Below are 72089 nucleotides of genomic sequence, written 5' to 3'. Positions count from 1 at the left end.
ATGCTAAATTAATTTTCGTAAATCTATAACAGAAATAGCAAACGAGGAAGCAAGGCATTCACTTGCAGAAGTCTGGCTTTGTTAAGAGAGACAAGGATTTGTGTTTCCAAAGGCCCAGAGAGTGGAGCATTTGGGCGTCAAGTCCATGCTGTAAATCACACCAAGAGGAAGAACACACAACGATGTACTCAGTCTCCCTCCACACCGGGAAGAGACAGCAACCCTTGCTGGATGGGAGGGCCAGGAATGGAGAAGATGAGAGAGAGCAAAGGCAGGTAGACACCAAGAGAATGGCCTCTCCAGGGCCCCCTCCCTGAACCCGCACCTTGTCATCAGCATCTCAACCCCAGAAAGAGGCAGTGCTGAAACCCCGCACGTGTGTAGGGATCCAAAAGCACAGGGGCGGGCCCAGAGCTCCTGTATGGAGCTCCAGGAGAAGACAGCCTCCCAGGGGACCATGTGACAACCTGAGCCACAGGAGAGACAAGCAGCTGCGTCCCAGAACTCCAGCTCGGGAGAGAGGTGTGTGTGTGAAGGGGGAGGGCCCAGAAAAATTCATTTAATTCCTGGCCCGACTGTATTTCAAACCAGAAGTGACTGAATTTTGTGGAGTTGACAAAACTCAACAAAATGGTTTTGAGTTTTTCCTACTACAAGGAAGGTTTTTCCTACTACCAGGCAGAAATACGGGCTTGAGGACGACACCAACTTGCATGAAAATAAAGTGGCCAAACTCAGTCTGTGACTGTTTATGATTCTTCTCATTTATTGCTATTTATTCACTGATTTCTAAGAAGGTGGTTTTTCCTCCTTCCCTTTACTCTGCTCTGGTTGGTTGGCTGCCAGCTCTAGTTACTAAGGAAACAGCAACACCAACTTAACAACGGTTTAGTCTCTCGATGGGGTCTATGCATCTAGTTTTTCTCTGCCCTGGTCTCTTCTCCACACATTGCAGCCATGTGGAAGGAGGAGTGTTTTAAACCTCCACTACCACTGCTATGGATCAATTCTTGCTTGGATTCTAACCTAAAATTGATTCTCTGTGGCCAGAAACAGGGTGCTGACCACCTGCCGAGTGTGTCAGTAAACACCGTCCCCTGGCATCACTGTTCAGTCACGTCCTGTCCGACGTCTTATGGGAACAGAAGCTCACAGAGCCCTTCCATTTGGCCATTTCCCAACAACCCACACTTTAATTTATATAGGCTAGATCAAGGTGTCAGAGATTTCTTGCTCTGGCTTCTTCTACTTCACCTCTCAAGCTGACATCTACTTTTTCAGGTTAAAAGACTTCTGGGGATGTATACGTGCATGAAAAGAATATTTTTCAAAGAAAGAATTTTCAGTTGTACGGAAAAGGAAATATCAGCCTAGAATTACTTTATTGTGGCATAGGATATATTTTTATAAATGTGGGCTTACCCTATGAAAGCTGTGGAATTAGGATTAAAAACGTCAGCGTGAGAAGTTTTTTGACTAGTGACACATGGGTTTGGCCAAGTTATCCATTTCAGCAGGAGCGGAAGCCCCTCCATCCAAAATGGACAGTGTTGTCCAGAAGGAGAGTGTCCATTGTGGACGGAGGTCCAGCAGAGCCATGGGGGAGTGGAGGTCCAGTTGGGGCATTTGTGCTGGTGGTGCCTGGGACGGATGTTTCACTGACTAGTCCTGCCGTCCCGTGCCCTGGAGTGTCCGTGCAGACGCATTCGAGCACAGGATCTCTGCTTCCTCTTCTCTTCCAAGGCAGTAAGCTGTTTCACTGGATGGGACACCGAGACAGCGGATTATGGCAGTGCACAAGGAGGAAACAGAAAAAGAGATGAGGAAATCCAGGAGAGAATCTCAACCTGTCTTGAAATCCTTGTTCAACCCAAGCATGAATGCCAGCATTACCTTCTGTGCCAGCCAAACACGGAGATCCAGAAATAAGAACCAAAATAATCAGGCGCTCAGACTATCCTGTACTGAGTTATCTTGAGGGAGAATTTTGTTGCTTGTGACCTGCTGTTCCTACTGCTGCTGTGAACCTTTAGATTTAAATCTGTAGGAAACATCAATTGCCTGACTGCAAAAAGATACTTGTCCTCTCACGTTCTTCCCCTCTGTAACCCTGAGTCACATTCATAACATAACTAGTTATTAAAGTGATTCTTCCGATTGGAGAGGACTACAGGAAAAATAAGTATCTAATGTAGAAATATGGTGAGAGAAATTTCAAGACGGAGGTAAAACTCAGGGAGATAATATTGAAGCTCTTCATCGAGTCAAGCCTGCCTGACTGAAGTTTCTCCGTCCAAATCCCTCTGCAGAGCAGCGGGGGAGGGGAGGGGGGGTGCAGCACTCAACTCTGCGGTAATGGAAATCTTCCAAGTCCGAGCTGTCCAATATGGTAGCCATTATTTCATGAGACTGTTTGAGCACGTGAAATGTGACTTGTGTGAATGAGGAACTGTCTTTTAGTTTTATTTTATTTAAGTTCATTAAAACTTAAAATTAAATAGCCATATGAGTCTACCGATTATGAACTGCGTTGCCCCAGAGGATTTCCAGACCTTGGTTATAAAAATGCTGCTCCTTTAGAAAGGACAAAGTTCCAAGGGGGTGGGAAAGAAAGGGGCCCCAGCACCAAGCATAGGCATAAGGTAGGCCACTGCATTTGACTTTGGTGGTGACCCTGTTTGGAGCCTCTGAGGATTCCAGAAGCTGACACTGAGAGGATGGAAATGAGCTAAGATACCCTTTATGATTCTCTTCCAGACTCATGAGAATTCTATTCCATTCATTGTGTGTAATTGTAATTTCTCCCTTCCTCCAGACATTTTTCTCATTTGGAGAAATGTTGGTTGCTAGGAGACTGAATTGCCTTTTCAAGTAGAGTATTTTAGAGAGGAAAAATTCACATGATTTTCTTCTTTAGTAAAATGAAGATTTGTAAAATGTTTGAATGCGTAGTGAAAAAGTCAAGCTTTTACATTTCTTTGTGTATTTGTTTTAGCAATCATAGGAACTTTCATTTACTTTTCCCACTGCTTCGCACTGCAAGAAAGAAAACAAAAACTGACTGCTTTTTCTGTAGAATTTATTAAGAAAGAGTAACATTCCCAGGCTTCCTCCCAGGGATGGTGAGGTGATATCCATCTTGCTCACCTCACAAAGGAGCTGTGAGTGAGAATCAAAAGTAATAACATTTATATTATATTTATATTATATTTATTGCACTCAATGGCTCATAGTTTTATCCAACTACTTCTTCTTACCATGATTTTCATAAATTTATAAAATCAATCCATCTGAACACATCATTTAATAAACAAAGAAAATGCAACTTTGAGAAATGAATAGGTTCTTCCAGGCTTCTAACTTCCAGACAAAGATTTCACTGTTCCACAGCGATTTCTTGGGAGTTGTGAACAAAACTCTTCAATGTTTGGGTTGACTTTTGTAATCACTCTCAATAACGTTTGAATCCTGAAAACAGAGCTGTGTGAATGAAATAAGATTTCCTATATAACTCACCTAATTCAATGTCTGACATATAATAGGTGTTCCATTAAAAAATAGCTATTAACTAATAAGAGTAATGATGATAATAACTTAGCTAGTAAAGGTCTTTTCTTTCAGATTGCTTGGCTCTAGCTTTAAAAATCCAGTTGCAGTAATTTTTTTTCACTAACAGAATTCTCTGAGTATTGCTCAAAGAAATTTGACAATGTTAATTGATAGACTCTGTGGAGTTTCCTTGCCTTTTTGTGTATCTAAGCAGCAGGAGAATTCCCCAAACAGCGAATAGGAACATTTATTTTACAAAGAAATATTTTATAATGTACAAATTATGTAGTTGAAAGAGCTATTTGATAGTTCTATTGGATGCTGTATTTTTCCAGGTTAACTATGGCTTTTAAGGAGCCCAAATGCCTTAGAAAGTGTCAGCGCTGGTGAGCACCCTGGAGGGCCTCTTCTTTGAAGGAATTAGTAAAAACAAGCACTTTGACACAGTCACACTGCGAAAGGTGACACTAGCTTAACGACAGCATCCCAGAAACACAAGGAACCACTTGCGTGCTGCCCCAAGGTCTCTGGACCTACCCTGAGGTTCTCAACCTGGTTGTGCCTTAGAACTTCCCGGAGCTTTTATAAACACCCAGGCCTCTCCCCTGGCCAATCGGTACTGTCTCTGGGAGGTAAGGCAGGTCCAGGCAGCTTTAAAGCTCCCAGGGTGAATCTAATGTGCCTTCAGAACCATGTTAAGAACAGGAGTCTGAATGCATTCCGATTTCAGGTCTCTCTGACTTAAAACAAGCACATCCAGGCCCACAGCACCACTCTGGCCGCAGCTTAAAGAGCTCTGAGATCAGAAGTCCTCTGCACCATCTAATGAGAGATTGCTACCATGAGATGAACACAGAATCTCCACCTGCCCCCGTCTTCCTCCTCTTGTAACTGAGCAGGACCCTGTAAGGCCTTCCCAGAATAGACCCCCTACACATGTCCTCTGCCTGCCTTTTTTCTGTAGAAAAACTTTCGCCAAAGAATAAATTTAATCAGAGAAGTGAGAAAATGCAGAAAGAAAGGAAGACAGACAAGCAAGACAAAATAATACTTTAGCCATTAAACAGAAACAAGGACCTTTAGTTCTTCCTCAAGGGCTATAGATAATTTTCTGAGCCATGTCCTTTGAGCTGTTTTGCAGATACTGAAACCTCCACCAGGTGGAAGAAGTTAACTGTATGCTGCCCACAAGCACTCAGACCCCAGACTACCAGAAGGTTGATAATGCTGACCCCTCATTACCTCACCACCGACCAATCAGAGGAATGTCCATGAGCTGGTCACACCCTGCTCCTTGAGCACTATATGACTCCTCACTACCCCCTCCAGGGCAGGACACGCAGTCTTGAGGGCATTAGCCCACTGTGGACCCCTTTGCCTGCCAAAGCACTGGAAGCTATTCTTTTCTACTTCATCCAAAACTCTGTCTCTAAGTTTCTATTTGGCACCTGTGAAAAGAAGCCAAATTCTGCAACGCTCTCTCCCTCTCTCCCTCTCTTTCTCTCTGCCCACCTCTCCACACTTGCTCTTGATCCTTCTTCTATCTCTTACTCACATCTCTCTCCCTTAACCCTCTCAGTTCTGCCCTGAGAAATCTTCCCCCCCAATATCCTCTTTGATCTTCCTTCTTTCTCTTCCTTTTCCCACTTCCTGTCAGTCTATCTCAGGAATCTTTCTTTTCTTCCATTTCTACATATTAGTTCCATTTGTGAGCCAAGCTGAAAGCTTGTGGGGGAAAAGGCATTGGTCCAGACTTATGTAGAAACACTGAAAAGAAATGGGTTCAAAAGGAATCAATGCCACCAACTTTTAAAACCCTTGAAAGTACCCACAAGTCCCATTTGGAATCTCTTCATCCTCTAATTAGACTTGCTTTTCCTTAAACACCAGCATTCAAAACAACACACTGATTTGTTTTTAACATAGCTTTAAGCTCTTCTCTTTTAATTAAGGACATTGGAACATTACTCTGCTATTTTTTTCATTGCTTTCACGTTCAATTCTCCAGTTCAGTACCTGGATGCCTGCAATCCCTGTGGCAGTAAAGAAGTGGGAGATGGAGAAATTTAAGATATGAAGGAAAAACTGGTTTGAGGTCATCAAGTCTGAGAGCTAAAGCCATTAGTCATAACTATTAGTGTCCAATTGACATCCCTTGCCCTCTGGAATCTTTTGAGGATCTCCCACCTAGGCCATTTTAGGGAGATGCTCATAAATTTATTTCACTTTATTAGAAGTAAAATGCATGCTAAAAGGCATTGGTCTCTGTGTCTGTTCTCTCATTGAAACTGATCAACAGATTTCTGGAATTTACACTCAGCAGTTTTTTGTGCCCATCTCTGCCTCTGCATTCCTCAGTCGCTCAAGCTGGACTTCTTCCCCAGTTCTTCTCCTGTTTGCCCCAAGAGAAGTTGACATTCTGCCCTGGTTTTGCCATCTCTGAATCCTTCTCCCTTTAGTTATCTCACTGAACTCTAGAAGGAGTGGCTTAAAACTAAACTAAATAAGAATTTAATTCCTTGAGATTGTTGTAAATGTATACAGAAATGAATTCAGTGCACCAGGACTTTGGTTTAATAAAAGAAGGGAGGACGATTAATTAAACAGTTGTTAAGTGACTGATCTAGGAACTTACATACGAGAATTGTGATGTTTTTTGGAAAAATGCATTCTGAGTTCCTAACAGCCAATTTGCAGCAAACACATGGCACAAAATTGGCACATAACTTAGTAAATATATACTTGCCATCTGGGAGTTATAAACTGGGGACTGCCTAAGGTGATACGAATCCAAATGTGCTGTGTGAACAAATAAGATAAATTTGCCTTGAAAAGCCTATTGTGGAATTCTTAAATCACACTGGCTAAAAATATTTGGAGAACAGACACTGAAGGAGTTGGGGGTGAAAGAAGCCAAAGGAGTAGAACCATACAGGGAAGTTGATGGGTTTCAACATCTTCCATCTCCAAGGTGTGAGCACTTTCTACCATGGTCACCTTGTGCCCAGACTTCCTTGTTGTCACCATCAGCATTGTACCAAAACCCAACAACAACCCAAATCCCTCCAGAAAGCCAAAGGTTAAAAAAAATAGGATTTAGTGTTTAAGAAATAACAATCTTTAAAACTAAGTTAAAAATGGAGAAAAAATAAACAGAAAGGGCCAAAAAGCCAAAGTTATGTTAAAACAGCTCAAAGAATAACTCAAAGAATAAAACTTAAAATAATGTAGATTATACTTTAAATTAAAATATCATAAAGAATACTTTGAGATGTTAGAACTATTAACACAGAAATACAAAGGATCATAAGAGACTCTATGAACAATTATACATCAACAAATTGAGCGACCTAGAAGAAATGGATAAATTCCTAGAAACATCCAACTTCCCAATCATGATGATATAGAAAATCTGAATAGAGACCCATTACTAGCAAGGAGATTAAAAACCAGTAGTCAAAAACCTCCCAACAAACAAAAGTCCCAGATCAGTTGGCTTCACTGGTGAATTCTACCAAACATTCAAAGAAGAATTAATACCAATCCTTCCCATACGCTCTCAAAAAATAAAAGACAGGGAACTTTTCCAAATGCATTTTAAGAGGCCAGCATTACCCTGATACCAAAATCAGACAAGGATGCCACAAAAAAGTTTAAAATGACAGGTCAATATCCTTGATGAACATAGATGCAAAAATTCTCAACAAATTATTAGCAAATTGAATTTAATAATACATTAAAAGTCTCATACACCATGACTAAATAGGATTTCAGGGATCCAAGGATAGTTCAACATCCATAGCTCAGCCAATATGATATATCATATTAACATAATGAAAAATAAAATTCTATGATTATCTCATTTAGATGTGTAAAAAGCATTTGATAAAATTCAACATCCATTTATGATAAAAACTCTGAACAAAGCAGGTATAAGGAGAATGTACCTTAACAATATAAAGGCCATATATGACAAGCCCATAGGTAACATCATACTCAATGGTGAAAATCTGAAAGCTTTTCCTCTAAGATCAAGGATAAGACAAGAATGTCTAGTCTACTCTGGCCACTTTTGTTCAATGTAGTACTGAAAGTCATAGCCAGAACAATTAGGCAAGAAAAAGAAGATAAAGAAATTCAAATTGGAAAGGAAGAAGTAAAGCTGTCACTATTTGCAGATGACAAAATATATTTTAGAAAACCCTAAAGACTCCATCAAAAAACTTGTTACAACTAATAAATGAATTCAGTAAATTTGCAGGATACAAAATCAATACGCAAAATCTGTTGCATTTCTATATACTAATAATGAACTATCAGAAAGACAAATTATGAAAACAATCCCATTTACAATTGCATCAGAAAAAAAAAAAACCTAGAAGAAATTTAACCAAGGAGGTGAAAGACCTGTAAACTGAAAACTATCAGACACTGATGAAAAAAATTAAAGAAGACACAAATAAATGGAAAGCTATTCCGTGCTAATGGATTGGAAGAACTAATACTGTTAAAGTGTTTATACTACTCAAAGCAATATACAGATTCAATACAATCCCTATCAAAATTCCAACGGTATTTTTCATAGATATAGAACAGTCTTAAAATTTGCATGGAACCACATGAAGCACCAAATAGCCAAAGCAATCTTGAGAAGAAGAACCAAGCTGGAGGCATCACACTCCCTGATTTCAAACTATATTACAAAGCTATAGTAATTAAAACCGTGTGGTATCAGCATAAAAACGGACACATATCAGTGGACCAGAATAGAGAGCCCAGAAATAAACTCACACATATATGGTCAACTAATTTATGACAAAGGAGCCAAGAATATACAGAGAGGAAAGGACAGTCTCTTTAATAAATGTTGTCAGGAAAATTGGACAGCCTCATGCAAAGAATGAAACTGGACCACAGTTTTACACCACACACAAAAATTATCTCAAAACAGATTAAAGACTTTCCTGTAAGACCTGAAACCATAAAACTCCTAGAAGAAAACATAGGTGGTAAGCTTCTTGACATAGGTCTTGATGATGATTTTTTTAATCTGACACCAAAAACAAAAGCAAAATAAATGCAAATAAATAAGTGGGACTACATCAAACTAAAAAGCTTTTGCACAGCAAAGGAAACCATGAAAAAAATTAAAAGGCAACCTACAAATGGGAGAAAATAATTGCAAATCATATATCTGATAAGGGGTTAATATCAAAAATATATAAAGAACTCATACAACTCAATAGCAAAAAAATATCCAATTAAAAAATGGACAGAAGTTCTGAATAAACATTTTTTTCAGAGAAGACATATAGGTGGTCAACAGATACATGAAAAGATGCTCAACATCATTAATCATCAGGGAGATGCAAATCAAAACAGCAATGAGATATCTCCTCACACTTTTAAGAAAGGCTATTATCAAAAAGACAAGAAATAACAAGTGTTGGTGAGGATCTGGAGAAAAGGGAACCCTTGTGCATTGCTGGTGTATATGTAAATTGGTTCAAGCCTTATGGAAAACAGTATGCAGTTTCCTCAAAAAAATTAAAGATAAAACTACCATATGATTCAGCAATTCAACTTCTGGGTATTTACCTAAAGAAGATGAAAACACCAACTTGAAAAGATATCTGCACCCCTATGTTCATTGCAGCATGATTTACGATAGCCAAGATATGGAAGCAACCTAAGTGTCCATTGATTAATGAATGGATAAATTGTGTTATATGTATATAATGTGTATATTTATAATTATGGTAGATATATATTATATATATATTATATATATATAATGTAATATTACTCAGCCATAAAAAAATGAAACCTTGCCATTTGCAAAAACACTGATTGACCTCAAGGCCTTTATGCTGAATTAAATAAGTCAAACAGAGAAAGAGAAATACAGTATAATCTCTTTTATATATAGAATCTAAAAAAAAAATCTATAAATAATAAATGTTGGAGAGGGTGTGGGAAAAAGGTAACCCTCTTACACTGTTTGTGGGAATGTAAATTGGTGCAGCCATTATGGAAAATAGTATGGAGGTTCCTCAAAAAACTAAAAATAGAGTTGCCATATGATCCAGCAATCTCATTCCTGGGCATATACCTGGACAAAACTATAAATCGAAAAGATACATGCACCCTTATGTTCGTAGCAGCACTGTTTACAATAGCCAAGATTTGGAAACTACCTAAATGTCCATCAGCAGATGAATGGATAAAGATGTTGTATATATATACAATGGAATATTACTCAACCATAAAAAAACAATGAAATAATGTCATTTGCAGCAACATGGATGGACCTAGAGATTATCATACTAAGCGAAGTAAGTCAGAAAGAGAAAGATAAATGCCATATGATATCACTTATATGTGGAATCTAAAATACAACACAAATGAACATATCAATGAAACAGAATCAGACTCACAGACATAGAGAACAGACTTGTGGTTATCAAGGAAGAGGGGCAGGGAAGGGAAGGATTGGGAGTTTGGGATTAGCAGATACAAACTAGTGTATATAGGATGGATAAACAACAAGGTCCTACAAGGTTTAGCACAGGAAACTATATTCATTATCCTGTGATAAACCATAATGGAAAAGAATATATATATATATGTATAACTGAGTCACTTTTCTGCACAACAGAAATTAACACAACATTATAAATCAACTATACTTCAATAAAATTTTAAAACTAAATTAAAAAAACAAAACAAAACTATTAGATACAAAGAGATACAGAGAACTGACTGGTGGTTGCAAGAGGCAGGGTGGGGACGGGAGAAATGGATGAACTTTTTTTTTTATTTTAAGTAAATGTATTTTTTTAAAGAAAATGACTAGTTCAAATAAAAGGCAGAGATTGTTAGATTCGATAAAAGAGCAAGACCCAACTATATGCTGCCTAAAAGGAAGCCACTTTAAATATAAGCATACAAATAAAAGTAAAAGGATAGAAAATGACATACCATGCTAACAGTAATCAAAGAATGCTGGAGTGGCTATGTAAAAACAAAACAAAACAGAAAAACAAAAATCAAAGAATACTTAGTGTGGTGAAATCAACAAACCTTTATTGAATACGTAAATATTTTAAAAGAAAAAGTATTTTCTATAAATTCTGTTAATGGTCATTTTGCCAGAAAAAAAAGAAAAGGCTATCATAAATATTGACTTCTAAATGCTTAATTCACTAGAACACATTAAGCAAGAAACTAGTAAGGCTGCTAGATTGTGGAAATTCTCTCCCTATCACTAAATTATCATAGTACTACTTAAAATAATTCTCTGCTTATACATATGCATGTCCTTATACACAGTCCACACAGCTACCTAGGCAAACACTAAATGACTGTCCTATAAACAGTGCATGAATTATAAATCCCTATAGATGAATGCGCATAACAATTTGATATTACTTTTCAAGATAGCAAAAAAGGAAGAAGTCTTGCTCACACACAGAAATTTTCTATGCAGGCATTATTCCCTGGTTATTCAGAGCTGCATTGTTAACACTATTTAATTTTAATAGCCTGTTCAATTCTGAATCCTACTTGCAGAATGTGCATTCAGTTCTTCCTGTTTCATGCTTGACTTGTCCACAAACTTGGGAGAAATTTCTATTTTGATTTGCATTCAGGATATTTTTAAGTCATCAATTTGGAAACAACTAATATCTGAAAGCACAACCAAATAAATCTTCTCCCATTCATATCACCCAGGAAAACCAAGATTAGTAAGTATGAATGTACTTTCTAAACCTCAGTTTTTGTCAGTATTTCTTTAGGATCAAGAAGGTTTTGCCTTATATTTTTGCATATACAGAAATAAAACTGAAAAACACACACATATATTCTATTTTTGAATTAAGTTTTTGGCTGATTATATAGTATAAAAATATTCCCTTTATCTATCTATCTATCAATCTATCTTTGGTCTGACAGAATCTAGTGCCGCTAAAGGAGATCACCTGAGTAGAATAACATCAGATATGTTTTTAATGGTCATTAAATGAAGTCTCAAGAGTGAGGTTACCTAAGAAGATCCATTTATTGGAACTATGTAGAAAAAAATGTTCAGAAAATAAAATTGAAGTGTCTCTTTCATGGATTTAGTGGAAATTCTCTCTGAGAAATTGATAAATTTCACAATGGAGTGGTTGCTATGATGCCCCTCAAAATCTATTAAAGTTAAGCTCTTCACTTTAAAGTGTTGGGCAGGGTTTCCATTATTTCAAAATGACTGAAAATTATGATGTGTATTCTAAGTGAACAAAACAGGTGAATGGATGACCCTTTAAAAAAACAGATTATCAAAGTCCTAAAAAATAATTAGACTTTCTCATATTGTTTATTTAAAAAGTTGGCTTGTCAGAGGGGTTCAGATTCTCAGTCCTGAAAAAAAGAAAAAAAAAATCAAAGGCCAAATGGACAATGCAAAATTCCTTGGGGGTTGTTAAAAGTCTATTACTGAAGGAAACAAGGGAGGGAATTCACATTTACAGTGAACCTATTATTGCCAGGTGTCATCATAAAATTCCTTTTTTTCTGGAATTGAAAATAGTGCAGATGGGACTTCCCTGGTGGTGCAGTGGTTAAGAATCTGCCTGCCAGTGCAGGGGACATGGGTTTGATCCTTGGTCCAGGAAGATCCCATATGCCACAGAGCAACTAAGCCCATGTGCCACAACCACTGAGCCTGCACTCTAGAGCCCACGACCCACAACTACTGAGCCCACGTGCCACAGCTACTGAAGCCTGCGTGCCTAGAGCCCATGCTCTGCAACAAGAGAAGCCCCCACAATAAGAAACCCACACACCACAACGAAGAGTAGCCCCTGCTTGCCACAACTAGAGAAAACCCATGCGCAGCAACAAAGACCCAATGCAGCCAAAAACAAATAAATAAATAAATTTATTTTAAAAGAAAAAAGTCTAACACTTCCTAATTTCAAAATTTACTACAGGGCTTCCCTGGTGGCGCAGTGGTTGAGAGTCCTCCTGCCGATGCAGGGGACACAGGTTCGTGCCCCGGTCCGGGAGGATCCCACATGCCGCGGAGAGGCTGGGCCCGTGAGCCATGGCCGCTGAGCCTGCGCGTCCGGAGCCTGTGCTTCGCAACAGGAGAGGCCACAACAGTGAGAGGCCCGCGTACTGCAAAAAAAAAAAAAAAAAAAAAAGGACAAAGAACTTGAATAGACATCTCTCTGAAGAAGATATACAAATAGCCAACAAGCACATGAAAAAATTCTCAACAGCATTAATAATTAGGGAAACACAAATTAAAACCATAATGAGATACCACCTCACACACACTAGGACAGCTACTATAAAAATGAAAACAGAAAATAAGTATTGGCAAGGCTGTGGAGAAATTGCAATCCTGGTGCACTGCTGGTAGGAATATAAAATGGTACAGTCACCAGGGAAAATAGTATGGCAGTTCCTCAAAAAAGCAAAAATAAAATTACCATATTACCCAACAATTCAGCTTCTAGGTATATACCCAAAAGAAATGAAACAAGGATCTCGACAAGATATTTGCACACCTATGTTCATAGCAGCAGTGTTCACAACAGCCAAAAGGTAGAAACAACCGAAATGTCCAAATGTCCATTGACAGATCAATGGCTAAACAAAACGTGGTATTACACACACTGTTGAGGTCAAATACAAAATGACCAAATTTGAAAATTCCCTGAGCAGACAAAACCATTTAAAACACTTAAGTGAAACAATGTAGCTTATTCTTTAAAATGAGCTTTACTTGGGCTGCTTCTTGTAATTGTCACTGAACATGATAATCAAAACTTAAGCTGTTCCCCAAAATTGACATGAGATAACGACTTTTTTTCTTTTTTTTTTTTGGTGGTACGCGGGCCTCCCACTGCTGTGGCCTCTCCCATTGCAGAGCACAGGCTCCGGACGCGCAGGCTCAGAGACCATGGCTCACGGGCCCAGCCGCTCCGCGGCGTGTGGGATCCTCCCGGACCAGGGCACGAACCCTCATCCCCTGCAGTGGCAGGCGGACTCCCAACCACTGCGCCACCAGGGAAGCCCGAGGTAATGAGTTTTAACGAGTCCCCTATCACCGGGAAAACTCTAATGCTATAACCAATCGTTGTAAAGAATAAACAGCCTCTGCATTTTCACTATATATAAGCTGTCTGTAACAATATATCTCTGAGCTTCATTCCACTCTTGGTTTGAGAACACCCAGTCTGTGAACTGTTTTATATGCACAATAAACTCTTACTAAATACTATTTTATTGATCGGGTGGCTTAATTTTGCTGTTTTTGGGTTTTTGACAATACATGGCATATTGTTCAGCCTTAAAGAGGGAGGAACCTCTAACACATGCTACAACATGGATGAAACTTGAGGGTATAATGCTAAGTGAAATAACCCGGTTACAAAAAGCCAAACACTGCATAATTCCACTTGTATCCGGTATCTAGAGTAGCCAAATTCATAGAGACAGAATTTAGAAGGGTGGCTGCTGGGGGCTTGGGGAGAAAAGAAAAGAGGAGTCATTGGTTAATGGGTACAGAGTTTCAATTTTGCAAGATAAAATGAGTCCTGGAAATTGGTTACACAAAAATGTGAGTGTACTTAATACTATTGATGTGTATACTTAAAGGTGATTAAGATGGTAAACTTTATGTTTATTGTGTATTTTATCACAATTAAAAGAAATTAGAAAAAATGAAAATTTGTGGGGAAATACAGGATGTTAGAGACAGGAGGCCCTGGCTTTTGAAAACAAAAATAAGGCACCGTCCTAAATATCCCCAGGGGAACAAAACCTGGAGCACCTCAGTAGGATCCTGATCCATGTGAGTTAAAGCAAGTCTAGTGTGAGGTAAAGGCTCTGGAGACTGAAAACGGTGTCAGGTGTCTCCAGCTGATACTGATTTCAATACAAGAACAGAAGTTACAAGATTTGATTCCCAAGTCTTTCTCCCATTTACTTACTTTACAATCATAAATCATATATATTACATTTTTACCTATCACATAAAAATAAGCAACCAGCATATTTAAAATTTGTTACTTGAAAAAGAGCAACTTGAGGAGGAAATGAATGAGAACCAGGACTTGAAAGCAAAAGAAGGGATTCACTTTGTTATAAAGCAGAAACTAACACACCATTGTGAAGCAATTATACTCCAATAAAGATGTTAAATAAAAAAAAAGAAGAAGAAGGGAGTTTAAGGAGGGGTTTATCTACCAGGTCCTGGGAAGACCAAGGACGTTCAGGATACAGAGAAAGTTACAGCAAAGGACATGAGGAGGGAAAAACCTTTGAAGAAAAGAAGTCTCATTAGAGTGTTAGAAAGGTTTTTTAAATGTTTTTCACTTTGTTCTGAGAAGAGTGTGAAAGTTTTGCTGATGATTCTATAAGGTTGGCTGGGAATTTTTTAAAAAGTAAAGCTGGTGTCACGCTTTGCTTTGGATATTTTCACCTATATATGTTTTTCTGCCTTTAATAAAGTAGTATGCATATTTTATTTCAAGAGATAGCAAAGATCACATTTTTATAGGTTAGTGTGACCAAACCAGAAGAATGTTGTGGTTTATTCAATTTATCTCCTTATTTAAGGTAAAGCAGTTAATCCCAGAGAAGTTAGATCTCTATTCACTGCCTGGGTTTTGATGGAAGGACGAGGGAGATGAGGATTCTGCGGGACGGGCAGGAGCTGGCGGAATGAGCATTCACTGCCCGGTGCGCACCCCGCCCACAGACAGGCCTCTGCAGGCTTTACACCCTTTGTGCGAGGAGAATTCCCAGATGCCCAGTTCCACTCCCCAGGCTGCCCCAGGACTGGAAGAATGGAAACTCTGCAGTGCATGCAAGGACCAGGGGAATTCATAAACTGGTTATCCTGAGAAAGTTGATTTTGTCCACAAGTGACTTCCACCCTGTGCTGGGCGTGGGACAAGGGCAGGGAACAATGGCAGGTGGCATTTATATTTTTCTTTGTTTACCAGGAGACTTATCAATGGAACTCTTCCTTTCTTATATGCCATTGTTAGTAAGTACAGACCTCGGAAAACAGTAGCTTAAGGAAGATAGAAGTTTATTTCTCTATCATATAATAGAAGTCTAGAGGTAAGCAGTCCAGGGCTGATATAGCTGCCTGTGGTCATAAAAACCTCAGGCTTCTTCTGCTGCATTATCCTAGCTCTGGCTACCATCTTCAAGGTCACCTCTTATTCCTAGATGGTGGCTGGAGTTGCAACTATCACATTGCATTTCTGATGGAGAAAGGGTGAAAAATCCACCCCTCCCAACTGAGTCAACAACTTTTAATCATCCTTTCTGGAAGTCCCACACATTTCTTATTAAATCTCACTGGCTAGGACTTTCCCCTGTGACTGCACATAGTTGCAAGAAAGTCTGAGATGTGATGAATTATCCCTTCCCCCCACAAAAAATAAGGGTTCTCTTACAAAGAAAGAGAAGAGAATGGATACTGGATATTAACTCATAGTCTCTATTATATGCCTTTCCCCTCAAAAACAAACAAACAAACAAAAAACAGGGTCTTTGAAAGGGAATTGGTTAGAATCGAATGTAGAGGTACATACCTGTGTAAGAGGCTGTATAGTGGGGAAATTCAACCTTGTTTCATCATAAATAACCAAGTAAATAAGTTTCCATTAATATCTTTAAATAATTAAACAGCAATTAGCAAAGTCAAAGATTTCAAGTGTATTATATATTTATGTATTTTACATATGTGTGTGTATATATATATACACACATATGTCTATATGTGTAGATTAGCACATTCTGTGGCATCTATCAGGGTAAAGGAATAACAGCTACCTTTCTCATTTCCAAATGTAAGTGAAATGTACTTTTTTGGAAAGCTTTAAATTTTTTTCCCGAGTGATTTTTTTCTTTTTGTAGGAGTCTTATTTTTGATGTAAGAAAAAAATCTTAATTAACATAAATCTTGGATGGAATTGCAGCACTAAATAGACAATTCAAATTGCTATAGTCTTATTTAATGGAAGAATAAATTTCTGTGAATGGCATAAAAAATGTGCTAATCTATACAGTATAAATATATATATATACATATATACACATATGTAAAATATATACACACTCTGTGGAAGAAGAAAAGCATGTGGTGTGGAAAGACACTGAAACACATTTTGTTGGGAAGCCTGTAAGTAGCCCAGGCACCTCTTCCAAGACTGTGGATGGTGTTGTACAGGGACATCTTGATTTGTGTCTAAGCAAAAAGAGCTGCTTTGCCAATGGCCTTGGGAGAGATCAATGTCCTGGCATCCAGAACTAATTTACCAGCTCCAGCGAGAAGTTGGAGTGAAGAACCTGCAACATTTTTTAGGCAATTATAAAGGACGTAAGCAGCAGTGACTAAGAATCATGGATATCACTGTATCCAGGGAATTAATAATTAAAACTTATAGAGTGTTTACTATTTGCCTGGCCCTGTTATGACCACTTGACTATTTAATAGGCACAGTAACTCTATGGGAACGTACTATTATCACCTCTCTTTTATCAGTTAGGAAACTGAGAAACAGAAAAGTTTAGTAACTTGCCCATGGTATGTTGCACAGTTAACCTTGGCAGGGTCAAGCATCAAACCAGGTGGGTGCTCTGTGGGCTGTGCTCTGAACCACTGCCTTCTCATCTTCCTCACACAATCATCAGGATGGTGCTGACAGTGGAAAAACTGAAATGTCTGAAAATTTTAAAGAAATTCATAAGCATTATTTTAAAATGGTGTCAGAGAGACCAACCAAATACTGCTTTTCTGAGTGGTGGGCCATTTCTATTCCAGTTTCAGAAATTTCCAGTTGCTTCAATGAGATATATGAACCCCCATGTTTATGGCAGTACTGTTCACAATAGCCAAGATATGGACACGACCCAAATGCCCGTCAACAAATGAATGGATAAAAAAGATGTGGTATATATACACAATGGAATATTACTCAGCAGTGAGAAAGGAAGAAATTCTGCCACTTACAACAACATGGATTGACCTTGAGCACGTTATGCTAATCGAGATAAGTCAGACAGAGAGAGACAGTACTGTATAAGCTTACTTATATGTGGAATCTAAAAAAATCAAACTTGTTAAAAAAAAACAAAACCAGAGAGTAAACTGGTGGTTACCAGGGAAGGGGGCTGGGGGGATAAAACTGATGGTGTTTAAGCATACAAACCAGCAATGAGTACTAAAATAGGCATAGAAATTTAATTTACTGTTTATTGAACATAGACAATAATATTGTACTATAAGTATGTAATGTGATGAATATCATTACGATAGTAATTATATTACAATATATAAATGTATCAAAGTAACACAGTGTACACACCTGAAATTTACACAATGTTATGTGTCAAATTTATCTAATAAATAAATAAAAATGGGAGGGTCACAATTTAAAATCAGGTAGAAAGCACACCCATTCCCACATCATAAGACAGAGGGATTCAGTAAACTTCAATTTTTACCAAATTAAACTACAAGGTATGACTCTTAAGTATCAATATTTCTATTTTGATGCATTAATATAATTACTAACCAAGTGCCAATATACTTTTTCAAAACAGATTTGTATTATAAATTTCATAGAATTTACAAAGGAACCCTGCATGCCCTACTTCATCAAACTCTGTGGAAAGCTCCAAGGTGGTTTTCAAGGATGTGAATACAAGTGTGTGCATGGAATTTATTTCTGTAGCTTCTAAAATGAAAGAGATCAGTTCACATATGGGAACAAATTGCACACAGCAGAAGTTTAAACGTATTAAAGAAAAATTTGCTCAGCATTTAACATTTCTACACATGGGCCTGAAAAAAAAAAAAGTAAGAGCAAAGTTGAGAGAAGAAATCTTGGCCTTCCATTATATGGTAAGCATGCATCCAACTATGGAAGAGTTATTATGGATCCAGTGGTTTTTGTGAGAAAATAGAGACAAAAATTCTTGGTCACTATTATAGCCCCAGTGCCATCAGCCTTCACTGTAATAGAATAAGTTGTCAAAGAATGCTTGTTGATAAATGTACTAGAAAGCCTGTTTCACTATGAAAAATTCTGAGATGGACAACAACAAGAATACTATTGATTCAACAAAGCAATGATATCCTTAGTGGAATCTATGTGGACATGCGTTGGTACCTTCCAAGACATTCCTTTGCTAAAACAGCTTCCAAGCCATTGGAAAGGAAAGTTTGGTAGAGAATTCTGGAGCTAAGATTTGTCTTTTGTTGTCCACACTCCTCATCCATTCACTTTCATCTCTAATTTATCTCCCTCCACCTTTAAATCCAGACCTTCAGGAGGAAACAGTTTTCATACTGCATCATGTTATGGATTTCTTAAAATGCATTTTCTGCCAAAATTTATGAAAATTTTAAAAGGCTTCAAGCAGTTTTGCTCCTGGCAACTAAATGAAAATACCCAAATCTGAATCTTAACATTTTCCAAAACAGTTTCAGGAGGCCCCAGCTAATTCCATAATGCTGAATATTGGGGTGTCTGGTAGTAACTCCTAAAGCATGTGACAAAAAGAATGCTCCAGAAGCCTTTTCTGTTCATCCACTCCTAGAGAGCCCATAACCCCAGGGTGCCTAGGTGAGGCCCATTTGGGTGAGGCATGATAAGAACACAGAAATATTATTCAGGGCTTCCCTGGTGGCGCAGTGGTTGAGAGTCCACCTGCCGATGCAGGGGACATGGGTTCGTGCCACGGTCCGGGAAGATCCCACAGGCCGCGGAGCGGCTGGGCCTGTGAGCCATGGCTGCTGAGCCTGAGCGTCCGGAGCCTGTGCTCCGCAACGGGAGAGGCCACAACAGTGAGAGGCCCACGTACCGCAAAAAAAAAAAAAAAGAAATATCATTCAAACCATAACATTCTCCAAACAAAAAATGAAGGCAATGGTATTTAAAGAAACATAGATGACGAGCCCACCATGACCCTGACACCAAAACCAGACAAAGATGTCACAAAGAAAGAAAACTACAGGCCAATATCACTGATGAACATAGATGCAAAAATCCTCAACAAAATACTAACAAACAGAATCCAACAGCACATTAAAAGGATCATACACCATGAACAAGTGGGGTTTTCCCCAGGAATGCAGGATTCTTCAATATAAGCAAATCAATCAATGTGATACACCATATTAACAAATTGAAGAATAAAAATCATATGATCATCTCAATAGATGCAGAATAATCTTTTGACAAAATTCAACACCCATTTATGATAAAAACTCTCCAGAAAATAGGCATAGAGGGAACTTAACTCAACATAATAAAGGCCATATATGACAAACCCACAGCCAACATCGTCCTCAATGGTGAAAAACTGAAACCATTTCCACTAAGATCAGGAAAAAGACAAGGTTGCCCACTTTCACCACTATTAGTCAACATTGTTTTGGAAGTTTTAGCCACAGCAATCAGAGATGAAAAAGAAATAAAAGGAATCCAAATCGGAAAAGAAGTAAAGCTGTCACTGTTTGCAAATGACACGATACTATACATAGAGAATCCTAAAGATGCTACCAGAAAACTACTAGAGCTAATCAATGAATTTGGTAAAGTAGCAGGATACAAAATTAATGCAAGAAATCTTGCATTCCTATACACTAATGATGAAAAATATGGAAGTGAAATTAAGGAAACACTCCCATTTACCAGTGCAGCAAAAAGAATAAAATACCTAGGAATAAACCTACCTAAGGAGACAAAAGACCTGTATGAAGAAAACTATAAGACACTGATGAAAGAAATTAAAGATGACACAAACAGATAGAGAGATATACCATGTACTTGGATTGGAAGAATCAACATTGTGAAAATGACTATACTACCCAAAGCAATCTACAGATTCAATGCAATCCCTATCAAACTACCACTGGCATTTTTCACAGATCTAGAACAAAAAATTTCACAATCTGTATGGAAACACAAAAGACCCCGAATAGCCAAAGCAATCTTGAGAAAGAAAAACGGAGCTGGAGGAATCAGGCTCCTGCACTTCAGACTATACTACAAAGCTACAGTAATCAAGACAGTATGGTACTGGCACAAAAACAGAAATATAGATCAATGGAACAGGATAGAAAGCCCAGAGATAAATCCACATACCTATGGTCACATTATTTTTGATAAAGGAGGCAAGAATATACAATGGAGAAAAGACAGCCTCTTCATTAAGTTGTGCTGGGAAAACTGGACAGCTACATGTAAAAGAATAAAATTAGAACTCTCCCTCACACCATACACAAAAAGAAACTCAAAATGGATTAAAGACCTAAATGTAAGGCCAGACAGTATAAAACTCTTCAAGGAAAACATAGGTAGAACACTCTATGACATAAATCACAGCAAGATCCTTTTTGACCCACCTCCTAGAGAAATGGATATAAAAGCAAAAATAAACAAATGGTACCTAATAAAACTTAAAAGCTTTTGCACAGCAAAGGAAACCATAAACAAGATGAAAAGACAATCTTCCGAATGGGGGAAAATATTTGCAAATGAAGCAACTGACAAAAGATTAATCTCCAAAATTTACATGCAGCTCAATATCAAAAACAAACAAACAAACAAACAAACCCAATCCAAAAATGGGCAGAAGACCTAAATAGACATTTCTCCAAAGAAGATATACAGATTGCCAACAAACACATGAAAGGATGTTCAACATCACTAATCTTTAGAGAAATGCAAATCAAAACTACAATGAGGTATCACCTCATACCAGTCAGAATGGCCGTCATCAAAAAATCTACAAACAATATATGCTGGAGAGGGTGTGGAGGAAAGGGAACCCTGTTGCACTGTTAGTGGGAAGATAAATTGATACAGCCACTATGGAGAACAATATGGAGGTTCCTTAAAAAACTAAAAATAGAACTACTATACGACCCAGCAATCCCACTACTGGGCATATACCTTAAGAAAACCATAATTCAAAAAGAGTCATGTACCACAACATTGTTCATTGCAGCTCTATTTACAATAGCCAGGACATGAAAGCAACCTAAGTGTCCATCGACAGATGAATGGATAAAGAAAATGTGGCACATACATACAATGGAATATTACCCAACCATAAAAAGAAATGAAATTGAGTTATTTGTAGTGAGGTGGATGGACCTAGAGTCTGTCATACAGAGTGAAGTAAGTCAGAAAGAGAAAAACAAATACCGTATGCTAACACATATATATGGAATCTAAAAAAAAATGGTCATGAAGAACCTAGGGGCAGGACGGGAATAAAGACACAGACCTACTAGAGAATGGACTTGAGGACATGGGGAGGGGGAAGGGTAAGCTGGAACAAAGTGAGAGAGTGGCATAGACATATATACACTACCAAATGTAAACCGATAGTTAGTGGGAAGCAGCCGCATAGCACAGTGCTTTGTGACCACCTAGAGGGGTGGGATAGGCAGGGTTGGAGGGAGGGAGATGCAAGAAGGAAGAGTTATGGGGATATATGTATATGTATAGCTGATTCACTTTGTATACAACAGAAACTAACACACCATTGTAAAGCAATTACACTCCAATAAAGATGTTAAAAACAAACAAACATAGATGACGAAGGAGTCCTCTCACAGCCTTTTTTATTCATGTTGCTTCTCATATTAGGCAACCAGTTATGCTGAAAATGGTAAAGCACAGAAGGAAAGGGACAGGTTGGGCAACTCACGGTTCCTTTTCCTTTCAGGCCTTCCCTACTCATCAATAAGCCAAAGACAGAATGTTGGTAAGATGTGCATGTATTAAGAAATGGAAGAAAAACAATTGAGTTAGGTTTGTTCAGAGTTTCCACTGTTTGGTAAGAACAAAATATCTATGCACATATGAGTTATGAAATACAAAGCGTAATTTTGGAGATTTGTCACATGAGTTAAATGCTCATATTTGCATTTAAAATGGGCATAGTACAATATAAAGGTGAAGGCTAAAATTTATCTTAATAATTTAAATTTTTATTTTTTACTTAGAATGACATTAAGTAGCAAATTTTAAAAACAAATTATAAGAAAGAAAAAAGGTTTATATTTTAGTATCTATTATTAATGGCACTTTCTTCCTGTTTTGTAAACAGCAGGATCTGCATTTTCACTTTGCGCTGGGCCCCACAAATTACATAGCTGACTGTGGTCTTAAGGATTATGAGTTAATATATATAAAATCACTTGGACTAATTCCAGGCTATATGCAAGTGTTTTATGAGTGTTTGCTTCTACTGTCATTATTGTTTAAAAGACACAGACATTCAGATAATTTCTTTTTACAAAGGTAAAATTCATCCCCATGCTGCTTATAAAGGTATTACCTGTAATAAAATGCTGAAAGAGGGTTTATTTTAATAAATGCAAATATTTCCTAGTTATTTGTATTTCTTGAATGGCTATTTTGATATACCATAATATCCCTTGTATGTAACTTCACGCGTTTGCCCATTTTCTGGAAGTCATATATTTCTTTTACTATTTTGTTTCCTAATTTCTAACTTATGTTAGGTAAACATCCCTGCTTTGTACCATTTGTAATACAGAAATGTTGGAATGGCTCAAATGTACAACAACTGGAAATTTAAGAATTCTAAAATAACTTATGATCTTTCCTCTAAACATGTTAGCGATCCTTGAGCAAATATTTTTTAAGGTTTCTGAAAATAGAGAAGTTTTTTCACCCAAATGTCTATTAACTGATGGATGGAAAAGTGTATATCTGTACAATGTAATAGTATTCAACAGTAAAAATAAATGAAGTGCTGACACCTGCTACATCATGATTAAAATGTTTTAAAATTGATTGTGGTGATGATTGCACAACTCTGTGAATAGCTAAAAACCACTGTATTGTATATTTTAAGTAGAGGTATTGTATGGTATATGAATTACATCCCAATGATGCTGTTTTAAAAAGGGTAATTTAGCAAAAGAAGGCCCATATTAACTTTTTCCAATCCTACATTTCATCAAGCATGATCAGTATTTTAAAATTATCAATCAAAAATATTGTCAAACAAGCAGAATAGTATTAAAAATTTTTGATATTTTAAAGAAAAGATAACTCTAAAATAAACCCTTCTGTTTCCTGAAACGTTTCAAGTGTCCTCAAATTGTTGGACATTTAGGTTTTTCCAACAGATTCTCCTATTGTTAGATATTAAGGATGTCCCACATAATATCCTTTTATGGAGGGGGAGAAATTTACACTGTTGCACCTTAACTCATTTACAAACTAAAGAGAAGGAATAACTGGATTCAAAGAATTTAAGATACAAATGCAGCATAAGTTGTAGAAGACTTCACTGTCATTAGGCTGTCTACATGAAAATGGGGGGATCTATATATATGACCCAGGAATTTTATCGCTAGCTATTATCTTATAGAAATACGTCATTATGTACAAAAGATCAATGATATGAATTCCAGGACAGCTGGTAGTAACCAATTAAAAAAGAAAAAAATATCTTTCTTCAAGTAGTGTAATATTTAAATGAATAATGACATGCTCACACTATAGAATACAAGATTAAAAACAATGAAGTAATGTACAAATACAGGGTGGGGGAAGATCCTTAAGTACATTGGTTAAGAAAACAAAGCATACCTCAATAGGTATAGTGTGATGCCATTTATAGAAATCATGTCAGTTTCAGTTCGGGCCACTGTAACAAAAATACTATAGAACTGGTGACTTAAACGACATTTATTTCTCATAGGAAATGAGTTCTGGAGGGTAGGAAATCCAAGATCAAGACACAGTGTATGGTGACGGCCTGCTTAGTTGTTGGTTCATAGATGGCCATCTTCTTGCTGTGTTCTCACCAGAAAGTTCTCAGAGGTCTCTTTACAAGGACACTAATCCTTTTCATAAGGGCTCCACCCTCAGAACCCAATCACCTCCCAAAGGCCCCATCTCCGAAAACTATCACATCCTGATAGAATTAGAGGGGGTTAGAATTTTGACATATGAATTTTGGGGCACTCATTCAGTCCATAACATTCTGCCTAAATACAGGTGTACCAATAAAGCCTATATATATATATATATATATATATATATATATATGGTGTGTATATATACACACACAAACACACATACATACACACAAGAATAGAAAAAATAGGCACATCAAATTGCAATGAAATATACTGCGCATTGCCAAATTGTTCATGAAATAACTATAACAATTTACTTCAATAGCTTATGAGTGTGGCATTAATATAATTTGACAAGCAAAACATTTTTGGATTATATATATTTTGATTTAGGAGAGAAAAGTTTATTATTTTTTTCAAAATACTAGAAGAAAGGTTGACAAAATTGGGTTTGGCTGGGGTAAGCAGAAGAAAGCAGTGGATTAGAGTAAGTGTCATAAAGATCCCCCAGGGTAGGCATCTGTGAGTATTCATCTGTTTATCAATAAGGGCCATGGATTCTACAAGGTTGAGACCCACTTCTCTATTCTTGCTTCCTGAGAAATCTCATCCATTAATCTGGCCTCAAATACACTTGGTTCACATCTAACTTTTTCTTTGGTTTCAGTGTCTTTGAATGATTTCCCATTCCTTATGCATTATATGGCAGAATAAAAACCAAGTTCTTAACTGAGTATTCAAGGCCCTCCTCCAACAAGGTGCTCTTCCCACAGAACCAGACTCAATCCCCATCCCGCATCCACACATCATCTTTACTCAGCTGCACCCAACATAGGCTATTCTCAGATTACACTGCACGCTTCCTCACTTCTGGTTTTGATCTCATTGTCCATCTGGGAATGTCTTTCCCTTTCTTCCTCTTTCATCATGCAAATGAGTCCCATTCGAATGCCACTCATTCTGTAAAGGGCCCCTGATCAGAATGAACAGTCTTTCTTTCACATTCCTATGGCATTTCCAAGTGGACCTCCAGTGTGTTACTTGTTTTATGACACCTCACATTCACTTATCATTGCTATTTTTTGCCCACTCCCAAAAGAAGCAGTGAAAATGTCTGAGCGCCAAAGTAGGCAACCAAAAGCATGGATAGAAAGAAATTAACCAAGATGCACCTTCGTATTTATAGGTATCTTAAGCTAAATTTCTACATCATTCATATAAGAGGTTGCTGGTTATTTACTTACAGTCTGTTATCCCCAGACCCTTCATTCTATCCTTTGCTCTGTAACTGTGACTAGGGGCCAAAAACCCAACATTTCCTAGGCTTTTTTGCCATCTGGCTTCCAGTTAGATTCTGCTAATAGAACACACTGTTAGGAACTCACAGGGCAGGGAGATGGGAGGAGCCAGTGTTTATTCTCTCTACACCTCTCTCCTTCCTTTGTAGAGAAGCATTCCTGGGGGGGAGGGGGTGTCCATTCCAAGTAAGGTTGCCCGATTTAGCAAATAAAAGACAGCCAACTAAACCTGAAATTAAGGTAAGCAATGAATGCTTTTTTATTATAGATATATCCCATATATTTGGAACACTCTTATACTGAAAAGTTATTGTTTATTTGAAATTCATGCTTATCTGGGTGTCTTCTATTTTACCTGTCAACTCTAATGACGAGGCCTCAGCATTTTGTGTAATTATCTTCCTTTACCCTAGTTTCTGGTTCGATACTGTCCATTTCTGAGTCTTTGAGGATTGATTCTGCTGCATGAAGGAAGTAGGTTTCCTTTTTTAGCTTCCCTCATTGACAGCTTAAGATTCAGCTTTCTCCAGTGTATTGGTTACCACTTGTCTACATGCCTTCTGATTTCCAAAATTTTATTCCTGTTTTTTCCCTTTGCTTATTCCTATCCTTGCGGTTTTATGACTAAAACAAACAAAAACAATTCTACTGTCATTTTAATGAGGTTTTGGGAAGAAGCAAAAGTAGATGTATATTCAATCAACCACCTTTATATTTATTTAATAGACTCCTGTGTTTTTTTTCTATTTTGGCCATTTTTCTTATATCAGCATGTTTAAATCTACTTCATTTTTTTTAATGGCAGCATAGTAGTCCCTATGCCACCATCTCCATGCACCAGAAGTTACTACTAAACTAATTTTTATTGAATGAACTTCGAGCTCTCTTCGAGAGCTGGGAGATAAAGACACATGTGGAAACACTCTCCATGAATGTGTCTGGATGTGGAACAGTTATGTATGAGTGAGGAAATAACTAATGGATGTGATTACCTGGTTGATATTTTCTATTTTGACTGGAAGTAGTAGTTACATCCAATGAAATGGAAAGTAAAAGATTTACCTTAGCTTCTACTTTATACTCCTGCTAAGGGTTTAATGGATGTCATTCTAGATTTATATCAATACCTATGTTTTATTAAGATCATGCTATATATTCTGTTCCTCACATTTTCCCCAATATTCTGTGGCTATCTTTCTACATCAACATTAATGTCTACTACATTCTTTTAAAAAAAGGCATGTTATTTATTTGGTACTGAAAAATGTGTTAACCAATCCTCTATTCATGGGAAGATGCTCTGTATACCAAAGAATGTACATTAAAAGAGTGTATCATCTAGCATCAAAAAGAATAAAATAAAATATTAGGAATGCATTTAACCAAGGAGATGAAAGATCTGTACACTGAAAACTATAAAACATGGATGAAATAAATTGAAGAAGACAAAAACAAATGGAAAGATATACCATGTTCAAGGATCAGAAGAATTAATATTGTTAAAATATCCATACTACCAAAAGTGATATACAGATTCAGTGTAATCCCTATCAAAAGTCCAATGGCGCTTTTCACAGAAATAGAAAAAACAATTCTAAAACTCATATGGAACCACAAAAGACCCCAAATAGCCAAAGCAACCTTTAAAAAGTAGAACAGAGTTAGAGGGCTCACACTTCCTGATTTCAAATCATGTTACAGATCTGTATTAGTCAAAATTACATGGTATTGGCATAAAAACAGACAGAGACCAATGGAAGAAAATAGAGCCCAGAAATAAACCAAAATATATACAGTCAACTATTTTCAACAAGGGTGCCAAAAATACACCACAGGGAAAGACAGTGTCTTGAATAAATGATGCTGGGAAAACTAGGTATCCACATGAAAAGAATGAAATTGGTTCTTTATCTTATATCATAAACATAAAAGGTAACTATGTGAGGAGATGATACGTGAAGTACCTGACTGAGGTAGTTATTTCACTATGTATATGTATAAAATATGTATAAAATAAAATAAAATCATCATATTGTATGCCTTAAAAAAAAAAGAGTGTATCATCTACCCAAGACCCTATTCCATTTCAGAAGGTATCAATGTTTAGTTTCTTAAATGTCCTTCAACATACATGTCATAGAATTTATATTAATAAACTTTACATTTAGATAAGTATAAATAAATCTTAGACTAGGGCCCAGCTTTTTAAATTTTAATAAAATACTGGGATTTTTCGATATCAGAGCCCTACTAAGTTTCCATATATAACTATATCTGTTTCTGGGCTATCTATTCGGTTCTCTTGACTTGAATTTTTATTCCTGCATTAATAAACAACTCTGACATAACTATATGTTTTCTATACTTGGTGCCCCTACCTCTCGTGATTCTGATCTTTTGAAAGTTTCTTAAATATTTGGTATCTTTTATTTACAACATAAACTTGACCATCAATTTGTCAAGTTCTTCCAACAAAACTCATTGAAAGTTTGATTGGGATCATATTAAATTTATGTGTTAATTTTCATGGAAACAGCATAGTTAAAAGTGTCTTTTCTTCCACGGTCAAGGTGTGCATTTCCATTTAAAAACCTTCAATCGAGTTTTACAGTTTTTCGTTCCTTTACATAGAGTTTCCACATTTCCTATTAAAGCTACTCTTAAATATTTTATAGGTTTTGTTCATAGTGTGAAAGTGGTTATTTTGTAGACAATATGAAACAGCTAGCTCACTGCTGTTGTCAAGAAATACTAATTTTCAGGTCCCATATTCATCTTGTATGGAATCATCTTATAAGGCATTTTCACGTTTTAACAGATTTTCTATCTGCTTCCTTTATATGCCTTACCTACAAATCATTATAATTTGACTTTTCTTTTCTTATCCTGTTAAAACTCCCAGAAACATACTGAATTAAAAAATGAGTGCAGATATCCCTTTATTATTCCTGTGCCTGCCTCTATGTTCCACCACAAAGAATAATTTAGTATATTAAATACTTCCTAATAATTACTCTTTAAGAAATTTTGACATATCTCCCCATTCTTTCTCTCAGGCCTGGTATTTTTCTTGAATTCTGTCAAATGACTCTTCTGCATATATTGGTTGATAATCTTGTTTATCTGAATTATTTACAATAAAATGTTGTCTGACATTTAACCAGTTTTCAGATAATTCTTTTTCCAGATACATAATTGACTCATCTGCTAGTAAGTTTATTTCCTACTTCCCAATTATTATACTTCAATTTCTTACTTGAATCTAAATGTAGTGGAAAGTTATTTTAAAAAAAAGTTAAAAGTAGTGATGGTGGACATCCTTGTCTTGTTTCTGATGCTAATAGGAATGCTTCTATTTTTTTTTTTTTACTTGAAAATGTCTTTATTTTGTCCTTGATCTTATAAATTAGTGTTACTGAGTACACAATTCTGAGATGACAGTTATTGTCTCTCAGCACCTGGAGAGATTATTCTGTCTTCCAGCTTCCCTTGTGTGTTCATAGGTTTGTCGTCAGCCAATTACTGTTCCTTTGTAAGTAAGCTGGTATTTATTTGTCTCATGTTATGGGTTGAATTGTATTCCTCAGAAAGATAGGTTAAAGCCCTAATCCCCAGTGCCTAAGAACGTGACCTTATTTTGAAAGAGCGTCATTGTGGACACCATTAGTTAAGATAAGGCCGTATTGGAGAAGGGTGGGCCCTTAATCCAATATAACTGGGTGCCTTATCAGAAGAGGAAGAGAGACACAGACGCTCAAAAGGGGAATGCCATGTGACGGGGAGGCAGGCACTGAAGGGCTGCAGATGCAAGCTAAGGAATGCCAAGGATTGCCGCTAGTGTTTCCCAATTAACAACTGAGGTAGTTATACTTCATCAAGTTTTAAAAGTATCCACCTGTTCCTATGTTTAGTAAGTTTTTTATTTAATGAAGAATGGATTTTAAATACTGAAATGCCTCTATCTTCTATGAAGACGCTCATGATTTTTCTCCTTATATAAAACAATGTGGTGAATTACATTAATTTGTTTCCCAATAGGAAATTTTTCTAATGAAACCTTCCTTGCACTATCAGAATAACTTCCACTTAGATATGTGAAGCTTGATTTTTTTATTAGACTTTACTAATGATTTTTGCATCAATATTCATAAACAAAGTCATAATTTCCTTTGTGCTTTATGGAATTTGGGCATCTTTGTTATACTTACATTTTAAAACATGAAAGCTTTCCTTCTTTATCTAGGTCCTAGAAAAAATTAAAGTGCATTGTAATTAGAATTTCGTTCTGAATCTCCATGAGATTTATGATGTATGCAGGTGGTTTTGGTAGGAGTTGACAATTCTATTTCTTCTATGGTAATCTATGTAGGGTCTTTTGCATGTTCTGCAGTCATAGGAATTTATAAAAATAAATTTAAGAAAACTTAACCATTTTATTTGACTGTTTAAATATAATGACATGGATTTGGACATAATTGTCTCCCCTCTCCCCTTTATCATTTTTATTAGGATATCTATCATTCTTCTGTTTCTTGTTTTTTTTGTTTTGTTTTGGTTTTTTTGGCGGTACGCAGGCCTCTCACTCTTGTGGCCTCTCCCGTTGCTAAGCACAGGCTCCGGACGCGCAGGCTCAGCGGCCATGGTTCACGGGCCCAGCCGCTCCGCGGCACGTGGGATCTTCCCGGACCGGGGCACGAACCCGTGTCCCCTGCATCGGCAGGCGGACTCCCAACTACTGTGTCACCAGGGAAGCCCCTTAATTGGTTTTTATTTACTTTATTTTTGCACCAAAAAATTAACATTTAGCTTTATATACTAATTACATCTTTTTTATTTCACTATTTATCAACTTTTATACTATTTTTTAAAGTTTCTTCTCTTTTTATGACTTATGTTTAACACATTTGTTTTCATTACTTTTGGATTAGTCAGTTAAGAGAAAGGGAAGTGAGGCGTCAGAGATGAGGTTAGAAGGTTATAAAAGGGGAACAGAGAAATGGTGCATATCTAGAAGGGAACATTACGTTTAGTGATTTTTTTTAAAGACAGTCATATTTAAAAACATATATTAAATACTTATTTAAATACAACATATTTGTTGATGAGAATCATTTGGCAAAAAGGGAAGGAATTTATGGTGCAGAAAAGAAAGGGAGGGGGTTGTGGAAGCAAAGTTCTTGAGTAAGCGAGAGTATAAGGCTACGATTGTACACATACTCAGCAAAGTTGTTCTTAGGTGGGTAGTTCATCCTTTGTTAACAGGAGGCAGAAGGCGTAACTGTGGAAATGTGAGTGGTCACTGTTGATGGCTCACCTGAGGTGCGTGCTCATAAGCCAAAAATGAGTCCAGTTAGCACAGCTGTCTTCCTCTAACATTATTTTACAGCTTGAGTGTACTCAAGGCATAGGCAGAGTAAGAAATTTAGGTTGGGGTTCTGCCAAGTAAATTTAAAAAAGGCACATGCATGAAATTCTGCTTAAAATTTCATGGGGTTCATGACCATACATGGTGGATGAACTTTTTGCAAGAGGATTCAAGAACACCATAATACAGGACAGCATGAAGCAGGGAAATGGATTTTTTCATGCTCTTCAGAATTTGATACTTGTGTCTAACAAACATAATAGTTGAAGTTCTGCTACGCAGGATAACAGGAGCTATCATTCTCACCACCCTGTGCTAGTAATTTCTCCTTGGCCTTTGGACTGGGCTTTGGGATACTATTCACCTCTATGATTTTTCTTCTTTTAGAAGGCATATTAGAATCTCCCAGGGGTGCAAGTCTAGTGGGGTTTTCTTCTTTAAGTTTACAAAATACATGCTTATAGAAAATTAAAACATTATAGAAATATATAAAGCCAATCATGAAAGTTCTCCCATAATCCCACTCTCACAAAGCCACTGATAACAATGTGGTGTTACTTCTCCAGTATTTTTTAGAGCATTAACAAGTTACTCTACCAAAAAAAAAAAAAAAAAAGCAAGCTTGCACAGCTTCCTTTTATATATAAGGGTAAAATTTGGACATCTTATTATTCCAGAGATATTTCTTACTCTTAATGGAAACTGCATGAAGATACCATAATCTATTATACCAGTCTCTTATTGTTAGGACATATGGGCTAGTTTTAGTTAAAGACAAAGGTGAAATAAGTATGCTGTGTACAGTTGTCAGATTATTCCCATTAGGCAGTTTCCTAGTAATTTCATTTCTAATGAGGAGTTAGCCAAAGATTCCAAGCATCTTCAATATACTCTGGAAAACTACCCTCCTAAAGGTTGTTAACAACTACACTCCCACCTACAGCATGCAAGATGGTTTATGTATATTTGGAAATGCTTATTCAAAATTATGGTATAATTTCTTAATTTGAAACACATTTTAAACTGATTGTTCCTGTAATTTTGTTTTCTAACTGTAGAAAGTGAAGTGTGACAAATTTTCTTGCCTGATAGGGAATCAGGATCCTAAGGACAGGGTTTGTAAAACTCGGTATATGCTAGAAAGAGGCACAGGCATCAGAAACCTAAGTAACACTTTTCTATGAAGTCTTCACAAGAGACTGCAGCCCTTGCTATAGCTTCAAATACGTCCATTGGTATCTCCAGTTATTTCTCCAGGGTTTGATACCTATATTGGTAACCTACTGCTTGTGGAATACAATTGAAACTCAAAACATAAGCTTTCCCTGCCACCACCAGCTGTTCTCATTCAACTGCAGCAGACAACTCTGTACTCCTGGGATACACACCTCTCACATGTCTGGCCTGTCACTTCACACCTCATCTTAGAGTACCCTTTTTCTTCTCTGACCTCTTTCAAGGCTCAGCTCAAACACCGCTGACTCTTAAGAAGTCTTCCATAATCCTCCTCAGGGAAAATAAATGGGCTTTTCCTCTGTGTTGTCCTGGCTTTTCGCTGGTACCTCTATAACAGCATTTCTGTAATAAGCTACTAAAGTAGAAGTCTTAAAGCAGTGGTCTCCAACATTTTTGGCACCAGGGACCAGTTTCAAGGAAGACAATTTTTCCACGGACTGGGGATGGGGTCAGAAGGATAGTTTTGGGATGATTCAAGCGCATTACATTTATTGTGTACTTTATTTCTATTATCACTACATTGTAATATATAATAATTATACAAGTCACCATAATGCAGAATCAGTGGGGACCCTGAGCCTGTTTTCACTTGACACTCACTGATAAGGTTTTGATACGAGTCTGCAAGCAATTGATTTATTATGGTCTCTGTGCAGTCAAACCTCTCTGCTAATGATAAACTGTATTTGCAGCCGCTCCCCAGTACTAGCATCTCCCCCTCAGCTCCACCTCAGATCATCAGGCATTAGATTCTCATAGCGCGCAACCTAGATCCCTTGTACGCGCAGTTCACGGTAGAGTTCGCACTCCTATGAGAATCTAATGCCGCCGCTGATCTGACCGGAGGTGGAGCTCAGGCGGTAATGCCAGTGACAGGGAGTGGCTGTAAATACACATGAAGCTTCACTCGCTTGCCCACCGCTCACCTCCTGCTGTGCAGCCTGGTTCCTAACAGGCCACGGACCTGTACTGGTCCGTGTCCCAGGGGTTGGGGACCCCTGTCTGAAAAGACAGACACATCTCATCTGTCTACTTCCTGAACAGTATCTAGTGCAGAACTTTACAGAACACGCACTCAAAAACTGTATGTGGAATAAACATACAGAAGTTAACGCTTCAAATCCTTTAATCCCAAATTATCAGTCACAGACACCAGTTTTTAAAGGATTAAAAAGAAAGACTGCTCCCCTCAAAACATGTCCTACTACAGTAAGCAGTTCTGTAAGTTAAAAAAAAAAAAAGTGTGTTTTAATAAAAGTGATAAATCATTCTATCTTTAGGATAGTTATGTTCAACAAACCCACATATGCTTGATATCTGCATCTTACCTCCTAGGATCTCAAACTGTTTATTTTAGAAATAAAAACATGGGGAGAGGACAGTTCATTGTAAAATATGAAAAAGCAATGATTCAAGCATGTGAGTTTTTGCTTTATATTCCTAGCCAGAGCACAAATGACTGGATATTCCCATCAACACCAAGCTAAAAAACAAACAAACAAAACTGGAACCACCATGAAGACAACGCCACATTAAAATCTCTTTCTCTTGATAATTTCTGGCTTCCAGCTGACTGGATGAGTTTCTTCTGTCTAAAAATAGAAAAGTAAGTAAGTTAAAACAAAGTATTTCTGGCCTGCTTCATATTTAATAGGTTCCTTTCTAACAAAAATACGGCACTTATTCAAAATTATATTACTTGGCATTATGTATTTAGCAGTTCTTTAACAATTTTAAGATAAGTGACAAACTTTTGGCATTATCTGACTCTAATAAAGGATGAATGCATTTGCTACAAATTCAGTTTACGGTTTTTCATTTTAAATAAAATTGCTATTTAGACATTCTAATAACACCAAAGCTTACGATTCTAGAATTAATTTGCATAGTAATCAACTTATTTGCTGTGATTCTTAGTGTAAGATTTTCCCAATAACTCTAATAAGGAACGTTGAGATAAAATCAAAACTATTGATTTGCTGTCATCAATGAAACCAATAAAGAAGTCTATGAGCAGACACTATTCAAGATGACAAATACTTTAATATTATGAAGATTACTTTCCCTTCTGATAATTTCAGTAACTTTAAAATGAGAAAACGCTTGCAAAATTGGCATGGCTGATTTTATTATACTTTACAATGTATATGAAACAGAAATCTTACCGCTGTATCATCCTCTCTGTACACTTTAATGGTTTTATCAGCTTCAGCTGTTAATAACCGACTTTCAGACTGATCAAAAGCACAAGCAAATATTCCTGACTCACTGTCCAAAGACCCAGGCTGCACTGCTGCATGAACTCTCTGGAAATTGTAGCCAGTTCTCCAGTCCCAAAGATGCATAGTGCCATTGTCAGCTTAAAGGGAAAGATATAGTTAAACCTGGTGTCCTCTCAACAATTCAGCTTGACAAATGTTTATTAAGCACCACAGTAGTAACTGCAGTCACTACTACAAAGATATATAAGATGCAGGCACTCAAGCTCCTCTTAATATCAGTTTGTCTACTTTCATTTGTACTTAATTCAGAATTTATTATAGATCTCAAAAAGCACCACAAAACGACATTCAACTCCAGAACACACAACCACACTTTAGGCGATTTCTGGCATAAACCCCTAACTTAGATTTATCAATGTGGGAACTTAAAGAGAGCTAAACTATGAAATATGCTACGTGCATTATGAATATGCATGAACACAAGTGAACATTCAAACAAACGTTAAAACAGGCAAGTTCTGCTATAATACTTAGGTGTGATGACTTAGAAATTTTACTCAGTAAAAGAAAAAAATGACAGACTAAAACATATTTATCATAAAAACCTTATTTTACCTCCAGATACAAGCACTCCATCAGAATTTACTGTCAGTGTATTAATAATAGCATTGTGACCAGAAAGATTTTGAATGAAACTTCCATCGGGGAATTTCCACTGTTTTATGTTATCTGGAGAACCAGACGCAAATGTGTAACTGAAATGAGATAAAGAATTAATGATAAAGTAAACCAAGTTAAATACAATGGTGGATTTTATAAAATCTGATTATGGCTGTATTTTGCATGTGTAGTCAGGATCTACGCAGTTTTAGCAAAATATTATCATCATACCAAGAGATAAAAATATCAAGATATTTGTTCCAAGTTAAATCAGATTTTTAAATTATTTTAAATGTACGTTAAGTCCTAGGTTGAAGTTTTATTTTCCTCTCATTTCCCCGATGCTCTACACTAAGCTAAAGCAATAAACATACAAGCCCCTAAACTCACATAAAGAGCAAGGGGTGATGTAACTATTTTCAAGAAAGCAAGAGAGAAAGCCAGAGAGAGAGGAGAGACAGAACAAGAAGAAAGGGAGAAAATGAAAGAAATAGAGGCAAGAGGAAGAGAGAAAGGGAGGGGGAGGAATAAAGGGAATGAGGAAGACAGGGAAAGGGAGGAAGGACAAGAGTGAAAATAAAGGTAAGGGAGAGTGGGAAAGAGAGGAGGAGAGGCAAGATATCACTTGTGACCAGAAAGTGCCAGGTGATATAGTTTCATAGACAACAGGTTGTGATATTATGCTCCATCTCTTGGGATACTCTGACTATAATGTTCATGATTACTACTATTTTTTCCGATTATATTAACTTCCTCCTTAAGAATTAACTATTCTATGTATAGCTCAGTGCCTAATAATATTTATGTCCAAAACATTAAATATAGCTACTATTAGCTTCAATTATGACATGCAACTTTTAACCATGATTTATTCGTGTTATCTCATTTGACATCATTTTCACCATGCAGAAAGCTTTCTTTGTCTTATAGAGGCCATGAAGCAAAATACTACGCAAGGAAAATAAAAGAAATGCATGTTCATATGTGGCACAGGTGAAAAAATGACAGTGGCTAAATGACTACCAAAGTATTTCTGTATTATACTAAGAACTGAAGAAAGAAGAGAAGCTACTTAGGAAAACATACTTACTGTCTTGGATGTAAAACCACAGCCCTGACTGATTTTTTGTGATTTGTTAATGTGACTCTTGTTTTTCCAGCCACCAAATCCCATAATCGTATTGTAGTGTCGTGGCTTCCTGTAAGGAGAATACACACACATCCCCAAGATACACACAGATCAGAAAAAAAGAATGTGAAAGTTAAATATAATAAAATTGGAAGCATTCCTCCACAGACATATATATATGAAATAAAAGTCATATTAACCCTTGGCTAATTGTTTTCTATAGTTGCAAAATATTTGGTTGATTTTAAGTTTAATTCTTAAAAGAATATAATAAACGCTTGTTGCACTGTCATCTGAATAACTAGAACAAATGTGAATAACAAATAAAACAAATACATGATGTCATCCCCTAGTGGAGAGGAAGGAAAAAACTCTAATAATCATTTAGTTAATGAAACACACGGGAAGGAATTATTTTCTAGTCTTGAAGATTCAATGATATTAACCATATTTTAAGCAAAACAAGACTCAAACCAGCTCTAAAAGTCTGAGAGTATTTTGTCTTCTAACTTTAATTTCCTAGACCGGTAATTTCGATACTATAAAACAATGCTTAGTTGTATCTAATAGCACTATTTTCTAGTCAGACATTACCTGATACAAAGATTCTATGATATGTAAAAAGTATGAGATAAAAACAATGGGATGAAATGTTACCACAAAAAATTTCAAGTGCACACAGAAACATTGTATATACAACACAAAGCAAGAGTCATAGTAAATATGAAAAGTATATAATCATAATGCACTCTGATATGAATATACTGTAAACTTGAAAAGTATCGATCGTACCAGTAATAATTTGTGGTTCCGCAGCTTGACACCTCACTGTAGCCACCGCATTAGTATGTCCAGATAACGTGTGTACACTGGCTTTAGTTCTCACATCCCAAATCTATCAAAACACAACAGACATACCATCAAAGAGAACAGGTATTCATATCTCAGGCAGGTAACTAGATCAATGCAAGCCTGGGAATCTACTCGACAACTTTGTGTGCCTGCCTTGAATATAATGAAGAAAGTGAGTAAATGAAATAATCACCTGTAAGCTGGCTGGGGAATGTATATAGGAGGCAGCCAATGGGGAAAAAAGCTACAAGATCAGGGGACCTACTGACTAGAATGGGTATAATGGGGCTACTGAATGAAACAGCTAATGGACCACAGCTGTGGTGATAGACTGGCATGTGAGAGGTCGCATATCAGGGGCGGGACCTCCCAGTTATAGACATAGTGGGGCCACAGAACTCAGAAGATGAAGACTAGGTAGGGCATTGATGGGTCAAGACAACTATCTTTAAATACTCTATCAAAAAATACATGACTTTAGGACCAAATAAGCATACTGTAAGATGCAATATATGTACAGATCAGCTCTATTCCATTTACCCGTGCAGTTGAGTCTCGGCTACAGGTCACCAGCACATCGATTGTTGGGTGCAGATCTAAACCATACACTGCACTCAGATGTCCATGATAGTGCCTTATAACCTAAAAAATAAGAAAGAAAGTTAAAATCTCTACAATTAGGAAGATAAACAGGGGCCCATAATGTCTCCAATCCTTAACTTCATGCTTACCTTATTATACTCAAGATCCCAGCATTTGACTTGTTTGTCTTCTCCACAGGAGAACAGGTACGGGCTCCTCGTGCTCACTATCACACCACGCACCGTACTGATGTGCCCAGTTAATGACAGTTTTAACTTGCCACTAGCCAAGTCCCAGATCTGCAATCAAAAAATATTTAATTTTTCTTCTTTATTATTCCAAAGCAAATTTTTAGAATCTTGATGTTAAAATTGTCTTCAAAAAGTGAAAGATAAAAACACATAAAAATATAAAAGTTTGCAAAATGACCCCATCAACAAAAATAAAATCAGGGAAAAGAGAATTAAAGGGCATGATCAAACTGGGAAAATATTTGCACAGATGACAAAAAGTTAATATTCTTAATATATAAAGGATATCACTGATAGTAAAAGTATGAATACTGAGGTATTAAATTAGTCAAGGATGGCATCAACTTAAAAAAAAAAAACCTAAAAGTAGCAAATAAAGGTATCAAAAACTTCAACATCACTATAAATTTTATACACACAGTTTTTGAAAGATTAGATATTCACTTCTGCTTATCACAATAGTAAATATTTTTTTAAAAACACAAGCAATGTGCTGAAAAGGATCCTCTCACATGCTGCAAGTATCAATTCACCCATTTTGGAAAATAATTTTTAACTTTGGGTGTCAACTTCAAGAATGCCTGACCTTTAATACTTTTTTCTGGGAAACTATCATAACAAAACACTTTAAAATACAGAAAAAGCTTTAGGCACATATTAACTACAGCATTACTTATGTTAGTGAAAAATCAGGAAACTAAAAAAACTTTAATGCCTAACAGAAGGAAAATAGATTATAGAATATCTAAATGACATAATACTATGGAACCATTTAAAAAAATGTTCAGGAGAGGAAAGGATAGGAATTTGGGATTAGCAGATGCAAACCATAATACATAGAATGAATAAGTAACAAGGTCCTACTGTATAGCACAGGGAACTATATTCAATACCTGTGATAAACCATAATGGAAAAGAATATGAGAAAGAATGTATATATATGCATAACTGAATCACTTTGCTGTACAATAGCAATTAACATATTGTAAATCAACTATACTTAAAATAAATTTTTAAAAAAAGATGTTCAGTTTTTGACAGGAATATGCCTTTGACACAATATTAACTGAAAAAAAGCTGGGAACAAAATTACATATCAAACATGATTTTTAAAAGATACACATTTATATACACAGGAAAAAAACGCAGAAGAAAATGCAGATACACATACACAGAAATAAATGTTAAAAAGAAAATTCAAATATCTGACAGTGGTAGGATTATGCATGGGTCTATATTCTTTTTCTTTTCTTTCTTTCTTTCTTTTTGGCTGCATTGGGTCTTCATTGCTGCACGCAGGCTTTCTCTAGTTGCAGCGAGTGGAAGCTACTCTTTGTTGTAGCGCGGGGGCTTAGTTGCTCTGCGGCATGTGGGATCTTCCCAGACCAGGGCTCGAACCCAGGTCCCCTGCAATGGCAGGCGGACTCTTAACCACTGCGCCACCAGGGAAGCCCTGGGTCTGTATTCTTTTATACTCCTTTACATTTTCCACATTTTTTATAGATAAGCATGCTTTAATTTTGTAACCAGAAGGAGAAAAAAATATGAAGAAATTAGTTGTAAACAGTCAGCATGTACTGTTTAGAAAAAAAACTGTTGCTTAAATACCACTTTTCAAACAGATATTTATTTGAGACTTTTTTTTTTAATTTATTTATTTTATTTATTTTTGGCTGCATTGAATCTTCACTGCTGCACGCTGGCTTTCTCTAGTTGTGGTAAGCAGGGGCTACTCTTCATTGTGGTGCGCGGGCTTCTCACTGCAGTGGCTTCTCTTGTTGCAGAGCATGGGCTCTAGGCACACGGACTCAGTAGTTGTGGCTCGTGGGCTCTAGAGCGCAGGCTCAGTAGTTGTGGCACAGAGACTTAGTTGCTCCACAGCATGTAGGATCTTCCCGGACCAGGGCTTGAACTGATGTCCCCTGCACTGGCAGGTGGATTCTTAACCAATGCACCACCAGGGAAGCCCTATTTGGGACTTTTAACTGGTATAGATAATAAATTTTACTCCACACTCGGGTCTAAGAAATCAGAGAACTAGAACAGCAATTCCCACCAGAGTAAATAAAACATTAAAATTACACGGCAAACACAAAATCATGTTTACATTTTTCTTCCTTCCTTATTACCTTTATAGTTCTGTCAGCAGATCCAGTAACAAACCACTGGTTTCCAGGTTCCACAGCAATACATCGAACCCAGCCAAGATGCCCACTGATCACCTGTATTTAAAAAGATACAATGAGCAGGCTCACTACACAGAAGCTAAAGTTTATTCAATTTCAACTCATCACACTTATGTTAAATATGATACAACTGAAAAGTACAACTACAGTGATCGAAAGAAGATGAATGGTTGGCACGGGTGAGAAAGGATATGATTATAAGAAAACAGCACAGGGGCGTTTTTGAATCAATGGAACTTCTATTATCCAGATTGCGGTAGTGGTTACCCAAATTTATATATATATTAAGATTTATTAGATCTATACACCAAAAGAAAGTCTATTCTAAGGTATGATAATTTGTCTAGCTGTACGTTTCCTACTATTTACATTTTATTTTAGATTTGGTACATTTTGAATCATTCCAATTTACTATAATTAAAAAGATAACTGGTAGGGCCACAGAAATGTCCTGATGTATGGATTTTCTCCTTGGAGGTTTCTCCATAGAACACCTCGAACACTTTCCTAAATTTATTTTGTCTGCTCTCCATTTAGTAGCCTTCTATCAATACTGTATACTGTATCTTATACGATATACAAGTATAGCTTCCATTTAATGAAGTCTCCTTCCCAAAGTATCTTTTAAGATACTGTCTAAGCCCCTCCCTCCACCCCACCTCAGATCACTCTACCAGCTCTCATATTCACTCTGTTTCCTCCTTATTCCATTCCTCGGCTCTTGTTTAACTGGAAAGCAGTGATCATGTTTCATGTAGTGGAATAATATACAGATTCACTCACTCTGTAGAGTTTCCACGGTGGGTGCCACTGAGGTTTCGGCATTGTAGGGGCTTTTTTAGCCATCAGTGCGGAGTTCTTGGCATTGCCACTGTCCATAACAACCTAGATATGGAATAGATTAATTATTAAAGATATCTTACCTAAGGTTTCATGTTATCAATTCAAAAATGGAAAGTCAAAGGGATTTATGAAAGTTTTTTTCCTTAAGTAAAGAAAAAAAGATATCTGTAAAATATCTGCATACCTAGAAAATGAGTCTAAGACTTCCAATCAGAACTATATTTTCCGTATGTTAATTTTAACTTTAAAAAACAATTAAATCTCAGAGAGGCAGAACCTTAACATTGAGAGCACATATCACTGTGCATGGGTTCAAAACCCAACTCTGTCCGTTACTAGCTAATGACCTTGGGTATGAATTATGTAACCTCTGTGCCTCATTAGTAAAATGGAAATAACAGCAACTATCTCATACAGTTATTATGAAGACTGTAACAGAGTAGTAAATGCTGAATGTAAGCTCCCATTATTATTTAAGTAAATATATGTGGATTAATGTCGTTGCTTTTGTCATATTTTAACATTATTGATTTCATACTACAAAGGAGAAACTGAAAGTTCCTTCTATTTATCTCCCACAAAAGTATTTCAATACTATCTTAAAGGGTATACTAGCTGATATAACCATATACTGATAGCATCCACCCGTCCAAAAAACACTGAAGCCTGTAAAGTTATTGCCCTCAAGAAGCTTATGTTATATCCTAAGGAGGCAGAAAGCCTGGGCAGATGCTGTGAATGGAGGCTAAAGACCCTGGTAGGAGGACTACAAATTCATTCACTTCACAAAGCAACTGCATAATAAACTGAGGAAGTAAAGACTGCACTCACTTCAAGTAACAGCATAATAAAGCAAACTGCATATTTTCAGTTATTCTTTCTATAACTACTTTCACCAATAACAACAGTAGCTGCCATTTACTTACAAACAAATAATATATTTCTAAATGCTCATTTGTAAGATATTAGTTGTATAGCCTGTGAATATTACGATACTAATAGCACTCAACTCTAACCGTACAAACCAAATGAGAGTTTAATAAAAAAACACTTTCATATCTAACACGTACTAATAGAAGCTTCAGAATAACCATGCTTGCATTTTTAATAGTGGGTAATAAAGAGCATCATCACATTATCTTCATCAAAATAAATGTTATGTCCAATGTGCAAGTAGACACAGAATTAACAGAACTTTAAATTATTCTGTCAATCCACTAGCAACTTAAATTTTAGGGCTATGAAATATTAGCAACTAGCTCAGGCTGCTATTTACTTGAACAAGTCCAAGGAAAATGTTCATTTATTAATATTTAAGGTAAGAATCTTGGAATAAATGGAAATAGGCAACATGTTAAAGTTAGAAACCCACAGCGTGATGTGATTTGACACAGACAACTTACCGCCCCTGAAGGCTGTGACCGGTCAGAAGCCCCAGGGTGTCGGTATTCACCTCCAGCAGGTGCACTACGGTTTGCATCAACCCTGAGGCAAAAGAAACACCATATTCTAAGTAATTAGTGTCTCCAGTCAGGTGTTCTGCAGGACTGACTCTATATTTTAAGTTTTTGTAAGCACTGGTAAAGGAAAATGTCATACAATACGTAACTACAAAGAAACAAATTTAAAAATGAGAAAAAATGTGAACAGTAAACTATGCTTTCAAAATCTTTGTTATTTAGAAGCATAGTATCTCCTACCTGGCTTGAGAAGTAGGTAATGCCACAGCTAAGGACTGTGCAGCTGATTCACTTGGCATTCTTTGGATCTTAGTGTCCGCTGTCAAAGCAACCCCTGTTGAAATAAAAAAAAATCAACTCCTTTTAGTATCTATCTTTGCTTCCATTTACATGCATTTACAATAAAATAGTGGAGGAAAACATAACAAAAAGGTAATGGTGATTATCTCTAGGTGGTGATATTACAAAAATTTTTGTTACATTTTGTAGGTCTTTTGTTTCTAATTCTTTTACAATAAATATTGCCCAACAACATATATCTCAAATTTGTCTCATATATTTAATCAAAACAGCTTAATATTAACATAGCCCAAGATAGTAAAGTTAAATTTCTGTTATCTTGGGATATTACCTTCAAATATAAAAATTAAGCAGTTCCCCAAATACTAACAGAATGTTTCGAAGGGTAAATGTAAATTCCTACAACAAGAAGCACCAATTCATCTATACTTGAATATGGTGAATTCCGTCCTCTAAAATTACTAGAACCTGGATATACTAAGCTTTTTGTCCTCCACCCTGTTATACTGGCCACTCCATTTGTGTGCTAATTCCTCTTCACATACAACACACCCAGGATATGTTTCTATCATACCTGCTTCTATGCTAACACTTCTAACACTTTTATAAGCTTCGTGATATTTATGTGTCTGACTAAACTTCCAGGTAATAAGCTTGTCTTAGCCTGGAGCAGTCTTATTGTCTTTGAATTCTTAGCACAGTGCCTAAAAAAAAATAAGTGCTTAAGAATGTTTGCTGAATGAATGCATGTGAAAGTTAATTATCATCTAAACAGCTATGCCTGGATGCTTGGTTATTGAGCTTATCTTATATTTTACAGGCAATGGGAACCATATTATTGGCTCAGTCATGGAAATATAAGTGACAATAAGACATTTTCAAATATAACAGCTACTTACCAGGTCCTGGTGGATACGGATGTGTACCTGTCACCAAATATTCAACTTCTTGTCCTATTAAAAAAAGGGAGAGAGAGAGAGAGAGAATTCATCTGTGGCAAAATTATCTTATATACAAGTATCACGTCTTTTAATGAATTAAATAATATTAAATTATCAACTGGATATCTCAAATTTTCCCAACTAAGCCCAAGCCTCAGAAATAAGGTAAGTTGATCATTTTTGCTTTGCCTTCTGAAGACCATGTTCACAGGTAGTTCTCTGATCATTTGCTGATGTGGTGTCAAGAAAGCTTGTACATTTGCTATATAGCAATGGTGTGTAGAGAGGTCATCTTATCAAGTAATAATCCACTCAGGTTTATCTTCCAAACAAATGGTTTTCCTGTGGAATCTTGGATTATCTTTATTCACTACAATTTTAGTACTTAATATCATCTTTCTGAATTATAGCCAAAACAGATAGATGAAAGAAAAATTCCCCACAGGTTAGGAATTTTTCCTTTAGTCTCCACTATGACTATCTCCATATCCTAAGAATTTCTGCCATCATTATACCACTGTTTTAATTTCCTACAAGGGAAAAATCCACCAACCAATAATCTCACTCACTACTCCAATGAGGAAATCAAGCTGTTAAATAGGGTATGGCTCTAATAAGTCCTTCCAGAAGAAGCACTAATAAGACATTTCATTTTTCTATTTTTAAAATTCACATATAAATCCTGACATTTCTGACAATGCCATACTCACCTTGATTGGCAGGATATTGTTTGTGTCCATATGAATCTGATGCATTCTGAGGGCCTTTCTCTTTAAGATTTTCTTTTGAAGTAGGCATATGCAACACAGGACCATACTCATTACGCAGCTTGATTGCCATTTTTCGTTTGTGACTATTTAAAAATTATAAACATAAAAATGTATCTTTGAGTACTTTAAATATATTCACCAATGTAAATATATTCACAGATATCCAGAAAACAAGTATTTAAGTAGCTTAAGTTTGCCTAATCATGTAGAAAAAGTTACTATTAAGATTTTAAAGTTAAACAATATTTTAAAAAATTTCCAAGTGCATTTCCACACTTTTGTTCACAATCTACCACATAGCATCCATTAAGTAATAGTTTAGTTTGTTAACCAATTATATAAAAACTTTCATGTTGATTTATCAAAGGTCTAACTCATTTTAAAATATATAGAAACTAATATATCCTTTAAAAAAAACCTCAAAGTCAGTATACTTTCCTTCAAATGTCTAAATATAAAAATACAGTAAAAGCTTCTATAGTAACCTTTCCTGGATATACCTAGAAAGATTAGTTCAAACTAATCCAAGTACTTAACTCAGCATTTTAGAAACAAATGCACTTATTATGCTACTTTTAAGGATAGTCCACTTGGTAAATTAAATATAAATGCTTGTTTGAGGAATTAGGTAGATTTTTAAAGAAGGGTAAAGGACAAAGAAGGAACACTGCACATAATGCAATCCCAGACTGGAGCTGGAGATGTAGAACCAAAAATATGCCACCACTCAAAAATCTTCATCATACTAACGAGAAAAGATGGGAGTAGAGGTACTGGCCAGGTACAATTTCAGCTCAGCAAGGCTCTGAGAGCAGCAGGAAGCTGAAAGCACATACAAAGTGATTGATTATAAAATATAACGCCTAAAAGGGACTCTCCTAATTACTGGGTATTTGTAAAATGCAATTAATTAATGGGACTTTTACTGTAAAAGATAAGGCCAAAAAAAATAAAGTTAACTCAGCTTAAATTATGCCCAAACACCACTCATTACTGAATAGATATCCTATGAGTTAGTATTACTTACTAATCTTTAAACCTTCCCCTCTCCCTGCTCTCTTCCCCCAATATTATAAGTTGAAATATTCTAGCAATTGAAAAGGAACTATCCCCACCTCTCTTCATCCAAAGGCACAGGTTTTCCATTATCAGCCACAAACATGTCATGGGTTCTCTTCAATGACCTGAACACAAGTGTGTGCACAGAATGTTTCTGTACCTCCTAGAACAAAAGAGTATAATTACATATCTAGCTACAAATTACATATACCATAACCTAAATTAAAGTGAAATTAGTTATACACTTTACATGTTTAAATATGTAAAAAGCTTTGTACCACTCACCACAGCTATCTGTAGCAAGCTATAGGAGTCAAGTTCAGAGAAGAGGAAGAAGCTCCTCTTGGGCCAGAGCCCCAGGTATACCAGCTGAGTGATGCCTGAGATTAGTCATTTACTGAATAAATATTTACTGAACTCCTACTAATTGAGTGGCAGGTATTGTGCTAGAAACTAACAACAGAATGATGAAAGGCAGCCACGGTCCCTGTGCTCAAGAGGAAACAGGCAAATAAAAACAAACAAAGTAACTCCACATTTTAATAAGTGCTATGAAGGAAACAAGCAGGGGGCTGAGACCGAGGACAGAAGAAGACCTTAGGGTGGTAATGAAAGATCTCTCTGAGGTGGCAGTTAAGCAGAGAGGGAGTTAGCCTTGCACAAAATAGAGGTAAGAACAATCCAAGCAGAGAGAAAAGCCCATGTAAATACAAAGGCGTTTGGTAACCAAAATAATGCCAGAACCTGCAGTACAGCTGTGTATGTTTGGTGAAAGGGTGGGTTGATGATGCAAGATGAGGTTGTAAGGATAGACAAGATCCAGATAAGTTTTTTTTATACCATTGCAACGGTCTGCATTTTTGCTCTAGATACATAGGACCACTAAAGGGTCTTAAGCAAGAAAAGCTCGAACATCCTACGTTTTAAACTGATCAATTTACTGGGGGTGGGGGAAGGGTGACAGAAACAGAAGCAAGGAGACCACCAAAGAGCTAATGCATCAGCATTGGTGGAAGATGATGTGGTCTGAATTCAGGTGATGGCAGTGGGCCTGGACAAGAGTCAAGAATTTTGAGATAAAACGAACAAGGCTTGCTAATAGTTGTTCAAGCTAGCGGAAAATGCAAAAATTCAAGAATGGCAGGTTTTCCCGGGGAAGAGCTTTAGTAAGACAAAAAATGAAGACCAGAGAAGACCGCCAGTTTTGTAAGACACAGAATCACCGACTCGACCCAGCAGGCAGCGAGTACCACTGGTCGAACATCGACAGAAACTCCGCCTCAGAGGACCGTGCCCAGCTCAAGCGCCCAAGGGCCAAATGAAAACTGGAGGAATTATCTCAGGCTTCCCGCCCAGACAGAACCTCCAACTTGTGCTCTCATCCGGCTTCTCTGCCTCCCTAAAAACGTTAAGAGACTACCCGGCCTCGGCCAAACAGCCTCCCCTCGCAGCCGCTACTCTCCCCTGACTCCCAGCACCCTCGATCCCTCACGCCCGCCGCCAAAGAAAAATAATCCAGAACAGATGGCCCCTGGGCACCCAAGTGTCACTTTACCTCGACCATGACGCCGCGGTCTACCCACTCGCTCCAGCAAGGATGAAACTCCAACCAACTGGACAGAAACCGCCGCCACAACTACTCGGCCCCTTCCTGAATCGGGCGTCCTGGCGCCGGATGTGACGTAAGACTCTGCGCACGCGCGCTGGTGGGCCGCAGGCAGTCTGGGGCCAAAGGGCGGGCCTTTCTCCTCGGGGGCCGCCTGTGGGGCGGAGCTTCGAGAGTGCGGGGCGGAAGCTGCCGGAATCGCGGGAGTAAAGGTTTTACTCGCTTCTGCAGAAATCTTGAGATAATATCGTTTTCTGCCTTACTCTCAGCCTTAAATATTTTGGTTTAGGGCTGTGGTTGTTTGCACTCTGTTCTCTGGAATCTTAATACTTTTTTTTCAGACAACCTCAGCAGTCAGTTCTAGGGAAGGTCCGGAGAGCGCGAAGGCTCTTACCCCTCCTTGCCTTCTTCGGGGGTTGCCTCCGTGATTTTTGTCGCCTGATTCCGCTACTTGGCTCAATTTGTTTGGAAGCATTTAGAAATCTTTGTAGTCTTGGTGCCTAAAAAACAATTCCACTTACACTGTCCATGAAACACTTGTTGAGTGAATATTGCGGAATGGTTTCAATTTGAGAAATTTTGCAAAAGATTTTGGCTTTAACAGCATATGGCAAAATCTCAAATTTATTTTCAGCCAGCATAGTTTTTTTTTTTTCAATATCCCAACAATGGCATAACTCTTGGCCATTTCCTCGTTGTCTGATGATGAATGTGGCTTCAACAATGCCAGGGTACAGTTTGTCAAAGCTGGTGGAAGAAAAACACAACTGAAGACTTTAGCCATTTTTGTGTGTATACAGACTGGTGCCAAAGGATTGGCATTTTGTTTTATACCCAGGTAAAATCTGCAGTTTGTGATCAGTCGTGCCTATTTTTCCACATAAGAAGGAAAATTGATGGAACTGGACATTTGCAAACTTGAATAGACAAGCATTTTACTGACTCTGCTTGTTCTTTAACCATAGTCAGTTTCCACAGATCTTGTCACCAGAGCATGTTGTGTATACTTTGAGAGGGAGAAAAATCTATCAAAAGTATAGCAATGTGAATTGATCATCTCATTTAGGAATTAATTTTTAATTCATTACAAAAATTAAGACCATCCTTCTATTTGAAAATACAATCATCTCTGAATTTGAGTGTAAATTTGGCCTTACGAATTGATTTTCTATAGCAGTGGCCACTGATGGTAGGCCTTGCAAGGAAATGCCATAATTATAAAATATGTACTTGGGAAAATAAATCAGAGTATACCTTACCTATAGATAGAAATAACTATACAAAAGAACATGACCAGCAAAGGGCAATAAAATTATAGAAAGATAAGCAAGGTTCTAATATATCTATGGCAATATAGTTAAAGATGTGGTACATGTATACAGTGGAATATTACTCAGCCATAAAAAAACAAAATAATGCCATTTGCAGCAACATGGATTGTCATATTGAGTGAAGTAAGACAGAGAAATACAAATATCGTATGATACCGCTTATATATGGAATCTGAAAAAGATACAGATGAACTTATCTACAAAACAGAAATAGAGTTACAGATGTAGAAAATAAATTTATTTATTACCAGGGAAGGGGGAGGGATAAATTGGAAGATTGGGATTGACATATACACGCTACTATATATAAAATAGATAACTAATAAGGGCCTACTGTATAGTACAGGGAACTCTACTCAATACTCTGTAATGGCCTATATGGGAAAAGAATCTTAAAAAGAGTGGTTATATGTATATTTATAACATATTCACTTTGTTGTACACCTGAAACTAACACAACATTGTGAATCGACTATACTCCAATAAAAAAAAAAGAAAAGAAAAAAAAAAAAAGAATCCCTGTCCTGGCTGACACCTAGAGCTGCCTTATTTGAGCAGTAGGGGTCACTGCTGCTCTTCATAAGTGTAGGAGGTTTGTTCCCAAAAGCACACATGGTGAATACTTTATTAATATATATTATTAAGTCTGTTTGGGTGAAACCAATAGTACAAATCTTAAGGAAAGTCTCCCTTCATTAGTTAAGCTAATTTTTTTTTTTACTCACCAATATAGGACATCTCTATATTCTCTTTCAAAAATCAATAGCTTTTATGTATGCAGTTAAAATATATAATGGGGGAAAATCTCATAACAATAAATGAAAAGTATGCAAGTCATATGAAAAAAGCTTAAGGGACATAAAGAAGAAAATTTGAATCAATGAAAATGCATACCTTATTCTTGGATCAGAAGACTCAAAATTATAAATATCTGTTATGTCATTAATCTAATCTTGGGCATATTTTACAGAAAATACTATTAATTTAATTTAAGACATTTTTATTAAATAGTGAAAGATTTTTTAAATGAATGTTATAAAATACTCCAAATAAAACGTTTTTATTTTCTACAGAGTTTTACTACTGGTACTATATACTTAATCACTTTAAGTGCTTTATTGCATTGTGTGAAAATACAGCTTCTGTTTCCGATGTGTGATTTATGCTTTTTTTAAAAACTCAGTTTGATTCCCAAACATTTGTTTGGTTTTTTTTGTTTGTTTTTTTTTTTTTTTTGCTGTACGCGGGCCTCTCACTGTTGTGGCCTCTCCCGTTGTGGAGCACAGGCTCCGGACGCGCAGGCTCAGCGGCCATGGCTCACGGGCCCAGCCGCTCCGCGGCATGTGGGATCCTCCCGGACCGGGGCACGAACCCGTGTCCCCTGCATCGGCAGGCAGACTCTCAACCACTGCGCCACCAGGGAAGCCCCTGATTCCCAAACATTTGATCTTAACTTTCCCTTTGAAATAGTTCAGCAAACCCCAGAAGCTATCTCAGCCACTAATTAACTTACCTTTTAGAGTTTTTTTTTTAATTAATTAATTTATTTTTGTCTGCGTTGGGTCTTTGTTTCTTTTGTTGTTGTTTTTGTTTGTTTTTTTGTTTTGTTTTGTTTTAACATCTTTATTGGGGTATAATTGCTTTACAATGGTGTGTTAGTTTCTGCTTTATAACAAAGTGAATCAGCTATACATATATCCCCATATCTCCTCCCTCCTGCATCTCCCTCCCACCCCTCTAGGTGGTCACAAAGCACCGAGCTGATCTCCCTGTGCTATGCGGCTGCTTCCCACTAGCTATCTTACATTTATTAGTATATATAAGTCCATGCCACTCTCTCACTTACCCTTCGTCCCAGCTTACCCTTCCCCCTCCCTGTGTCCTCAAGTCCATTCTCTACGTCTGCCTCTTTATTCCTGTCCTGCCCCTAGGTTCTTCAGAACCTTTTTTTTTAGATTCCATATATATATGTGTTAGCATACGGTGTTTATTTTTCTCTTTCTGACTTACTTCACGCTGTTAACAGTCTCTAGGCCCATCCACCTCACTACAAATAACTCAATTTCGTTTCCTTTTATGGCTGAGTAATATTCCATTGTATATATGTACCACATCTTCTTTATCCATTCATCCAATGATGGACACTTAGGTTGCTTCCATCTCCTGGCTATTGTAAATAGAGCTGCAATGAACATTGTGGTACATGACTCTTGTTGCTGTGCACGGGCTTTCTCTAGTTGTGACGAGCGGGGGCTACTCTTCGTTGTGGTGCGCGGGCTTCTCATTGCGGTGGCTTCTCTTGTTGCAGAGCACGGGCTCTAGGCGCCCGGGCTTCAGGAGTTGTGGCTCGCGGGGTCTAGAGCTCAGGCTCAGTAGTTGTGGCACACAGGCTTAGTTGGTCTGCGGCATGTGGGATCTTCCCGGACCAGGGCTCAAACCCGTGTTCCCTGCATTGGCAGGAGGATTCTTAACCACTGCACCACCAGGGAAGCCCTAACTTACCTTTTAAATAGTACTCCCCTGCATTAACTTACCAAAAAATAATGGGGGTACTATTTAAAAGGACAATCAGGTGTCTCAGATTTCGCAGAAGAATCAGATGATCAAGTTTGGAAGTTTTGGTGGCTCCTGCTGCTGAAGTTGGTAGGCTTTCTCTCTAGAATGCTGCCATGAATATGACCTCAGGCCAATCAACCTAATTATTTCCTTTGCTTATTTCCTTTGCAAACATAAAACTGGGGGAGAGAAGCTGATAGGGCTAGCTTGGGTAAGGGATCTACCCCTACTCAGTCACCTGTGGCTAGAGGGTCAGGGTATCACAATACTAACAGAACTGCCGGAGCCCCACTCCTGCATTTTAGGGGTCATTCCAAGAGAAGGGAGCAGCACTCCAACTGGTGTTGGTCACACCCTTTGTGGTTTTGAGTCTAATGTGACAGAAGCAAAAGAGCATCTCTGTCTTTTCTCTAGCTCCTGTGATTGGCATTGGGTTGAAGGAGAAAATGTCCTATTTTTCTCCTTATTGCCGTGGTATCAGCTTCCGTAAGAAAAGCAAACTGATATCTACCAAGTCAATAGAAGGAGACTTTCCATAAGAGACAGAGCTAGCCCTACCCTTCTTCCCTGCAATGTGCTTTCCCATTGCAGATGCTAACCAGTTATGGCTGTCACTGTCACATTAGTCTCAGGCTTGCCCATCAAGCTCTGATCCAAGCTGGCTTCCAACTCTTCAGTATTAATTTCCCCTTGGATAGTGGTTCTCATACTGTGGTTCAGGGTAAGACAAAAAAAACATACAGAGACTAACAATGATTTAATATGGTTCTCAAAACCTATGCCTTCTTAGACAAAGAGAATCAGTATTTCATTTTATTTATTCAATCATTCACTCATTCTATGTTCACAAACTAGTTCAACAGATATTTGTCAAGTACCTGTCATGTGGCCGGTGTCTGATATAAACCACACAGTCATTCAAACCACAAGTTTCAAGTCCAAAAGCCTTTTCCTTTCAAGTCATTTTTCCCCTGGAAGGAGGTTAGGGTCCCTAAGTTACTGTTCCCAAAGCCTCACCTTTCCTGGTTCAGCACAGGGTCTTAGGTTCAGCACAGATAAGTAGTTTTTATTTTCTGTCTTCCCCTCTAGACACAAAGCTTCATGAGGACAGGGCTTTTGTCTCTCTTGGCGACCAAAGTATCCTTGGCCTCTAGCACAAAGTAGGTGTTCTATAAATATTTGATGAACACAAATTGACTTGTGTGCTATAACTGGGCCTGACTTGAATTGTAAAAGTATCAACAACAAATGCTTGACAATCAGTGCTGGCAAGTCTGCCCTTCTTGCCAGAGAGCTGCTGGGCAGGACAGATAATTTCTGTTTTTTTCTGTCACTGATTTACTGCCCTTGACTTACATAAGAGGATCAGCTAATTCGAAGAACCCTGCACTATTGATCTAAAAACATAACTGAACAAATAGTACTCCCTTTCTCCTCCACCAATGACAACAACATTTTTAAAAATTTAAGTATTTTAGAGAGCAGAATCTCTGTAAATGCATTTCTTCTCTTTGAAAACATGGTAATTTACTTTGTAATATTAGGCATTTTAAAATGTTAGTATAGCTCTATAAAAAATCTAGCAAGAAGTAGAATTAAAGAAACTCATAGTTATTATTCACTGCATCAACCATGCCTCTCACACAGACATGAATATCCAGCCCACACCCACATATTACAGTGAAAATGTAAGTGAAAATAAAGGCTAAGGATGGGAGTGCCTGTCTGAGACACTGTAGTCTCAAGAAAAAGAGCTGACCAAAACAACGACAACAGCAAACCAAAAAGGTACAGGTTAATTCTTTATCATGTTTGCATTTTGTTGGGCAACATGGTCTAACAGGCACAGAGCATGAACTGTCTGGTCAGACAGACATGGGTCAAGTCCTGCTACCAGTACTTACTACTTGTATGCCTTGAGTACTTTACTTAACCTCTCTGAGTCTCTGTTTCATCATCTGTAAAACTTAAAGCAGATAAATGATTATCAGAGCTTGGAATCTGAAGCCTGTTTCAATGAAGGCTTGTTCACCCATTCATTCTACGATTTTTTATCAAATGCCTACTATGGTCTGTTTTATTCACCAATGTATCCCCAGCTTCTAGCACACTGCCTGTCACATAGGAGGCCCTCAAGAACTATTTGTGGAATGAATGTTTAGTGTCTGGTGTCATGGAGTATAAATTCTAGTGATTTCCTTCCACCTTCCTGTTGATGATGGCAAGAATGCCTGTCAGAGTAGAAAAACAGTTAGACTTATAAGGGAACTTTCACGTTAATGTTGTATAAGTTACTATAATATGCTAGAAGAAACAAAAAATTAACAAACTTCTGGGAATTAAATAATGGTTCTATTGCTAGTTGATGTAATGTCAGTGCTTGAAAATGAAGATAATATAATGTTACCTCAAAAGAAAAAAAATTTTTAGTTGTCTTAACATTGTCTGTCTTTTTAAATCAGCAAGAACCTGACATCATTAAAATAAAACCCTGCCCAGATGATTAAAATAAACTTTTCCTCAGTTACATTTTGAAGGGAAATATTATTGCATCTTCTTTTAATTGACACATGCATACACACATATTTGCTTTCTCAGTCAGAGTATGTATTCTTATAAGAAAAACTAAAACTAAGCTAATCATAATGTATAGTATTTACCCAGTACTAATGAATGAGATAAATTAGGAAAAATCCAATCAACTATTTTACTTAATTTAAACTCAACACTTTGCTTCTATAAATCTGAGTTAAAAGGATTTGGGAATGCAACTTATGTTACCCAGAGAAGAAAGAAATTTAGTGTGTTTGATACCATTATCAAGAGACTGCTTCAAAGCATTGTTTAAAACATATTCTCCTGATCCAAACCTGGATAACCTGCTATCTTTTTAAGAAAATCACTTAAAAAATTTAACAACAGATGTTTCACTTTGCATACCAAAAAAACCCAGGAAAATGCTGTAAAGAGCACACTTGCTGGGATTTTTGTTTTGGCTTTGGTTTTGCTTTTGATTCTTGTAAGAGTTGTTAATCCTGATTGCAAAAAACAATGAAAAGACAACAAAGATGCATTTGTTAGCTTATAGGAAATTATGAAAGGAAATGGTATCTGAGCTTCTATTTGAAATAGATATATGAAGGCTTCACTAATGTTAAAATAACATTGTTTTTATAAATATTAATAATATAAAATATAATATAAAAATAAAATGTTAAATATGTATCCAATCACCATAATAATGATTTTGATTTAGGAATCTGTAATCTACTAATTATTTTAATAATGTTTAGAATTATTTAAACATTTTAACATATTAGTAAAGAACAAAATATGGAAAGTGGTCAGAGCAAAAAAAGACTACATTTTCTTTTTCATGTTAGTCTATCATAGCATAAGGCATGAATATTATCGATAATTTTGTTATTCTGATTAATGTCTGAAAGATAAAATGAACACATGGTAATATTATTCTTGAGTTTAATGGCCTTTTTAAAACCTGAATTGCAGGATTACCCCAAAACAACACTTATGGTAAACCTCTAGTGAGTTCACAATGTTAGTGGGTGCCTTGTAAGTAGGTTGAATTTTTTTGTGCTTGGATTAAAAATATTTTTTTCCTCAGACATTCTTTGGGAGCCTGTGTAGCATCCACATTAATTTACAGGAAATGTGATACACAGCTCTTTTAGGAATGTCCCAATTTCCCATCATATTGTCCGATTAAATGAATTAAGGAACTTCGGTGTTACTAAACTCGGCCAACAGGGAACAGTTGTATGACAAGTAAATAAATCTTGCTGGGAACATGTTGCTTAAGGGATAAAATGGTTCAGCCAACAAGTGAACCAAAAAATTAAACGTTAACTAAGGAAGGTAATCACTTGGAAAGGCATAGCTAACAGAGGATTCAGGTATATATAGGATTGAAAATCTCTCAGTTAAGTCTATAGCAAAGGATGGTTTCTTGGAACTTCCAAAAATTTAAAACCATGAAACATCTACTACTGCTACTATTGTGTGTTTTTATAATTAAGGGCCAAGCTATTGATGACTACGATGAGGTGACTTTTAAATATTATTGTATTCTTACTAATATTATTAATATAAAATATAACCAAAACATAATCATATGTGAATATTTATTATAATGAAATTAACATTGATTTTAATTATGAAATTGAATTGTTAATCTCTAAGGCCTATTCTATTTAAAGAATGTTGCATAGTATTTCTTATATAAAAACAAAATAATAATTTCTCATTTTCTGGTTTATCACCTTTATTTTCCCAGGAAGAAGATGTCAGAGCTAATTTAAGATGTGTTTTTCAGATTGTTGCTATCCTGAGTACTATCATTTCCATTGCGTTCTAGCAATATGTTATTACAATTTGAGAACAAATATCTGAAAATTTCCCAGACTATAAAATAATAGAAGAGCAGCATTTTAAAAGAAAAAAGCTGTAGTAGCTAGATGGCTCTTTGGTGAAGGAGGGTAATATAAAGCTCCTGAAATTACAGGCTATTTATGAATGAAAATTGTAAACTAAATCTAAAAGCAGAATAGAGCAAGTATGGTAATAGAAGATTAAAAATTGTTTTTTTAAATGAGAAATTTATTTATTGTTATTATGAGTGGTTATCAAATATATCACTCCATTTAATTTATTCATTTGTAGAACAGTTTTTCCTCAAGAACTATCTTTGCTGATTTACTCCTACTGGTTTGAAGATGTCAAAAATACAAAAATACATTTAGAGAAATGAATATTTAAAGAATTAAAATTTTATTATCATATAACTCCGGATCAAATTTCTTGTGTATAGCATAGTATCACCATACTAGAAATAAAAGTACACAGTAATACATAAATGAAGTGATTCATTTTGGATCACTTGTTGAATTTGAAGGGAACCTAAGTGTTTTAATTATCAAACTATACATATAAAAAGATAGTTATTTGGTTAATTGAATTAGGTAAGAAAAATGTAAAGAATGTGTAAGAGTAAACTTTTACAAAGTACTTGGCTAAGCACTTTTACACTCCTGCTCACCAACTAATCTACACAGAGACAGTTTACTAGTTTAGCCTTCCAATTGGATTTTCTAGTTTTAGTTATTTCAATAAGTGGTCTTCATAAACTTCATATAATTTCTTTTAAGATGTTTAACCTTTTTCATTTACTTTTCTCTAGTAAAGCTAGATCACCAACACTACCTCTTTAATTATATTCTAAAATAAAAAGGAAATATTTTTCTTCTGTTATAATTTGATCTGTAGTAAACAGATGAATCACATTTCACAAAATTCCTGTCTGGCTGGGACCATGTCTTTGACACAAAATATGTATATTTCCTACAAATCTTCATACATTATTATTTTTCTTGCAGTCACACATAACATACACTATAGTTTAATTTCAGCAGTTAAGCAGGGGAATCTTGATCCAACTTGCCTGGGTTTAAAGCCTAGCGTTCTATCACTAAATGTTAAATATTATTCTAACTTACTGAATAAATGACAGTGAAATTCCAAACAGTCATTTGATGACTTCTAGGCCCACAAAATAGCTAGAGAGCTTAGTCTCTGCAGCAAGTCTAGTCATTTGTTAATTTGTAATTAAGTGCCAAAAGGTGAAAGTACTGACAAAGGTCATATGATGATAATATAGTTAATCTAAGCCAGCACTTTTGTATTGCATTGCATATTTTCCACTTCACTATCTTTTAATGTAATATTTTTTCAATTAGCAAATAATTTTAATTGCAATGCACATACCTTGAGAATTATTTTAAATATGAGAAAATCATGGTATTTGATAAAGGAAATCAAGTAGAAAATTTCATGAGAATGATTTAACAATTTTGTTGATAGAAGTTAAGGTTGAAGTTAGTAGTGGAAAAGCCACTTACACTGTAGTATCTGTTATGTGTGTTTGCAATAAAAATAATAATAATAACTCAATATGTGCCAGGTATTCTTCTAAGGGTGTCATATGCAATAAGTCATTTAATCCTAACAATCATCTTATACGGCAGATACTTTTATCATCCCTATTTTACAGATGAAGTAACTTGCCGAAGATCTTTATAGCTAGTAAGTGGTGGGGGTCAAGACTTGAAACCAAGCAGTCTGGCTCCAGAATGCCTTATTCCTCTTCAAACGTGTTAGAGCCAATGGTTGTCTTATTACAAATAAATCCTAAGTAAATTTCGCTTTTAATAAATCTGTATTACCTCTTAAATATTATTATATAGGAGTTAGCCAAATTAATCATCAATTCATAAAAATTGAAAGTAAAAAAATAATTAACAATAATTACAGGAATTTAGTAATCCAGTGCCTTGAGAACATTTATTCCTCCTGACGGTATAGATTTCTTACTATTTTGTGTCTTCCAACTTATAGGTTTCAGGAATCTGAGGTCATTACCTTTCATTATCTAATGCAACATTTTTTAAAGTCTCTTTTTAAAAACTACCCCAGGCACAATAGCTTTTTGCACTGTTTTTCTTTCTACTGTTACTGAAGAGACCTAAGGAACCTATTGATTTACGAACAACAACTAGCTAGTTGATGGATCTTAAGCAAATCCTCAGTCATTTGATAACCTAAGTTATAGAATGAGGGTGTTGGAATAGCTGCATCTAAAATCTCCTATAACACTCTACATTTTATTTCTGCCTGGTTCCCTGAAGTTTCATTTGGATGCCCGTGGTCATCGACCCTATGACAAGAAGAGGGAAGAGCCTCCCAGCCTGAGACCCGTCCCCCCTCCCATCAGCGGAGATGGCTATAAGGCTCGTCCAGCCAAAACAGCTAACCGCCAGAAGAAAGTGGAGAGAAAACCCCCTGATGCTGACGGCTGCCTGCACGCTGACCCAGACCTGGTGGGTGGGCCTGCCATGCGAAGAAGGCCTGTATTCATCATGACTTCCTGATGTTGTGTTGACCCACATTACCATCATTTTTATTTTGTTTGTTTCTTTTGGATGTAAATACAAAACATAAACTTATTGGGCCCTGAGCTAAGGGTGCCTTTCTAATTTTCTTTGGTCTGGGCCCAAGATTACAAATTAGGACACATGAAACATCATGAAACATCATCTCCTTTGTACTTTGCCCACTTTGTCTGTTCAGATGGTAACATTTTCATAGCCTAATTACCTTTGTTCTGTGGTAAAGATTATTTTTAATCTTCAGAGGAATATAATGATGAACCTAGAATTTCTGGTCTCACATAAAGAAAATCAAATTGCAAGTTTTTATATTGGTGAATGCTATCATTGAATTTTCACTATGTGCTATTTTCACAAATATCCATAACCCCAATCCTTCATCTAATGTTGGCTATTTTCTTTGTTTGCAGGGCGTGTTGTGTCCTACAGGATGTCAGTTGCAAGATACTTTGGTAAAAGAGGAAAGACTAACCAGAAAGAATGTAGAAGAGTTAATGACTAATATAGAGTCTGTTTCCCAGACCACTTCTTCCACCTTTCAGTATATAACTCTGCTAAGAAACATTTGGAAAGAGAGGCAGAAGCAAGTAAAAGGTAGATGTCCTTGTGTTTCCTGTTTGATTCTGTTATAAAATTGAAACTGTCAGAGTGCCATGGGAATGCACAATTCTGAGAAGATCCATGTTTCTAGATGAGTCCGAGTAGTTCAGTATGAGCCTGATTACCCCAAGGTCCTCACTTAGGCATCTTCACCTGTAACTTGTCTGACAAGCACTATGCAGCTCTTATTCCCAGTCTGGCATCAGCAAGGATGATTCTCTATGAAAATTTTCACTGTGAGTCCTTATTTTTAGTCTATAAAAAAAACTTGTGACTCCGAAGACAGTATATTCACAGAGTAAAAATTTAGCATTTATAGATTTAACATTTGAGGTTTTGAATATAACTGTGTCCAGGATATACTCAATTGAATTGAAGATAATGATCTTACCCTTTGAATCCTGAGATGTGAACTTTGAGTGCTATTGTCTTGGTGGTTAGGAATCAGCTAGTGAGCCAGCATGGCATAGGTGTTTCAGGGAGTAGCAAACCCAAGTTTGGACATTTTTCAAAGGAATCATGGCATTTCTCTTGTGTATTTCAAGTCTCTGCTGTACTTAAGTAAGATGAATAAATAAATCAAGTGTATCTACTCCATAAGATGTTGAACTTCTGAGATGGAAAGCCTAAGTCCTGCTTTCTCCTCTTTTCCTCACCAAAGTAATAAACAACTTATTGTATTTATTATTAGCCATAATTTTTAGCTTAATCTAAGGTAAATTACTATTATAGTAGCTAGACTATATGTTAATTTGTGTATGCCATGGGGAAAATAATTTCCCCTAAGTACAACTACCTATCATGACTGCCCGATGTTCATTCGGGGTCTATAAGTTCATTCTCAGAAAATCAGAATCACAATTGTGTGGTTGAATACATTTAGTTTTTTTATCGAGAGAAAATGCTAACCATTCCTACATAATTTCATTTTTCCAGATAATGAAAATGTAATAAATGAGTACTCCTCACAGCTGGAAAAGCACCAGTTATATATAGATGAGACTGTGAACAGTAATATTCCAACTAAACTTCGTGTGCTCCGTTCAATTCTGGAAAATCTGAGAAGCAAAATACAAAAATTAGAATCGGATGTCTCAACTCAGATGGAATACTGCCGCAGCCCGTGTACTGTCACTTGCAATATTCCTGTGGTGTCTGGCAGAGGTAGCTAGTTAAGACACATATTTCTAGTAGGTTCCAGAAGAACTCACACTCTCTAAAAATAAGAGAACTAAAAGAAGTCCAGTGGATTTCCCAACAGATCCTAATGACATCTTAGCACATCATGAAGATATCCCTAGCATGCCTAATACATTTGCCAGTTTTTGATGAGTAGGAAGCAGTGTAATTATGGTGGTAGCTCCATGGGTGTAATGTACATGCTTTCTTGAAAAGATGCTGGAATCATGGATACATACATGTAAAGATTTCTCCATCACGTGAGTTCTGGAAGTTTATGGATATCACAGGACACAAAAGGTAGAGAAGAGCTTTTTCACCCCCTTGGCAGATAGAATTCCTTGAAACTGAGTTTGATTTTTAGTAAAAGGAAGATTCAGTTTCTACAACATATTCTCAAATGTCTAAAATAAAATGTTCCTTAGTATCTATGTAATCAGTTATCTTACAAAATTAGTGACTAAAGACAAGGTAATGATGTTGTAATTCCTAAATATAATGTTATCTTATGGTTGCAGAATGTGAGGAAATTATCAGGAATGGAGGTGAAACATCTGAAATGTATCTCATTCAGCCTGACAGTTCTACCAAACCATATAGAGTATACTGTGATATGAAAACAGAAAGAGGAGGTAAGCGTTTGATAGCTTTTGACCTATTATGCTGAAATTATTTTAATGCCAGGAAATAAAACCTAGCTTTAATGTAGCTAACAATGAGCCATTTGATTTGGAATTCAATCTGATGTTTTAGAATATCTCTGATTCACAATTTGGGGTAAGATAAGGCACTTGCAGTTTCCAAAGATTTTGCGAGTTTTCCTCTCACATCTATTTCCTTATTATATCTATTTTGGAGCACTAAATATCAATGGGCATGAATTAAATGGGCAAGGAATTCAGACATTGCCCTCAAAGTGACATTATTTGTTAGTGGTAATGTGTGTTATTTTGTTTCTTTCAACCAAAGGATGGACAGTAATTCAGAACCGTCAAGATGGTAGTGTTGACTTTGGCAGGAAATGGGATCCATATAAGGAAGGATTTGGAAATATTGCAACCAATGCAGATGGGAAAAAATACTGTGGTGTACCAGGTAAAAGCTAGGAGTACAAAATAAAATCATTCTTTTTTAGATTATTTTTCTCCATTTAAAAAACATAGTGTTGGTAGTCTGTTTTTAGGAGTTTTAGGAGGTTAAGAAGAATTTACAAAAAGAGTATAAAAGCTAATGATGAGGGGGAAAAGCCAGTTTTTTTTTTTAAAGGTTTTATTTTTGGTGAGATTTTATTTTATTTTTCCTTTAGGTGAGTATTGGCTTGGAAATGACAAAATTAGTCAGCTTACCAGGTTGGGACCCACAAAGCTTTTTATTGAAATGGAGGACTGGAAAGGAGATAAGGTGACAGCACTCTATGAAGGAGTCACTGTACAGAATGAGGCCAACAAATATCAACTCTCAGTGAGCAACTACAAGGGCACAGCTGGCAATGCCCTCATAGAAGGAGCTTCTCAGCTGGTGGGAGAAAACCGGACTATGACCATCCACAACAGCATGTTCTTCAGCACATACGACAGAGACAACGATGGCTGGTACGTGCTGGTTCTTCCCTCCTGCTTTTAGCACTGCTGCTAACATAGCTGCTTGGAGTCATTAATGATCACTAATGTGATTAGTGACTCTCATTTCTTGGGTACTTCCTGTGTGCCAGCCACTGTGCTAAGCTCTTTCTGGGTCACTCTAAAGCACTCCAGCTATAACGTTGCCATTACTATCCTCATTTTACAAATGAAAATTAGAGAGATTAAGTAATTTACACAAAATCACATAACCATAAAAGATACAACTGGAATTTGAGCACAGTTACAAAGTAGTGCGTACTTAGACAGATTTCCCTGTCTCTAAATTGGACTGTGTATATCAAAACCTCCATTTTGTTTTCCAGGGATCTGTAACACTAAGGGATCTGAAAGCTATCATTTCAGGATAAAGTAACAAATATAGAGTAATTTGCCACATAGGCCCAGTTCTCTCCCTTTCTTCCTATAGGGCAGAGAAGACCTTTGCTGTGTAATTGTGACTTTACATATAGAACCAGAGGGAAGGAATATTGCACCCAGCACTTCTCTGTGCGTACTTTGCAAAGAATTAACTTGAGGGCACTGCAGTTCTAATAACCCCAAACAAATTTCCTTTCAGGAAAACTACAGATCCCAGAAAGCAGTGTTCTAAAGAGGATGGTGGTGGATGGTGGTATAATAGATGTCATGCGGCCAATCCAAATGGCAGATACTACTGGGGTGGCCCTTATACCTGGGACATGGCAAAGCACGGCACAGACGATGGAGTGGTGTGGATGAACTGGCAGGGGTCCTGGTACTCAATGAAGAAGATGTCCATGAAGATCAGGCCCTACTTCCCAGAGCACTAGTCCTCCACACATAGATTATTATTCTTCCCCATGTGACAACATTTTTATATATCATGTCATCAGAATTTTTTTTCATACCTTATATCCCTCTAAAGCTATCAAAATGTAGTAAGTGTGACTTTTTGGAAACAGTATTTAGGCAAATGACATTTAAAACAGCACATGATTTTCTTTCATATTCATCATTTCTATTGCATACCAAGATGTAACTAAAAGGATGACTGTGGATAGTCAGTGTTCATAATTTCAGTGGATTGTGAAAAGTTTCAAATTAGGAAGAGAAATGTTCTATCCTTGTGGGAAAACTGTGAGGTGAGCTAAAAACCTGTGTTTAAAAGTCCACTTTTAAACCTCTCTTTATTTATGTAAGATCTGTCACAGAAAACTCAAAAAGATTTATTCATTAAACTGGTTTCTGTTACAATAAATTAATGTTTTCTTATTTTGTACTCCACACGGCCACTGAATTAGGCTTTGAACTTGTGAGAAAAGAGAAGCATTCACAACCTCAAGTAGCTAATGAAGCGGTAGTGAACCCCTGAAGTTTCAGCATCTCCCTCTGCACCATGAAAATCCACTGCTCTGCAGGGAACTAGACTTGCGGATCAGAGATCCCAAGAGGACAGTCACAGTCAAGTCTTCACCATTTGTTTTTTGAGGGAAACAGCAAGGGAGGAAGCAGCATTTGCCTGTTGCCTCTGGAAATTCGGCCTATTGGCCTCAACTGGGTTTTTGTTTTTCACATGGTCACACCAGAACTGAAGTAGAAGTGAATTTCTCTTCTTTCTACTTCTCCTCAGCAAATGAGTATATCAACTCAACTTTCTTTTACTCTGTATTCTCCATCTGCCCTGTGCAACCCTCTGACCCTTAGTCCTCCTTCCCTCTTGTAGCATCATTGCCACTGATTTTCATGGAAACATTGTCCTGATGCTCATCTTCTTAACCTTTGCATCTAAGCAAAGGTTATTCATTTCTATCATGGAAATACCATCACTCCCTTAATTCCTCATCATAGCCAACTTCAACTTTTACCTGGTTTCCCTGACGTAGGTTCTGTCCCACCTATATTCAATTTGTCTGTTACTCTGCCATCACATATACCATCCTAAAAACAGAAAATTCTGACCAATTTACTTTCCTGCTTAATGTTAGCTCGTTGTTATCTAAGTGTTAAAATCCAGATTTATTAGCTGGGAGTGAAAATGGCTTGTTACTTGGTCCCAGCACTGTCTCCTGCCCCTGTCCCCCTTCACTATACATCTGCACTTTTGTCACAGTGAATTTTTCACCATTCCCGGAAAGGTCAGGCCCTTTTATATTGTGCTCCCATTGTAAACAACATCTTTCCTCCAACACCATCTGACAAAATTGCTGTCCATTTCAAGCTTTGCTTTAAATGCAATTTGTCTGTTCTACACATCTTTCTCCTTCTTTGATAATGAGCTCTTACTCATCTTTGATTCCAGAATCATCTGCTTGTCAGAAAGTCAGATTTTCATAAATTTATAAATATTCTATGACTAAACCCAATGATTATCAAGATCTTGGATAGCCCTTTTTTAGGTAGAACCCATTTTCCAATAAAGGCACACATAGAAACTCAATATGCAAGATACTGGAAATTAGAAATTTTGCAGCAAGCCTGAGTGTATCAAAAGCCCACGAAATAAAGGATGGGGAGGTGGCAGGGGCCCAATCTAAGGGCAATATCCCTCAGATCTTTGCTCAACCCCCTTATGTACTCAGAGAGGACTAAGAGAATCCTAGAGTTTAAAGTAAAACCACAGATTAAAACCCACTAAAGTAGATAATCCGATGGTCAATTTCTTAGTTAATGTACAAGTAGCAGAAACACAGAGACCACACCTGGGTAATATGTAATATCTATCTAGAAGGAAGTAAGCCTTCTTAAGGTATCAGTTGGTAAGAAATGTTACCTATCTGATTTTGCCCATTCAAGCTTCACAATTTCAAATACAATCAAAAGGTAGTGTCCCCTAGTTAGAATATATAAAACAGTATCTAAAAAGGTTAACTCATGACTTTTATGAAGATAATAAAAAGATGAGTTGAAAATTAATAATCCCACACTATGGCATGAGAACTATAATATATTTATTATACAATTAAGACTGAAAGTATGGAACAAACTATAAAGGATATATGCACTTGGGATGTAAACTTCCCATTCCTCTGCATTTAGGAACCAAGGAAAACAAGTAACCAATGTTAACTGAAGCCTTGTTTTTTAAGGTGAAAACACATGTGGCAAAAACGTAGATTATCTAGCATACCACGAGCCACAGTAGTTGAACTGACATTTCTGTTCAACCATTACACACAGCAATCATCTAAACCTGCAGAGCTTATTTAGAAAAGAGAGTTCCTGGAGTCAACCCAGGTTTATTACATCGGAGCCTCTACATGGGAAGATCCTAAGAATATATATTTTTAATAAATGTCCCCAAGAGATTCTGATCACCAGCTGGATTTCGGAACGAGTGATTCAGGCTACATTTGCATTCACCTGAGACTCCCATCTTTCTTATCTAACACTCTTCCCACTCAAGCGGTGACTGTGAGGCAATATTTAGAGCAAGAGGTCATCTTTGAAATTACTGTAACTTCATACCGTGACCACTAACTATCTTTAAGGCTCAACTTGGATTTAGCAGCTAGAACCACTATTTCTTTTCTGGTATCGGTCAGTCTCAGCTGATTCTTTAGTTGCACTTTTAGTTTTTCTGAGGTGTAGAAACAAATGAAAGATGCTACCTACCATTTGTACATAGAGCTGAAGCTGTGATCTGAACACCATGCATTCCCCCACTGTGCCATGTGATCTGATGCTCCCTGCTTGATGCTCCCACTGTCACTCAGCTCTGCACCAAGTCACAATGTGTTGGTGCATAATTATGCCTAAACCTAGCAAATGGAATAAGTTCTGTTTATTTTAACATTAATTGTGGTTTTAAATAACGAAAGTAGTACATATTATGTGTAGACGTTTTGGGAAATATAGAGAAATGTAGAACAATTTATAATTTCAGCACTAAGAGGGAAGCAGCTAATATCTCGGTAGATGTTTTTCTTTTTATCCTGTGTGCATTTTAGAACTTGAATATTTCACATTGTGGCACAGAAAATTTTCCATGTTACTTAATATTCTTCTATAGTGTTATTTTCTATATGATTTTTAATGACCATATAATATTCCATTGTGTGCCATATACTCCTTTTTTTTTTTTTTTTTTGCGTGGGGGCGGTTCGCGGGCCTCTCACTGTTGTGGCCTCTCCCATTGCGAAGCACAGGTTCCGGACGCACAGGCTCAGCGGCCATGGCTCACAGGCCTAGCCGCTCCGCGGCATGTGGGATCTTCCTGGACCGGGGCACGAACCCGTATCCCCTGCATCGGCAGGTGGACTCTCAACCACTGCACCACCAGGGAAGCCCATACTCTTTTTTAAGCAAGTGTCTCTCATTAGACATTTAGATTTTCTGACCTAGTCCTAATAAAGACAATACTGCAATTAGCATCCTTATGCATAACTTTTTTGCATATATACATAATCTGTATTATCTATAATATAGGTTTTTATCTATTTCTTTCTAGAATAAATTCCTAGAAGCAGAATTTCTAGAGGAAATAAAGGATTCTGGCATTCTAAAAGTTTTTAAAATAAATATATTACCAAATAACTCTCCATAAAGATTGCATTGATTTACATGTAACACACAGAATTAGAGGTGTTTGTATTTTTATTTTTCTTCTCCTTCATGAATGCTGAAAGTTATGATTAAAATATTGACAATTGCTTTAATTTTCATATCTTTAATTACTGGTGCAACTAAGGGATTTTAAAATGTTTAATGATCATTTGTGTATCTTGTTTTGAGAGTTTCCTTTCAGGTCCTAGCCCCAATTTTCTATTAGGAGAATCATCTTTTATATGAATTTTTAACCATTCATTATATATGTAGGATAGCAATCAGGAGCATGATATTACTCACTATTTACTCAACTATTTTATTTCCTAGGTGATTACACTGGGAGAGTCATATGCTTATGCAAATAGTCTTAACTGGTATGAATATTAACCATTGTACCCCTTTCTCTCCTCCCAACCAAGATGTGACCAACAGGTGATATGTTTTTTGGTTTTGTCTTTTGACTGAATTATATTTATTTCCCCAACAACTTTTTACTTGAAAAGTTTCAGTCTTACAAAGAAATTGTAAGAATAGTTTAATGAATACCTCTATGCATTTCACCTAGATTCACCAACTGTTTGTTACATTTGCTTTATCTCTCAAAAGGAGATACTTTTAATGCAGTTTTGCAACAGCCTATGTAGGCATATGACCCTGAGGTCATAGATCTATTGCAGATAGAGCCAAAGGTGGATTTAGCAAATATTTTCCAGAGTGCTCTGTTGCAATCAACAGAGCCACCTTCAGCAATGAGCTGATGAAGAGGCAGACCACTGTTTAATAGCTAAGCATTTCTCAGCTCAATCCTGGCAGGTTACCTTAAATTTCCTTGCCTCTGTGGTTTCGAAGTGTTGCTTTTACAAGTGGAAATGGAAGACAAAATGTCTAACTCTCATATGAGAATATGAATCTCTTCCCTGGGTGCAAATTCCTCACCATACTACTTACTCCCTTCTATGATGTTTAAGGCCCTGGCACCCCCAGCCTCAATTAATTATAGATTTTTCTTCATAAATGAGATTTATAAAGTATCTGAGAGTCAATTATAAAGAAGATATAGGTGAATTAATAAATGCATAAATAAATAAATATGATAGCTCCAGAATGCTTTCTATGTAAATTTCATTAGCTACAAGCAATTTGTATAATATTCACCAAAATCTAAATGTTGCTACTTCTCAAGTTGTTTCAGCAAAAATGGTATTACTTTGTTCAAGTATAACAAATACTTAGCTTATGATTTTTGCATCCTGCATGTACTTATATTAATATGGTATCATTTTCTTTCAGGCTTTTCTAGACATGATTTGAGATAAATAATGAACTTGGATGGATGGGTCTTGTTTTGATTCACCAGCTGCACCCCTAGTGTTGGCTAACTTGGAAATGTATTTTGTTGTTTATAAGGGGAACACATGACAGTATAATTAGATCAGTAATACTACTAGAAAAGTAATTAAAATTAAATGCTATTTGCAATACGCTCATGTTTATCTATAAACTACAGTATCATTATCCTAGAACTTAGAATAAATTATATGGGCAACTGAAGTGGTTAGAGCCTGTAAGAACACTGTTGTGAGCTTCATCCCCAGACGTGTTTCTTATCATCACATTATTTAACCTCCCTAAGCTACTATTTTCTCATCAAAAAATCAATTTATAGCATGTCCTCACCTTCATTAAAGGAACTCTAGTAATTATCAATTAAAAATATTCTTATAATATTTTCTGGAAATGTAATACTTTATTCTAAAAGGTTTCCAGACACTAAAAATAAATATGTAAATAGAATACATGAATCAAAATGTAAATAATTTCTTTTAATAAAAATGAAATATGACATCAATAGATACAGAAGGGATTTATGCATTCAGTAGGAGCTTGAAATGGAAGACCTTTAAAGTTCCTTTTAACCCTTAAATTTCTTAATTCACAAATATTTTATTGGGTCATTACTTTGTGCCATACCTTGAGTGAAGTAGTAGGGAAAACAATACAGTCTCTGCACTTAAGGAAAGAGTAATCAAGAGGTTTCTCATGCACCACTGCATGCTAAAGAGAGCATCAAGGTGGCTACAGGCTAACAGATGAAGATGGATCTATCTGGGTATAAAATTAAGATACAGCTGAATATTTTTTACGTTTCTTACTCAGGAACAAACTCCCTAATTCAGCATTTTCCTCTGTAGCAGACATATTTAAAAACCATGTACTTTCCTGGCAAAACTTTCAGGTTCATATCTATTTTATTAATTTATTGATTCATTCATTCAACTAGGGGTTATTTTGAAATGGGTAATCTAAACAGAACTTGCAGATTAAGAGGGGGTTTGGGTGGGTGGGCGGTGGGAGGAGGAGTAACACCACGAGTAAGTAGCAGAAGTTAAGGAAAGAGGAAACAAAATAATTTAAAAAGTCAATGTAAAATAAAACTGCTTTTAAAAAATTCATCAACTGTAATAAAATCTTCTACATTGAGTGATAGAGAAAGTTTGGAAATAAAGGAACAACATGCAAAAAATTAAAGAAAGAGGAAACAATAATAAAATTTTAAAAATTAACTTAAAATTGTTTTAAAATGTATTTATTATTTTAGGAAAGCTTTTTGAATAAAGTGATAATGTTAAAAATAAAATGGCTTGTAAAGATATCTAGGTAAATGCAATAAAAAACAAACTAAGAGTAATGGTAATACTAATATTTAACAAGGGGAAATTCAATTCTAAAAGGATGAAACAAGTAAAAAAGGCACATTATATAATGACTAAAAAGTATAATCCATGGAGAAGATATAATAGTCATAAACTTTCACGCACTAGATAATAAAAAAGCCAATCACACAAAACAAAATTTCTAGAACAGGAAAAGAAAACACACATACACAAAACACTGAGTGAGACCTTACTATATCCACACGGAACACACATAAAAGCATGTATGTGGCGCAGTGGTTGAGAATCTGCCTGCCAATGCAGGGGACATGGGTTCGAACCCTGGTCTGGGAAGATCCCACATGCCGTGGAGCAACTAGGCCCGTGAGCCACAACTACTGAGCCTGCGTGTCTGGAGTCTGTGCTCTGCAACAACAGAGGCTGCAACAGTGAGATGCCTGCACACCGCGATGAAGAGTGGCCCCCGCTCGCCACAACTAGAGAAAGCCCTCGCACAGAAACAAAGACCCAACACATCCATAAATAAATAAATAATTTTTTAAAAAAGTATGTGTATATAAATATATGTTCATGCATACATGCACGTATTTTAAAATATGATACATCAATTATATAAAATAAAAAAGGTACAGAATATTTAAATATTATCAACAAACTTGGTAACATAAAATTTTGTAATCTATAAATGTAAAAATATAATTCTCTTTGCCTATGAAACAATCACAAAAATTCATCATGTACTTGTCCACAAAGAATATCTTAATTCTAGAGGAGAAGGCGGAAGATGGCGGAAGAGTAAGACGCGGAGATCACCTTCCTCCCCACAGATACACCAGAAATACATCTACACGTGGAACAACTCCTACAGAACACCTACTGAAGGCTGGCAGAAGACCTCAGACCTCCCAAAAGGCAAGAAACTCCCCACGTACCTGGGTAGGGCAAAAGAAAAAACAGAGACAAAAGAATAGGGACGGCACCTGCACCAGTGGGAGGGAGCTGTGAAGGAGGAAAAGTTTCCACACTCTAGGAAGCCCCTTCGCGGGCGGAGACTGCGGGAGGCGGAGGGGGGAGCTTCGAGGCTGCGGAGGAGAGCACAGCAACGGGTGCGGAGGGCAAAGCGGGGAGATTCCCGCACAGAGGATCGGTGCCGACCGGCACTCACCAGCCCGAGAGGCTTGTCTGCTCACCCGCCGGGGCGGGCGGGGCTGCGAGCTGAGGCCTGAGCGCAGGGAGAGGACTGGGGTTGGCGGCTTGAACATAGCCTGAAGGGGTTAGTGCACCACAGCTAGCCGGGAGGGAGTCCGGGGAAAAGCCTGCACCTGCAGAAGAGGCAGGAGACTTTTCCTTCCCTCTTTGTTTCCTGGGGCGTGAGGAGAGGGGTTTAAGAACGCTGCTTAAAGGAACTCCAGAGACGGGCGCGAGCCGCGGCTAAAAGCGCGAACCCCAGAGACGGGCGCGAGCCGCGGCTGAAAGCACGGACCCCAGAGACGGGCGCGAGCCGCGGCTGAAAGCGCGGAATCCAGAGACGGGCGCGAGCCGCGGCTGAAAGCGCGGAATCCAGAGACGGGCGCGAGCCGCGGCTGAAAGCGCGGAATCCAGAGACGGGCGCAAGCCGCGGCTAAAAGCGCGGACCCCAGAGGCGGGCGGGAGACGTTAAGGCTGCTGCTGCCGCCACCGAGGGGCCTGTGTGCGAGCACAGGTCACTCTCCACACCCCTCTTCCGCGGAGCCTGTGCAGCCCGCCACTGCCGGGTTCCCGGGATCCAGGGACAACTTCCCCGGGAGAGCGCACAGCGCGCCTCAGGCTGGTGCAAAGTCACGCCGGCCTTTGCCACCGCAGGCCCGCCCCGCACTCTGTGCCCCTCCGTCCCCGCCGGCCTGAGTGCGCCAGAGCCCCCAATCAGCGGCTCTTTTAACCCCATCCTGTCTGAGCAAAAAACAGACGCCCTCCAGCGATCTACACGCAGTGGCAGGGCCAAATCCAAAGCTTAGCCCTGGGAGCTGTGAGAACAAAGAAGAGAAAGGGAAATCTCTCCCAGCAGCCTCAGAAGCAGCGGATTAAAGCTCCACAATCAACTTGATGTACCCTGCATCTGTGGAATACCTGAATAGACAACCAATCATCCCAAATTAAGGAAGTGGACTTTAGGAGCAAGATCTATGATTTTTTCCCCTTTCCTCTTTTTGTGAATGTGTATGTGTATGCTTCTGTGTGAGATCTTGTCTGTATAGTCTTGCTTCCACCATTTGTCCTAGGGTTCTATCCGTCCATGTTTTTTTTTTAAATTTTTTTCTTAATAATTAATTTTAATAACCTTATTATACTTTACCTTCGTTCTTTCTTTCTTTCCGTCCTTCCTTCCCTCCTTTAGACAACGAATCATCCCAAATTGAGGAGGTGGTCTCTGACAGCAAGATTTAGGATTTTTCCCCATTTACCTCTTTTAGTGAGGGTGTATGTGTATGCTTCTGTGTAAGATTTTGTCGGTATAGCTTTGCTTCCAACATTTGTCCTAAGGTTCTTTCCGTCCCTCTTTTTTTTTTTTTCTAAATAAGAAGTTTTTAATTCAATAACTTTATTATACTTTATTTTATTTTTACTGTATCTTCTTTCTTTCTGTCTTTTTTCCTTCTTTCCCTCCTTCCTTCCTTCCTCCCTCCCTCCCTCCCTCCTTTCTTTCCTTCTTGCCTTCTTTCCTTCTTTGCTTCTTTCTTTCTTTCTTCCTTCCTTCCTACCCTCCTTTCCTTCTTTCTTTCCTCATACTTCTACTAATTCCCTCTACTTTTTCTCCCTTTTATCCTGAGCCTGTGGATGAAAAGCTTTTGGTGCTCCAGCCAGGAGGCAGGGCTCTGCCTCTGAGGTAGGACAGCCAACTTCAGGACACTGATCAACAAGAGACCTCCCAGCTCCACATAATATCAAACGGCGAAAATCTCCCAGAGACCTCCATCTTAACACCAGCACCCAGCTTCACTCAACGACCAGCAAGCCACAGTGCTGGAAAACCTATGCCAAACAACTAGCAAAACAGGAACACAACCCCACCCATTAGCAGAGAGGCTGCCTAAAATCATAATAAGGCCACAGACACCCCCAAACACACCACCAGACGTGAACCTGCCCACTAGAGAGACAAGATCCAGCCTCATCCACCACAACACAGGCACTAGCCCCCTCCACCAGGAAGCCTACACAACCCACTGAACCAACCTTAGCCACTGGAGACAGACATCAAAAACAGGAGGAACTACAAACCTGCAGCCTGCAAAAAGGAGACCCCAAACACAGTAAGATAAGCAAAATGAGAAGACAGAAAAACACACAGCAGATAAAGGAGCAAGATAAAAATGCACCAGACCTAACAAATGAAGAGGAAATAGGCAGTCTACCTGAAAG

General features: G+C 37.2%; 2 protein-coding genes across 3 annotated transcripts; one reads left to right on the top strand and one right to left on the bottom strand.

Annotated features, from left to right (window-relative positions):
* Positions 1–33488: 33488 nt before the first annotated feature.
* On the bottom strand, positions 33489–47301 carry PLRG1 (pleiotropic regulator 1). 2 transcript variants are annotated; one of them, XM_060299661.2, is made up of 16 exons: positions 47191–47299; positions 45692–45798; positions 45327–45398; positions 44517–44659; positions 43765–43818; positions 42806–42899; positions 42509–42590; positions 41046–41147; positions 40206–40298; positions 37975–38124; positions 37784–37885; positions 37184–37286; positions 36353–36461; positions 35218–35357; positions 34546–34739; positions 33489–33972 (listed from the first exon to the last, which is right to left on the bottom strand). In XM_060299661.2, the coding sequence occupies exons 4-16, from the start codon at positions 44644–44646 to the stop codon at positions 33913–33915; spliced, it is 1413 nt and encodes a 470-aa protein (XP_060155644.1). In that variant the 5' UTR covers positions 44647–44659; positions 45327–45398; positions 45692–45798; positions 47191–47299; the 3' UTR covers positions 33489–33912. The 2 variants fall into 2 exon arrangements, with proteins under 2 accessions (XP_060155644.1, XP_030734149.1); XM_030878289.2 differs by lacking the exon at positions 45327–45398 and having other exon boundaries at positions 47191–47301.
* Positions 47302–55087: 7786 nt separating this feature from the next.
* FGB (fibrinogen beta chain) lies at positions 55088–62300 on the top strand. Its single transcript, XM_060298801.1, has 9 exons — positions 55088–55192; positions 55423–55452; positions 57830–58021; positions 58501–58684; positions 59627–59854; positions 60388–60501; positions 60839–60964; positions 61176–61461; positions 62069–62300. Exons 1-9 carry the CDS (start codon positions 55088–55090, stop codon positions 62298–62300), a joined length of 1497 nt encoding a protein of 498 aa, XP_060154784.1.
* Positions 62301–72089: the final 9789 nt, after the last annotated feature.

This window comes from Globicephala melas, chromosome 5 (genome assembly GCF_963455315.2).
Source record: "Globicephala melas chromosome 5, mGloMel1.2, whole genome shotgun sequence".
NCBI classification, from domain to species: domain Eukaryota; kingdom Metazoa; phylum Chordata; class Mammalia; order Artiodactyla; family Delphinidae; genus Globicephala; species Globicephala melas.
This window is presented reverse-complemented; position numbering and strand designations above follow the sequence as displayed.

Bases quoted from the DNA above. Each gene is read 5' to 3' on its own strand.
- PLRG1 (XM_030878289.2), bottom strand. The intron at 43,819-44,516 runs GTGAGTATGGCA...TTTTTTTAATAG, and splicing joins ACAATATCCTGCCAATCAAG to GACAAGAAGTTGAATATTTG. The intron at 42,591-42,805 runs GTAGGAGATACT...CTTTTGCCTCAG, and splicing joins TTACCTACTTCTCAAGCCAG to GGTTGATGCAAACCGTAGTG.
- FGB (XM_060298801.1), top strand. From the start codon at position 55,088: ATGGTTTCTTGGAACTTCCAAAAATTTAAAACCATGAAACATCTACTA. The intron at 55,453-57,829 runs GTTTTTCAGATT...GGTTCCCTGAAG, and splicing joins TCAGAGCTAATTTAAGATGT to TTTCATTTGGATGCCCGTGG. The intron at 59,855-60,387 runs GTAGCTAGTTAA...TTATGGTTGCAG, and splicing joins TCCTGTGGTGTCTGGCAGAG to AATGTGAGGAAATTATCAGG.